We start from the raw sequence: 72,089 nt of genomic DNA on the forward strand, positions 1-72,089 counted from the left end.
CCTTTTGTATACTTGGAAATAATTGTATATGTTATTTTTTGACTTTTTTTTTCTTGACATATATGGTTTTCTTTTAAAAACATGATACATAAAAACATGTTTCACATGGTAGATTCTTGCAGAGGAAGCATTTTGCAATTAAGCTCCGCCCCTCAGCTGACGACGAATAAAACAAGTCGTCACAATTGAGATGAGGGTGGGTGGGCGGGCTTTGTATTTTGCGTTTTTTTTCTTAGTATTTGCACGCAGTTTTCTTTTCCGTTATTAGGACAACGTGTATAAGTTTATTTGGTCGGGCTATACTTCGTTAATTTCTAGAATCAAGTATACATTTATCAAGTGTAATTTGTGGAAGTTTTGGAATTATTTGGAATTTATTGGAAGTTTTTGTAAATCAAAAGAATTAGGGTCTATTTTGGGAATAAAAAAGTTTTCGGGATACCTATATATTTTCACAATTTGGAGTCAGAATATTATCTTGTACGTAATTCTGAATTATAAATTATACAGGGTGATTGAATTTGCAAATTGTCAGTTTCCTCATGTTTTTCAAAAATATTTTATATTTTCAAGAGTAATTTAAGAGTTTCGTGAATTTTCTCAAATTCAAGTTTTTCAAAAATATTTTATATTTTCAAGCTTGTCTCAAATACGTTGTGTCGTTTTGGACAGGTTTTTTTTGTTTGTTGAAAATCGTAATTTAAGAGTTTAGTAAATTTTCTCAAATTCAAAATTTTAGTACAAATTTATAAAACTGTGAATATTATTGTACAGGGTGTCTTAGCGGTCTGGCGGCGGAATGCTAGAAATTCCTTATAAATTAAAGAAACATTTTTTTACGCAGTTGAACTTATTTATGGATATCATTTAAAATTATTTTTCGTTATACAGAGTGTTCCGGTGGAAAGTTAGACAACATGTTTGCATTTTCAACTCCACCATATTTAAAGATCGAAATCTGTAATTTTTCATAAAACTTGTCAATTACCTTAAGTAACTAAATGTATAAAACATTCAAGAAAATTGTATCGTATGTATACCGGGTAATTAAATTTACAATTTTTTCATTTTTTTTTTTATAATGTTTTCGAGATTATTTCTATAGATACATATTTCGATATTTATTGAGGTTTATCCCCATGCAAATTTCGAACCTCCATCTTTAAAAATGGTGGAACTGCAAATTTTTAAAAATGACATTTTGTTCTACAAAAAGGGCGAGTAAAACTTTTGTGTCTAGATATCGTTTTCTATTTTTTTTTTTTTTTTAATAAAAAAACAACCTCTTGTATACTTGAAAATAATTGGAAATTGTTTTCTTTTCGTGACAAGATATTTAAAACGTTTAAAATTGCAAATGTTTGTCGGGACACACGGTTTTTACATTTAAGCTCCGCCCGTTGGTCCGACAACGAATGAAAAATTTGTTATATTTAAAGTTGGGGCCGGGCGGGTGGGGCTTACTTTTTGACTCTTTTTTCTTGACATATTTAAAAACATGATACATAAAAACAGGTTTCACATGGTAGATTCTTTTAGAGGAGTAAGCATTTTGCAGTTAAGCTCCTCCCCTCAGCCGACGACGAATAAAATAAGTCGTCACAATTGAGACGAGGGTGGGTGGGCGGGCTTTGTATTTTGAAGAATTAGAGTCTTATTTTTTAAAATTCATGAGGTTCTTTGGGAGATTTACTACCGGAATTACCTTACGTACAAGAATATTTAAACTTTGGTTAACTATTTTGGGAATAAAGGAGTTTTCGGGATATTTATTTTCATAATTTGGAGTCATAGTATTATCTTGTACGTAATTCTGAATTATAAATTCTTTAGGATGTCTGTCAGAAAGACCATCAAATTCAGTTACATCTGTGCAATTAAAAAAAAAAAATGGCGATTTGAAATTTTATACATTTTTGTGTGTTTAAATTGGAAAATTGTCAGTTTCCTCATGTTTTTCGAAAATATTTTATATTTTCAAGCTTGTCTCAAGTACGCTGTGCCGTTTTGGACAGGTTCTTATTTTGTTTGTTGAAAATTGGAATTTAAGAGTTTAATGAATTTACTCAAATTCAAAATTTTAGTACAGATTTTTAAAACTGTTTGAATATTGTTATACAGGGTGTCTCAGTGGTCTGGCGGCGGAATGCTAGGAATTTCTTGTAAATTAAAGAAACATTTTTTTTACGCAGTTAAACTTATTTATGGATGTATGTAATTTAAAATTATTTTTCATTATACAGAGTGTTTCGCTGGAAAGTTAGACAACATCTTTGCATTCTCAACTCCACCATATTTAAAGATGGAAATCTGTAATTTTTCATAAAACTTGTCAATTTCCTTAAGTAAATAAATGTATAAAAAAATCAAGAAAATTGTTCCTATGTATACCGGGTGATTAAATTTACAATTTTGTCAAACGTATTTTGTAAGATTTTCGAGATTATTTCTGGGTAGGATATATTTTTTATTTATTGAGGTTTTTCCTAACCGTTTTTCTTGCATTACTGTTAAGGTAAATTTCGGCAAAACTGGTATCAAAACAAAACTTATTTAGAAATAAGCTCGAGAATGTTATAAATTATAAATTTCTAATTCCGAAAACATCAATCGTCTGACGATTTGCAAATCATCCTGTACATTTTTTTTTATCAAAAATATAAAATATAACGTTTGCATCTAATATTTTAATTTTTAATATACTTACCTATATAAAAACAAATATTTTAAAAATACAGTGTTCTATTAAAAAAAACTTGGGTCTCTAATTTTTAATTGGAGCTCTTATATATTCAAAAATACTTGTAAATTGTGGCTTCAACGTCATTACTTATTAGGACATCCTGTATATTTGGTTTCAGTTCAAATTTAAACAGACTTTTATTTAAGTTTTTATGATCGCGCAATATTTAGTTAATTTCCGGAATCAAGTCTATATTTATCAGGTGTAATCTTGGATTTTTTTGTAATTACCGGAATTTATTAGAATTTACAGGAATTTTTAGTAAATGAAAAGAATTCGAGTCGTATATTTATTATTTAAAAATTTATTATATTTTTTGGAGAGGTACCTACTACCGGAATTATCTTACAAGGATATTTAAAATTTTTTGAACTACATATTTTGGGAATAAAGGACTTTTTGGGAAATAAGTATATTTCTTCACTATTTAGAGTCACAGTATTATCTTGTGCGTAATTCTGAATTCTAAATTCTCCAAAATGTGATAGAACGACTATTAAATTCAGTTTAAAAAAAAAATAGCGATTTGAAACTTTGTAGTCCTTTTTAATATAGGTACGTATAAAAATTCAACAAAATTTATATTTATTTATACAGGTTGATTAAATTTGCAATTGTCAGTTTCCTCATGTTTTTCAAAAATATTTTATATTTTCCAGCTTATCTTAAATAAGCGTTTTGTACATTTTTTGTTTGTTTGTAAGAATTTATTTGATTTTTTCAAATTCAAAATTTTAGTACAGATTAGTAAAACACATACAGGGTGTCTCAGTAGTCTTGCGGGGGAATATTAGGGATTCCTTCACGCAGTCTGAACTCATTCATGGTTATAATTTAAAATTACTTTTCATTATACAGGGTGTTTCATTTGAAAGTTACTCAACAAATTTGCATTTTTTGAAGCGACCATATTTAAAGATGGAAGTTCGTAATTTTTCATAAAACCTACCTTGAATGAATAAATGTATAAAAAGTTAAAAAAAATTGTGTCCTGTGCATATATACAGGGTGATTAAATTTAATTTTTGCAAATGTTTTTTTTATTGCGGTTTATCCTTTTTTTTTCATTATTACTAAGGTAAAACTGGTATTAGAACAAAACTTACTTACAAATAAACTCGAAAATGTTATAAAATATAAATTTATAATTCGAAAACATGAGAAAACTGACGATTTGCAGATTGAATCACCCTGTATAAATAGGTTAATCCTTGCACAATATTGCGCACGTGTATTCAAGCAATGTGAGTAAATGCTTCATAGAAAATTTCAAACCTCCATCTTTAAAAATGGTGGAACTGTAAATTTTTAAATGACTTTTTTCCCACAAAAATGGCATTTAAATGGCAACCTTTGCATCTAGATATTGTTTTTTATTTTTTTTTTATAAAATCGAATTCTTTAAAAATACAGAGTGTTTTATTAAAAAAAAAACTGTTTGAGTGTACACATACAGGGTGTCTCAATGGTCAGAAATAATTCGTCTACGCAGCCTGAATTAAAAGAAACGTCGGTGTCTATTTTTTAAATGGAGCTCTTATATGTATTTGAAAATATGTAATTGTAAATTGTAGCTACAACCTGTATATTTGGTTTCAGTTCAAATTGAAAACTTTTATTTAAGTTTCCGGAATCAGGGCCGTATTTATCAATTATTGTAATGTGTGAAATTTATTTCTAATTATCCCAGTTCTTTGGAATTTACTGGATTTTTTTGTCAAATTTTTAAAAATTTTGATATTCTTTGGGAGCGTAACCGGAATTACCTTACAAGAACATTTTAAATTTTGTGAATAAAGGGCTTTTCGGGAATTATATTCTTTCACTATTTACGGTCAGAGTATTATCTGAATTCTAAATTCTATAAAGTGGAATTTCAAGAAAGTTTTCTTTACGAAAAATAGGAAAACATATCCTTTAAAAATGCTCCATCTCGGCGATCTGAAATTTTGTACATAATTGTGTAGTCATCTTGTACCTATAAAAATTGAACAAAATTTATATTTATTTATACAGAGTGATTTAATTTGCAGTTGTACGTTCCATCATGTTTTTCAAAAATATTTTTTTTGTACAGATATTTGTTTGTTTGTTGAAAATCGTAATTTAAGAGTGTATTGAATTTTTTCAAATTTACAATTTTAGTGCAGAATTTTAAAACTGTGGATATAGACATACAGGGTGTCTCGGTGATCTGGCGACGGAATATTAGGAATTACTTGTAAATTAATGAAATCATTCTTTTTCGCATTCTGAACTTATTTACGGTTACAATTTAAAACTATTTTCTATTATACAGAGTGTTTCGGGTGAAAGTTACGCACGATATTCTTCTTGACTGAACAAATCTACAGAAAATTCAAGAATATGTTATCCCATACCGAATGACCAAATTTGCAGGTTTTCACACATTATTTAAACATGTTCAAATGAGAAATCTGACGGTTTGCAATTTTAATCACCGTGTATAAATAAGTTTAATCCTTAAAATTAATTCTTTCAAAATACAAAATGTTCCATTAAAAAAACTTCGGTGTCTAACTATCAAATGGAACTCTTTTACATTTGGGTTCAGTTTAAATTGGGGACTTCTATCGGAGTTTATGTGATTGGTGTTTATTTCCTTAATTCCCAGATTAACTCTATATTTATACACTGTATTTTGCAGACCTTTTGGAATTTAGTTGTAATTACCCGAATTCTTTGGAATTAGCTGGAATTTTTTGCGAAAAAAAAATTACAGTCGTATTTTTTAAATGTATGATGTTTTTGGAAAAGTTGCAAGAATATGTAAAAGTTTTGGGTTTTTTTTTAACTATTTGGATTATTATCTTGTAGGTAATTCTGTATTATAAATTTACCAGAATATTTGACATAATTTATAGCACTTGTGCAACATTCTTGGAAATCAAAGATGTTTTCTTTACGACAAGAAGAAAGTATAATCATATTTATAAATTTTCAGTTCCTCCCACAAAATTGACAATTATTTATACAGGGTGTCTAAATTTGCAAGCGGCCAATTTTCTCAAGTTTTGCAAAAGTTTTGAAACAACCACACAAGTTTTAATCTTCAAACCGGCAGCAAAACTTAAAAAACACACGTGAACAAAGGAAACTTACCACATCGCATGTTACCAACCTAGATTTTTTTCTCGTGGCTTGATTAAGCACAAAGTGGGCAGACAAATAAAATCGTTAAAGAAATAATAAGACAGCACCGTGTTTCCTATTAAACCCAAAGAAATATAGTCCATTGTGTTCCTCTACAACAATGCTCCATCCAAACCACACTTTTCGGAATCCGAGTAATAAACGCAGCAAATATTCAAATAAATTCATCACCCCAATCATGAAAATAAACGAAGGTTAACGAAAATAGCGACGAAACGAAAACTAAGCCAAGTGACTTATCTCATAAATTTACGTCACACATTTCACGATTTTATGACTTAAATAAATAATTTGTGTACTTGAATAAAACAACGAGCGAGCGTGCGACGCTGTGGCAGAAAACACGAATTATTAAAGGGAAAATAAAAAGAGCGTGACCGAGCATAACGCAGATTGAATAGTAATCGGGGTTTAAACATTTCTTTGTGTAAATGTCGTTGCAGCAGACAAATAAAGTCTGTCGGCCTTGATGAATTGATTATGTGAACGTTGTACCTTATCAAACTATCGGAATTAGTCAAATTTGACATTAAAGTAAGTAGTTGGAGCACGCACTGTGCAAGCGAAAAATGGAAATTGCGCTCGAGGCGATTCATTATTCAATCAAATTAATGCATCAAGGCTGTGATAACACTGCAATAATTACGCAGATACGATCAGCAAAAGGAAATTGACTCGACAATGTAGCGTCTTAAGCGTTTTTCTGCGTAGGGCGTAGGCGCTTTTGCAAAAGCTGTATCAGTGTTTAACGAATGCAACAAGTAGGACAACATGTAACTGTTCCAACCAATAAATTTCCAGTGACAAGCACATTTGTTAATATCGAAAAAAATTCTGACAGCCGGGAAAAAGCAACATTCATTATCAAGATTTACAAAGACATAAATATAAAAGTAGCTTCTCACATTGGCATACGATCGTAACAATAGATAGCAGCCGAATTTCTAAATTAAATTTCCATATTTCATGTCGCCTGAAAAGAAAATTGATGTGCGTGGTTACGTTTTTTAATTCAGACAGTTGATGCTCATCAGAAATAATGAGTGTAACCACCGGGCTTTCTGGTGTTATATTGTCTTAGAAGTGCAACTACTTTTGATGAGAAACTCCGGAGAAAGGAGAATAATGAATTTGCTGCAAATTGCACTCCATAATTATATCTTTATGATGTTAAGTTGCAAATGAATGTGATGCCATTGTCCTTTAAATTCTCTGTGCGAGCACTTTGTGGTCATTCATCTTATGTCATTTGTGGTTCTTGCGGTTACCTCTCCGACTTCATTGTTATTCATAATTCAATGATTATTAGTTGGTCAGGGTGAAAGGGCCTACGAGTGCGCGCTGGATGGCTTGAAATCGAAGCTGGCTCTGGCAAGTTTCAGTATCAACATTTTAGAATCTAAGATTCGCACTTAGATAAGAATCAAAACTTTTAACAAAGACATCTAAATTTACTTTGTAGATCGAAATCTTCAGCCGGAAGTAGGCGTTTTGTTTGATTGTGTTAGCAAAGGGCATCTTTTGGGGTCAAAATGCAAATGACTTTCGTAATTTAAAACCATTACTTCACGTGTTTTACACGTGTGATCAAGCCAAGTGACTAAATGCTTCATACAAAATTCCGAATCTCCATCTTTAAAAATGGCGGAGTTGTGAATTTCTAAATATGACAATTTTTTCTACAAAAATAGCAACTCTTCCATCTGAAATCGTTGTTTTTTAAATCATTTTCCATTATACAGGGTGTTTAATTTGAAAGTTACGCAGAATGGTTGCATACAATTAAAAAATTCTCAACTCGGCCATATTTAAAGATGGAGACCTGTAATTTTGCATAAAACTTGTCAGTTTCCTTGACTTAACAAAGGCAATCAAAGTTCAGTATTATATTACCTTATGTATACAGGGTGATTAAAGTTGAAAGATTTAAGACATTTTGCAAATGTATGCATTTTATATTTTCAAAATTTTTTCTAGATAGTTTCTTTATTTATTGAGTTTTACCCTAACAGGCTTTTTGGCATTATTGTTAAGGGAAATTCTACAAAAACTGGTATCAATAAAAAAGTTACTTAAAAATAATCTCCCTTATAAAAATTTCGACCCATTTTCCAAGATTTTCGAAATTTCACTAAATACATAAATTTACCATATTAAACATTTTTCAAGTTTTTTGTTGTTGAAACAAGACTACTGCATATATTAAGAAGAAAGGTATAATATAAGCCCCGCCCACCCGCCCGATCTCAATTGTGATGAATTTTTCATTGGTGGTCACACCGAGGGGTAGAGCGTTTTTGCAAAACCCATATTTACGTACAAAATTTATCATTTCACAACATTTTTTAAGTTGCTTTTTATGAAAACAAGACTATACGTCTATTAAGAAAAAATAAATGTGAGCCCCGCCCACCCGCCCTGTTTCAATTGTGACGAATTTTTCATTGGTTGTCACACCGAGGGGTGGAGCGTTTTTGCAAAATCCACATTTACGTACAAAAATTTAGCATTTCAATTTCATTTTTTAAGTTGCTTGTCATGAAAACAAGACTACGTCTATTAAGAAAAAATAAATGAGCCCCGCCCATCCGCCCTGTTTCAATTGTGATGAATTTTTCATTGGTTGTCACACCGAGGGGCAGAGCGTTTTTGCAAAATCCATATTTACGTACAAAAATTTACCATTTCAAAACATTTTTCAAGTTGCTTGCTATGAAAACAAGACAATGTTTACTAAGAAAAAAAAAATGTGTGCCCCGCCCACCCGCCCTATTTCAATTGTGATGAATTTTTCATTGGTTGTCACACCGAGGGACGGAGGGTTTTTGCAAAATCCGTATTTACGTATCAAAATTTACCATTTCAAAACATTTTTCAAGTTTCTTCTTATGAAAACAAACCTACGTCTATTAAGAAGAAATAAATGTGAGCCCCGCCCACCCGCCCTGTTTCAATTGTGATGAATTTTTCATTGGTTGTCACACCGAGAGGCGGGGCATTTTTGCAAAATCCATATTTACGTACAAAAATTTACCATCAAACATTTTTCAAGTTTCTTGTCATGAAAACAAGATTAAGTCTATTAAGATAAAATAGTAAATTTGAAATAATTTTTTTTTTAAGTAATTTTCTATTATACAGGCTGTTCAATTTGAAAGTTAAGCGGCAGAGTTGCATGTTTTAAGTGACAGCCAACTATCGATAAAAAAAGGAAAACATTCGAAACATTTTTTAGGTTAAAACTTTTCAAAATATTATCGCTTGAAGAAAAAAAAAAACGACATTTAAAAATTCTCAAGAATATATTATCCTATGTATACAGGGTGATCAAAGCTGCAATTTTATCCTAACAATTTTTTGCCATTATTGTTAAGGGAAATTCCCCCAGAACTGGTATCAATAGAAAATTTACTTTGAAACGAGCCCGAAAGTGTCATAAAACATAAATTTCCTTGTACAATGTTTTATACATATGTACAAACAAAATGTCCGAAAGCTTCACTGAAAATTCCAATCCTCCATCTTTAAAAATAGCGGAGTTTAAATTTTTTAAATAGGATAATTTTGACACAAAAATAGTTTGCACCTTGAATCCTTTTTTTCTTTTGTATAAACAATTTTCAATTATACAGGGTGTTTACTTGAAAGTTTTTTGGTTAAACGTTTTCAACATGTTACCACTTAACGAAAAAAAAGACATTTACAAATTTTCAGTTCAAAACTGGTATCAATAGAAAACCTATTTAGAAACGATGTCGAAAGTGTTATAAAATATAAATTTCCAATTCGAAAAATGTAAAAAAAACGGACGATTTGCAACTTAAATCACCCTGTATAAATAAGTCAAATCCTTGTACATTGTTTTACACATGTGACCAGGCCAAGTGACTAAATGCCTCATACAAAATTCAAAATCTGCATTATTAAAAATGCCGGAGCTGTATATATTTTAAATATGACAATTTTTCTACAAAAATAGCGCGAAAAATTTGGACCAGTGTCCGAAGGGGCCACATTTTACTACATTTTCGGCCCCACTTCTTCCATAACTCCAACCGTTTTTTCAATCGCTCATTGAAATATCACAATTTTTAAAAATTTCAAAAAATCACACCCAGTATTCCGAAAATGTTGTTCCATTACCATAAACACGCTATATTTTTGGAATCGGCACATAGGGATCTGCATCCCTGAATTTTTTAAGAATTTTTAGATGACTTTTTCAAAAATTAAATTTTCCACCGTGCAAGATTTTCGAAATTTCACTAAAAACATTTTTTTGTAGATTTCGAGCCATATTTACTTGAAAAAATTTACCATATTAAACATTTTCCAAATTTTTTGTTGTTAAAACAAGACTACTACATATATTAAGAAAAAAGGTATAATATGAGCCCCGCCCACCCGCCCGATCTCAAATGTGATGAATTTTTTATTGGTTGTCACACCGAGGGGCAGAGCGTTTTTGTAAAATCCACATTTACGTACAAAAATTTACCATTTCAAAACATTTTTTAAGTTGCTTGTTATGAAAACAAGACTACGTCTATTAAGAAAAAATAAATGTGAGCCCCGCCCACCCGCCCTATTTCAATTGTGATGAATTTTTCATTGGTTGTCACACCGAGGGGCGGAGCGTTTTTGCAAAATCCATATTTACGTACAAAAATGTACCATTCCAAAACATTTTTCAAGTTGCTTGTTATGAAAACAAGACTACGTCTATTAAGAAAAAATAAATGTGAGCCCCGCCCACCCGCCCTGTTTCAATTGTGATGAATTTTTCATTGGTTGTCACACCGAGGGGCAGAGCGTTTTTCCAAAATTCGTATTTACGTACAAAAATTTACCATTTCAAACATTTTTTAAGTTGCTTGTTGTGAAAACAAAACTACGTCTATTAACAAAAATAAATGTGAGCCCCGCCCACCCGCCCTGTTTCAATTGTGATGAATTTTTCATTGGTTGTCACATCGAAGGGCGGGGCTTTTTTGCAAAATCCGTATTTACGTACAAATTTACCATTTCAAGACATTTTTCAAATTTCTTGTTATGAAAACAAGACTACGTCTATTAAGAAAAAATAATTAAATAATTTTCTATTATACAGGGTGTTCAACTTGAAAGTTAAGCAGCAGAGTTGCATTTTTTTAAGTGACAGCCTGTATATTTTTCCAACTGTAGATAAAAAAAGGAAAACCTACGCAACATTTTTTCGGTTAAAACTTTTCAAAATATTATCGCTTGAAGAAAAGAAAGTGACATTTAAAAATTCTCAACTCCGCCATATTTAAAAATGGAGATTTGTAATTTTGCATAAAAGTTGTCAATTAACTTAACTTAACAAAGGTATAGAAGATTCAAGAATATATTATCCTATATGTACAGGGTGATTAAAGTTGCAAGTTTTCATCCATTTAGCAAATGCTGTTTATATTTTCTAGATTCTTTTTGCATATTTTTTTATTTACTGAATTTTATCCTAACAATTTTAGTGTATAAGGAAATTCCACCAAAATTGGTATCAATAGAAAATTTACTTTAAAACGAGCTCGAGACCGTTATAAAATATAAATTTCCAATTCGCAAATTTAATCACCCTGTATAAATAGGTGTAATCCGTGTACAATGTTTTATACATATGTTCAATCAAAACATAAAAAGCAACTATATTGAAAACTCTTGCACCCTAAATCGTTTTCTCTTCTTTTTTATAAACAATTTTCCATTATACAGGGTGTCTCACTTGAAAGTTTTTGGGTTAAATGTTTTCAAAATATTACCACTTGAAGAAAGCAAAATGACATTTAAAAACTCTCAACTTAGAACTGGTTTCGATAGAAAACTGATTTAAAAACGACTTCGAAAGTGTTATAAAATATAGATTTCCAATTCGAAAAATGTGAAAAAACGGACGATTTGCTAATTAAATCACCCTGTATAAATAAGTCTAATCCTTGTGCAATGTTTTACACATGTGGTCAGGCCAGGTGACTAAATGCTTCATACAAAATTCCTAACCTCCATCTTTAAAAATGGCGTAGCTCTATATTTTAAATATGATAATTTTTTCTACCGGTATACTGAAATAATGTTACTTTTAAATAGTTTTCTATTATACAGGGTCTTTAATTTGAAAGTTAGGCAGCACAGTACCATCTTTTAAAGTGACAGACTGTATATTTTTGCAAGTACAGATAAAAAAGGGGAAACATTAGACACAAAATTTTTTTTGGTTAAATCTTTTCAAAATATTACTGCTTGAAGAAAAAAAAAGTGAAATATAAAAATTCTCAAATCCGCCATACTTAAAGATGGAGGTTTGTAATTTTGCATATAAATATAAAAATATCCTATGTATACAGGGTGATTAAAATTGCAAGTTTGCATCCATTTTTCAAATGCTTTTTTCTACATGTTTTTTTTTTATCTATTGAATTTTATTCTAACATTTTTTTTTTTGCATTATTCCACCAAAATTGGTATCAATAAAAAATTTACTTCGAAACGAGTTCGAAAGTGTTATAAAATATAAATTTCCATTCGAAAAATACGAAAAAACGGACGATTTGGAAATCACCCTGTATAAATAAGTCTAATCCTTGTACAATGTTTTACACATGTGATCAGGCTAAGTGACTAAATGCGGAGTTGTAAATTTTTTAAATAGGACAATTTTTTTCTACAAAAATAGCAACTATATTGTAAACTCATGTTTTCAAAATTATACCACTCGAAGAAAAAAATGACAATTAAAAACTGAATTGGTTTCAATGGAAAAGTGATTTAGAAACGAATTAGAAACTGTTATAAAAATTTACAGTTCGATAAACAAGAGTACATTTTTCAAATGTGTTTTATATTTTCGATTTTTTTTCCAGATATTCTTGTTAGGACAGCCTGTATATTTAGGCTCATTTGAAATTGAAGACTTTCATTATTTCGTTAAGTCCCAGAATCAAATGTATGTTTATTAAATGAAATTTGTAGAAGTTTTGGAATTTGTTTGTAATTGCCCGAATTCTTTGGAATATACCGGAATTGTTTGTAAATCAAGAGAATTAGAGGAATTTTCGAGTTTTTTTAACAATTTGAATTATTTTGGCACCGTTATAGACAAGAACTTTTCAAAAAGTTTGATTTTTTTTAATCCTAATTTTCCACTGAATTTTGTGAAAAAAATCTAAAATATGTACAAAATGTCCATTGATAGTTTAGAAATCTTGCACTACGATATTGTAAGTCAGAATATTAGGAAAGAAATCAAACCTATGATGACTACAGTTTCACCATGTATTTATAAAATTGTATATTTTTTCGTTAAACAAAGACAAAAATTAACTTCTATATGGAAATTTTCATAAAATTATAAGACGTGCAATTAGTACAAGACAAAGAATTATGCTGTTGTATTTAACAAAATTTTTACCTAAAAGTGCGCACTACTAGGCACCTTTCCCTACCCGCAAATGTGCACTAGAGAACAATGGTGTAAACAGTATGACTGTTTTAAAACTGAATAGGATATTAAAAATCAAACATTTCAAACAATTCCAATAAAACTCAATTTAATAACGAATTTGGCTTTGTGAAACGTAATTATTGAATCTACACAATTTTAACTGCAAAATCGATCAACGCTTCAGAGAATTTATATCAACTTAGCCGCAGAACGTCTAAAACAGCGTCCGGTATTTGTCAAATTCAAGCAGTAGTCGTGTTAAAATTCCTTCTGTCAAATTGGCTACAACACCCGAAACAACTTATTTATTCACATCCCGTCTCATCAAAATAAACCAATAAATCCACCTTCAGACACCAAATAAAAAACATCTTAATTTGCACACACTATCTCCAAACCCAATCAGAACTAGATCGCAAACCCGCTCATTTTTCTCTCTCGATTTGATTCCTCTTACGTGCTTATTTCCATAATCGGCCCAGCAATCTCTAATTTCGTCTCTTTTTTTCTAAAACCAAAAAACCCGCTGCAGGCTAGCGTGTAATTTCCGTTACGAAACTCCATTAATAATATGTATTACACCGAAACTTTATAGCGTCATCGGTAAAAGGACCTCTTGCGTGATTTTGATCCGCTTTGCGCTGATTGAATTAAATTTAATAGGATTAAGGATGAAAATAATTCCACGTAAGTCTTCGCCATAATTATTTCGAATCATGGCATCCGCCCACGGCGCGACTTTTGCATCCAAATCGAATTACAAAAGATCAATTGAGGATGCGTAAAATTGACGCGCCAAATCGGATTTTTACGCGGGAACAATGAACATGAAGCGAAAATTGAAAGAAATCTGGGCGGAAAATGCGTAAATAGGGGGTAAGGGGATTTGGGGCGGAAAGTTACGGGGGTGCTGGGGCTGGGGGTGTAATTAGTTTGGAACTATCTGGAATAAGGAATCCGGATTTTAATGGATATTGGTTTTTATTTCAAAACAGGACAGACGACGTGATTTATAAAGCTGTTGCGACACAAATAACAAAATTGCAAGCCAATTTTAGATATTTTCTGATATAACTAACTGCTGGGTTTCTATGGTTGCGTAATGGGGGATTTCTCACGAATGAAATTCATCAACGGAAAAAGAAACCCCTTAATGAGCTTTTCCGTACATTATAACGTGGGTCGTAGGATAAAAACACGTGAGTTAAAAAAAATCTAAATGGTGAAAATACCGACAAGAGATTCTACTCCTCAGTCTAGGGTACAATGGCTTTAATATCCCGGTTCAAATTAATTTGAGTTATTATAAAATCCGTGTGTATCGATATCGACAAATTCGTCTTCGTTTTTTTTGGCAGTCAGATAGCGAATGAACATTTTACGAATTGTTTCTTTAAAACATCATTCAGGACTTTATAGAATTTTTGCTTGTAATTTATGTTTTAAAAAATCCCAATATTCATAAATTATTTCGACCGGTTCCAAATCAGTGTAGCTATGTAGATTTCAGGTTTTTTCTGCAAATAATCGTATTATTTTGAATATATTAGCTTGAGAGGATTTTTAAGAGCAATCCAAACCGACCAGCTTAAAATATAGGCATATATTTGTTGTTTTTTCTGATTCCTGTTAATTTCCTTTTCACATTTTGCTATAATATATATAGAATTATAATGATTTTAAAATTGGTTCTTTTGCTTGACGTTTCAAAAACTATCAAAGTTTTCAAAGCCGCACGTTTAAAATGTTCCCAGTCAATTTTAGGTCCCTTGGTGTTTTATTTTCGGATAAATTTAAAGGAATCTAGTTTTTTGTTACTGGATAAACTTGAAAAAATCTTTTGAGCTTTTTGCGTCTCATTTTTTACAAATTAAAAAAAAATTATTTTTTTTAATTCCATTTCGGGACCCCGTTTTTTTTTTGGTAAAATTTAAACCAATCTTGAGGTTCTAGATATTCCTATTTGGTAAGAATTGAAAGTACTTTGAAACCTCTAGTGTCTTTTCTAATAATAATTTAATTTAATCTCTTGGAGAATACGTTATTTGCTAAAATCAGTCTTATCTTAGCAAGTACTAGCCCCGCCCACCCACCCTCTCTTTTCTTAGAGAATATGTTATTTGCCAAAATCAGTCCTCTCTTTTTTTAGAGGGTCTGTACCTTCATTTTATTTTCTTAGCGAGTATGTCATTTGCCAAAATCGATCTTATTTTAGCAGGTACTAACCCCGCCCACCCACCCTTTCTTTTGTTAGAGCGAAAGTCTTTTGCCAAAATCCGTCTTATCTTAGCAGGTACCAGCCCCGCCCACCCACCCTCTCTTTTCTTAGGGGTATTTCATTCGCCAAAATCAGTCTTATCTCAGTAAGTACTACCCCGGTCCACTTACCCTTAATTTTCTTAGAGAGAATTATTAAGAAAAAACAGACAAAATATAACCCCCGCCCACCCGCCCTGTCTCAATTCTGATGATTTTTTTTAATTCGGCGTAAGCCGAGGGGCGGGGCTTAACTGCTAAATGTTTATTTCTCAATGAGAAATTAAAAACATGTTTTTGAGTATCGTGTTGTTCAAAGAATATTACGTATATTAAGAAAAAAATAAAGCCAAAGATTAGGCTCCACTCATACTCGCCACGATCTCAATTCTCAATTGTGATGAATTTTTCATTCGTTGCCAGATGGAAGGGCGGGGCTTAATTGCAAATCAATTTTTGTCTACAATAATTTACCACTTTAAACATGTTTTAAATATTTAAAAGGCAAAATATAAGCCCCGCCCACCCGCCCTATCTCAATGGTGGTGATTTTTTGTATATTTTGCCTCTTTTTCTTAATATTATTTATTAATTATTCTTTAACACGATACTCAAAAACAAGTTTTTAATTCCTTGTAAAGAAATAAGTAGTTTGCAGTCAAGCTTCGCCCTCTTGGTTCACGGCGAATAAAAAAAAATCATCACAATTGAGATAGGGCGGGTGGGCGGGTTTACTTTTTCCTTTTTGTTTTAATTCGTAGGGCAATATGGATTTTGCAAAAAAGGCAAAATATAAGCCCCGCCCACCCGCCCTAACTCAGTTGTCATGATTTTTTTTATTGGTCGTGAGCCAAGAGGGCGGAGCTTAATTGCAAAACCCTTATTTCTCTGCAAGAAATTACCGCGTAAGACGTGTTTTGAGTATCGTGTTCTTCAAAGAATACTATGTATATTAAGTAAAAACTAAAGATCTAATCTCCAATAAAAAATTAAAGTGGATAAAAAAATGGTTCCAGCTTGCTTGTGCAAATAATTAAGAAATATACAGTCAAATGTAAGGAAAAAAATTGGGCTTTAGAGTTTTTGTGAAAAAATTTACAAATAGTTTAGAATGAACATTAATTTCATTTATTTCAAATAATACATTGTCAAGATTTGATTTTCTGGTCAGTTATAATTTTAAAAATCCATTTTCCAACCAAATTTTTCCAAAATTATGATTCGGGACCGTCAAATCACCTCGAAGTCTATTTCCCGGAATTACTTGAGGAATTTTAGGCAACTTTTCAAAAGTTCAATTTTTTATGAATTTTTGAGTTTTTTTTTTAAATTACCTAAAGATATTTTGTTTTTTCTGATTCACTTTATTAAAAAAAAATAATAATAATAATAAGATGTGCTTTGGCGGTTTATTAACATGTATTCCAAAAATTTGCTCAAGTTTAGAATTAGAGTTTTACTTGTAAAAAAATATATGAACCAACTCCAAACAAAAACTTTGGGCATTAGAGTTTTTTTGAAAAAAATTGTGTAGAACAAATAATTTAGAATTAATTTATTTCATGTAGTTCAATGTCAAAAAATCAAAATTTTTTAATTTCTAGATCACTTGGTGACTTTATTCGTTTTAGGGAAGCAATTCGCTGATATTTCTGAATACATAATGGGTTTTAAAAAAATTTGAAAAAACACTTCCTGAGAAATTAAAAAATTATGCCCAATTTAATCGAATTCTAAGTTACCTCACATTAAATCTAAAATCGTTTTGGTCAAAACACATCTCATATGATCTAGTTTTTTATTACTTCAAAATTTCAATTTTTTATGAATTTTTGAGTTTTTTTTTTTTTAATTACCTAAAGATATTTTGTTTTTTCTGATTCACTTTATTAAAAAAAAAAAAAATAATAATAAGATGTGCTTTGGCGGTTTATTAACATGTATTCCAAAAATTTGCTCAAGTCTAGAATTAGAGTTTTACTTGTAAAAAAATATATGAACCAATCTAAACAAAAATTTTGGGCATTAGAGTTTTTTTGAAAAAAATTGTGTAGAAGAAATAATTTAGAATTAATTTATTTCATGTAGTTCAATGTCAAAAAATCAAATTTTTTTAATTTGCAGATCACTTGGTGACTTTATTCGTTTTAGGGAAGCAATTCGCTGATATTTCTGAATACATATGGGTTTTAAAAAAATTTGAAAAAACACTTCCTGAGAAATTAAAAAATTGTGCCCAATTTAATCGAATTCTAAGTTACCTCACATTAAATCTAAAATCGTTTTGGTCAAAACACATCTCATATGATCTAGTTTTTTATTACTTCAAAATTTCAATTTTTTATAAATTTTTGAGTTTTTTTTTTAAATTACCTAAAGATATTTTGTTTTTTCTGATTCACTTTATTAAAAAAAAAAAATAATAATAATAATAAGATGTGCTTTGGCGGTTTATTAACATGTATTCCAAAAATTTGCTCAAGTTTAGAATTAGAGTTTTACTTGTAAAAAAATATATGAACCAACTCTAAACAAAAATTTTCGGCATTAGAGTTTTTTTGAAAAAAATTGTGTAGAAGAAATAATTTAGAATTAATTTATTTCATGTAGTTCAATGTCAAAAAATCCATATTTTTTAATTTCCAGATCACTTGGTGACTTTATTCGTTTTAGGGAAGCAATTCGCTGATATTTCTGAATACATAATGGGTTTTAAAAAAATTTGAAAAAACACTACCTGAGAAATTAAAAAATTATGCCCAATTTAATCGAATTCTAAGTTACCTCACATTAAATCTAAAATCGTTTTGTTCAAAACACATCTCATATGATCTAGTTTTTTATTACTTCAAAATTTCAATTTTTTATGAATTTTTGAGTTTTTTTTTTAAATTACCTAAAGATATTTTGTTTTTTCTGATTCACTTTATTAAAAAAAATAATAATAATAATAATAATAAGATGTGCTTTGGCGGTTTATTAACATGTATTCCAAAAATTTGCTCAAGTTTAGAATTAGAGTTTTACTTGTAAAAAAATATATGAACCAAATCTAAACAAGAATTTTGGGCATTAGAGTTTTTTTGAAAAAAATTGTGTAGAAGAAATAATTTAGAATTAATTTACTTCATGTAGTTCAATGTCAAAAAATCAAAATTTTTTAATTTCCAGATCACTTGGTGACTTTATTCGTTTTAGGGAAGCAATTCGCTGATATTTCTCAATACATAATGGGTTTTAAAAAAATTTGAAGAAACACTTCCTGAGAAATTAAAAAATTATGCCCAATTTAATCGAATTCTAAGTTACCTCACATTAAATCTAAAATCGTTTTGGTCAAAACACATCTCATATGATCTAGTTTTTTATTACTTCAAAATTTCAATTTGTTATGAATTTTTGAGTTTTTTTTTTTAATTACCTAAAGATATTTTGTTTTTTCTGATTCACTTTATTAAAAAATAATAATAATAATAATAATAATAATAAGATGTGCTTTGGCGGTTTATTAACATGTATTCCAAAAATTTGCTCAAGTTTAGCATTAGAGTTTTACTTGTAAAAAAATATATGAACCAACTGTAAACAAAAATTTTAGGCATTGGAGTTTTTTTGAAAAAAATTGTGTAGAAGAAATAATTTAGAATTAATTTATTTCATGTAGTTCAATGTCAAAAAATCAAAATTTTTTAATTTCCAGATCACTTGGTGACTTTATTCGTTTTAGGGAAGCAATTCGCTGATATTTCTGAATACACAATGGGTTTTAAAAAAATTTGAAAAAACACTTCCTGAGAAATCAAAAAATTATGCCCAATTTAATCGAATTCTAAGTTACCTCACATTAAATCTAAAATCGTTTTGGTCAAAACACATCTCATATGATCTAGTTTTTTATTACTTCAAAATTTCAATGCTTAAAAATTTGAAAATATTTCTTCGTAAGAATTCCTTCTTTTCGGAAATATGGCTGTGGTCAAAATTTCAGAACAGTTATTTGTTGTAGTCACTCACTTTCGTTTTTCAAAAAAAAAAAAACCAAAAATCTTGTTTTTTTCCCCCGGAATTAACCTAAAAATCCCGTTCCCACCTCCTCAATCCCGCAATTTATGATCTCCTCGCCACTAATTAAGCCGAGAGGTGCGCAATTAATTACCCTTGACAAGGAAGCAAAGATTCCTCTCGCGGATGTCCATACCCGGATGATTAATTCCTCATTTACATCATTACACAAAACTCCGTAATTAATAGTCCGCTCGACCGGACTTTCATTTAAATAGTCCCCGAACAAACGAAACTATTCACAATTTGACACCTGACGCCACTCAGTCAATAACCCCATAAAAAAGAAACTTCTGGGCTGGTATTGTTCTCGTTGCAACACCGCGAACAAAAAGAGCGATCGTTGTTTCCGAAGCTAATTGCAAGCAGCTCGTTCTCGAGTTAAATTACCCCAAAAATTTGTCCAAATCGGGGGCCGCCGGCGAAATGTGCTTGGCTTTATCGGGGTCTTAAAATAGCGCCGGTGTCGAATTGCGGAATGGCTTCGGGTTACGAGACACACCTGTAAGTGATTGCTTTCAAAGACAACAAATTCTCATTATAGGCGGTTAATTCGATGGTGTTTTTATAAAGATCGTGTACGGCGGCTGATTGCGCATTTTTCTGGGACGAGAATGAGGTTTGTTTAGCTAACGAGAGGTAATTTCATTTCGTGGCTACCTGAATGGAGGCGGATTTCGAAAGCTTAGCGCGAAATTAGAGGTTTTGGTTGCACAAATCGGGTGGTTTTGGAGTGGTACAAGGGCGCGGCTTGGACCTACGCGTTTTTTCGGTTACGTGAATGATCTGATTTTACTCTAAAACAGCTTGTGAACTTGTAACCGATGGAACTATCGTCACTTCATGAAATGAGAAAAAAATCAGTACGAGGAGGTTATGAAAAACAAACACTACAAACCGGTACTTGCGAAATTGCAATTTCTTGACACACTTAGTTAATACAACGTCATCATTGTTTATTTTATTCTTACGATTTAGTAATTCCAACAATAAGAAAAATCAGTCAAAACCAGTCAAAACCAGAATTTTGATCTTCGTAAATATTGACCTAAGTAAATAAATTACAATACAAAGCACAATTTTCTGTAGCAGATTTTAGGATATTTTTAGCATGAAATCGTCTTCCAGTGTGAATATTTGCATAAACCGTACGCCAGTTTCGAGATTAAACGAACCTTCTGCAGAGTCTAAGCAAATTTTTTTTTGGAGTTGATTTCATGTATATTTGTTCCCAAGTAAGACCCTAATTTTAAACTAGAGCTAATTTTTCGAATCCATTTTAATTAATAAACCGTCAAAGCACATTTGAGATTTTTGAAAAATTGACCAAAATTCGTCAAAAAATTCTGAGAAATGCGTTTCGAGGAACTGATTCAAAAAACATAACGCGTTTGTGGTCCTGGACCAAGATTTTTGAAAAATTCGGTTCGAAAACGAATTTTTTAAAAAACTCAAAAATCGTCATTTTTAATAGATTGAGGACAAAGCCAACTAGTACATAATTTTTTTTTAAACGCTTGTTTTTAATTTTAGTACAGGTTTTGTTTGTCCAAGCATAATGACAAAAAAATTACCTGTCCCATTTTTCGGTTTGATTAACTTGTTAAATTTTCCCTAAAAACTGTCTCTGTTTTTTTATCCTGAACACTTTAAATTCATTTTTCATAAATGCTAAGTTAAATTCAAAGTTAAATTGTTCATTCGAAAGTATTTTTTCTATACAGAAAAACTCTAATGCCTGAAAATTGTCTTTGGAGTTGATTTCATGTATATTTTTTTCCCAAGTAAGACCCTAATTTTAAACTAGAGCTAATTTTTCGATTAAACCGTCAAAGCACATCTAACATTTTTGAAAAATTGACTAAAATTCGTCAAAAATTCTGAGAAATGCGTTTCGACGAACTGATTCAAAAAACATAACGCGTTTGTGGTCCTGGACCAAGATTTTTGAAAAATTCGGTTCGAAAATGGATTTTTTAAAAAACTCAAAAATTCATTTTTAATTGATTGAGGACAAATTGTTGGAATTTTTGGAGGAATTCAGATAAGTCGAAATCTGTTTGTGTTTATTGGACAAAGAAAAAATAATTTAAAAAATCCTTGGGCCCAAATGTGGTTTAATTTTCCTGTTCAATATTTCATTCTTCATTTTATCTCATGATACATACGCAAGAAATTTAAAAATTGTTCAGAATGAATCTAACAACAGTCTTTTTCTAAGTGAACATCAAATTGACGTACAACAAAGCGATTTTTTTATCACTCTATATACTTGAAGTAGCCAATATTTTGGAATATTCGTGAATAATTATTTTTATGAAAGTCTTTCCTTATATTTGGACCTGATCGATGAGTAATTAGAAGGTGAGATATCAATAAAAATCGTCCTCAAGTTAGCACTGGACGTTCACGCTATTATTTCAAGGTCGGCAATGCACATCCCGCGCCAACTAGTAAATAATTTTTATTAATCGCTTGTTTTTAATTTTATTCCCGATTGTATCCTTTCGAGGTATCTAAAGAAAATAAAAAAATTTAAATTGTTCATTCGAAAGTATTTTTTCTATACAAAAAACTCTAATGCCTGAAAATTTTTTTTGGAGTTGATTTCATGTATATTTTTTTCCCAAGTAATACCCTAATTTTAAACTAGAGCTAATTTTTCGAATCCATTTTAATTAAACCGGCAAAGCACATCAGAGATTTTTGAAAAATTGACCAAAATTCGTCAAAAGACCTGAGAAATGCGTTTCGACGAACTGATTAAAAAAACATAACGCGTTTGTGGTCCCGGACCAAGATTTTTGAAAAATTCGGTTCGAAAACGGATTTTTGGAAAAACTCAAAAATCGTCATTTTTAATAGAATGAGGACAAATTGTTGGAATTTTTGGAGGAATTCAGATAAGTCGAAACCTGTTTTTGTTTACTGGGCAAAGAAAAAATAATTTAAAAAATCCTTGGTCCTAAATGTGGTTTAATTTTCCTCTTCAATATTTCATTCTTCATTTTATCTTATGAAACATACGCAAGAAATTTAAAAATTGTTCAGAATGAATCTAACAATAGTCTTTTTCTAAGTGAACATCAAATTGACGTATAACAAAGCGATTTTTTGATCACTGTATACTTGAAGTAGCCAATATTTTTAATATTCGTGAAGAATTATTTTCATGAAAATTTTTACTTATATTTGGACCTGATCGATGAGTAATTAGAAGGTGAGATATCAATAAAAATCGTCCTCAAGTTAGCACTGGACGTTCACGCTGTTATTTCAAAGTCGGCTATGCACAACATCCCGCGCCAACTAGTAAATAATTTTTTTTAAACGCTTGTTTTTAATTTTAGTACAGGTTTTGTTTGTCCAAGCATAATGACAAAAAATTGACTGTCCCATTTTTCCGTTTGATTAACTTGTTAAATTTTCCATAAAAACTGTCTCTGTTTTTTTATCCTGATAACTTTAAATTCATTTTTCATAAATGCTAAGTTAAATTCAAATTTAAATTGTTCATTCGAAAATTTTTTTCTATACAGAAGACTCTTTGGAGTTGATTTCGTGTATATTTTTTTCCCAAGTAAAACCCTAATTTTAAACTAGAGCTAATTTTTCGAATCCATTTTAATTAAACCGTCAAAACACATCTGGAATTTTTGAAAAATTGACTAAAATTCGTCAAAAAATTCTGAGAAATGCATTTCGACGAACTGATTGAAAAAACAAAACTCAAAAATCGTCATTTTTAATAGATTGGGGACACATTGTTGGAATTTTTGGAAGAATTCAGATAAGTCGAAATCTATTTTTAGGTAATTTTGAAATTGACATTAGTCAAAATTAAACCCAATCTCTTTTAGAATTAAAAAATAACTAAGAAAATCTAAAAAAGAACTAATTCAATGATATCAGAAGTGTCTTTTCATTCAAATCAACATTGACACTTTTTTGTTTTATAGAAAAAACGCGTTAATGAAGGTTTTATAAATAAGACGCTATTGTCGTCAACTGATAGAAGAGGTTTATGTATAAGAAAGTGATTACGGGTATAAAGTTACACTGGATAAACTCGAACAAAGCCAAGAAACATAATGATCAGTTCTGGATAATAAGTATCCACGGTAAATTGTTTACCCATATTTACTACAGAGAAAGTTTGCTGTACTTCAAGCGATCCTTGAAGTTAACGAGTACACTTAAACAAATATAGTAAATTCTATATTCTACTACAGAACTATATTTAACAATTTTTACAAGATTATCAAAAAATTTAATAACCCAGAATTTTGATTAAATTGTTAAGAACACTTGTTTAGCTACAATGTAACGAATAAAATTAAATTAGCAAGAGTGAAACCAGGTCAAAGTTCACCCCGAAGCTCCCAAAAACCACTTTTTAACCGTCAAACTTCCGATCGAGCTTCGGAAGCTCGTTCCATCCACTCCGATCCCGGCACATTTCCAGCATCCACAAGAAACTGTTAAATAGATTAACTTAATAGCATACACACGCTCCCAGCTATAAACCCCGCTAAAACTGCTAAATACCTCCCGACCATGCAAAAAGAAACCATTTCCACCAACGATTCCGATTAATTCAAACGTAACCTAGATTTTAATTAATATCTGTGCACTTTCTGTGCAAATCCATGCAGCTGGCATTCTCGTGGAGCTCGTGTACAGAGAGCGGGTCAACACTCCGTGAACTCTATTTTCACTAATTCTGTGTACGCGGCCTAGATTATCGGCATACATGACGCTCTATTAATCCAAATTCGTTGTGGGTCCTGATTTTTCGCGATGGATATCGTGCCGAGTCAAGTACGAAAGTTATGGCGGTGTGCTAGTTATAAAATGATTTAACAGGCTGAAAGCATTTCAAGGAATTGTGCTCAAATGGAAATGTAAATGTTTGAACATTAATTGTATAAACATTTATACTGTTATGGCAAATGTAAACCGACCGAAATAATTATCATCGGTTCGGGTTTAGTCAACCGGGAGGTGGAAGTGCAACATTAAAATACAAATAATTACGGTGGTTGTGGGTTTCGACCTCCAAATTATGGATGAGCTGACGGTTTCTAAAATTTATGACATGAATGTAAAGCGGAAATAGACACAGATTTGGAATGGGACTGTAGCGAACGTCCGACTAGCATAACATCAATTTTTTTGATATCTTAGATGGCAGATTTCAAATTTTTACAAGACATTTGGACAAGAAATTCTAAAAAAAAAATACCTAAATATTTTACATTACCAACTTGACTTGACACGTAACAGCCAAGTATTCTGTAAATTTTGACCATAGGCGTATTAAAAAAAGAAAAATGTTTGCAAGTAAAATTTTCAAGTTTTTGGACATCTGGATGGCAGGTTTCAAAATATTAATTATTTATTAAACGAACAGGAAAAATTTAGAAAATGGAGTATATTATTTTGACCCAAAGAGAACAAATCAGATTCGTTTTGATAATTTTAAAGCTAATTTTCCAAAATCCCAACGATTTACATTTAAGATGAATGAAGTTTTAAAATTTTAAAAATTGAGTACCTTTTGATTCAAAGAGATCAAATCGGAGCCCTTTTGACATGATCCACAGATTTAAAATGAACCCGACAAGAATTGTCTACGAATTTCAAAAATTAAGTGAGAATAACACCTCGAGGTCCGGTAATTTTGGCCATAGCGGTATTAAAAAAAACAAGAAAAATCTTATGAAGGAAAATTTTCAAATTTTTGGTTACCTTAGATGGCAGATTTTAAATTTTAAAGTAACCGACGAGAGTAAAAATTTTGAAAATGAGTTATATCTTGATTAAAAAAATCCAATCAGATCCGTTTTGACAAAGAATTCTAAAGAAATGTTAACTTTAATGCCCTACTATGAAGAACTTATATTGAAAAAAAAAAACAATATACATATCTTCGAGTTTAAAAAATAACTAAAAAAATCTTAAATTGAACTATTCGTTGTACAATTTTTCCTTCAAATAAAGTCAGAATTCAATGTAATTAGGCCTATTTTTTTAATTTCCCTGACTCTTTTTTTTCAAAATTTTTAAATCAGATTTTCCAAAATCCGAACGAATTATTTCCTTAAAACGAATAAACTCAACTCAGTAGTACGAAACAGTCAAGAGTTCTGTAAATGTTGTCCTTAGTCGTAGGTATTAAAAAAAATCTGACGAAGGAAAATTTTCAATTTTCCAAAAATATTGGCCCAGATTGGAAGCTTTGAAAAACTCTCGACTAGAATGAATTTTTTTGAGATCTTAGGTGGCAGTTTTCAAAATTTGAAATAACCGACACGAGGAAACACTTTGAAAATAGGGTATATTTTGACTCAAAACGATGAAATGAAAAACCCATTTTCACTCCGTTTTGACAAAAAAATTCTAAAAAGAAATATCTAAATGTTCTACTATTACGAAGATAACAAGTTCAAGAATAAAAACATGTTGTCTACGAATTTAAAAACTAACTGAGGATAACCTCTCGATGGGCGTTGATTTTGAACATAGTCGTAAAAAAAGGAAGGAAAATTTTGAAATTTTTGGTTACCTTACATGGCAGATTTAAATTTTGAAATAATCGATAAATTTGGACTCAAAGAGATAAGCCTTTTTTTAAATTTTTATTCAAAAATTAATTCCTTAAAACGAATAAACTCAGCAGAACAATACAGTCAAGATTTCTGTAAATTTTGACCAGAGCCGTATTAAAAAAATCTTACAAAGAAAAAGTTGCTGGGTATGCAGATTTCAAAATATTAAGTAAATGATAACAGGAAAATTTTTGAAAATACAGTAAATTTTGATTCAGAGATCAGACTGGACCCGTTTCAACAAAAAATGTTGATTCTCAAAGTTAAAATGAATTAAATTTTTTTTTTTTTGGTGTCCCAAACGGCATATTTCGAAATTTGAAATAACGGAATCGAATAAAAATTTTGAAAATGGGTATATTTTGACTCAAAAGGATGACATTTTTTGACCCCGTTTTGACAACAAATTCTAAAAAAATAGTATAAACGTTATACTACTTATTATGATTATGAGAGAACTTCAAGAATAAAATAACTGAGAATAACTTTTCCATGACCGAAAAAAAGAAAAAACTCCTATGAAGGAAAATTTTCACCATTTGTGGTAGATTTCAAATTTTGAAGAAACCCACAAAAGTAAAAATTAAAAAAAAAGGAGTATATTTTGACTAAAAAAAAAAGATCAAAACAGACACGTTCTGACAAAAAGTTCCAAAAACAAAAAACCCAAATATCTTCAAGTTTAAAAAAATAGCTAAAGAAATCTTAAAAATCTGTTCGTCTCTCTGGATGCCAGGTTTCAAAATACTCCTATTAAAAAACGAATTGGAAAAATTCCAAAAATGGAGCATATTTTGACTCAAAAATACCAAATTAGATTCGTTTTGACAAAAAAATAGTGATCGATTTTATTAAATAAAGCCGGAATTCAATGAAATTAGGTCTATTTTTTTAGTTTCCCGACCTGTTTTCGTATCAAAAATTACTTCCTTAAAACGAATAAACTCAGTAGAACAAAACAGTCAAGGTTTTGTTCAGAGCTGTATTAAGAAAATCTTACAAAGAAAAAGTTGCTGGGTATCTAGATGGCAGGTTTCGAAATATTAAGTAAATAACAAGAGGAAAAATTTTGAAAATAGAGTAAATTTTGATTCAGAGATCAGACTAGACTCATTTTGACAAAAAATGTTGATTCTCAAAGTTAAAATGAACTAAAATCTATTTTTTTTTTGTATCCTAAATGGCGTATTTCGAAATTTGAAATAACCGAAACGACTAAAAATTTTGAAAATGGGTATATTTTGACTTAAAACGATGAAATTTTTTTGACCCCTTTTTGACAAAAACTTCTAAAAATGTACATCTAAACGTTGTAATTCAAGAATAAAACCAAGTTGCCTGCGAATTTAAACATTAACTGAGAATAAATTCCCGATTACAGAAGAAAAGAACAAAACCCCTATGAAGGAAAATTTTCAAATTTTTGGTTACTTTAGATGGCCGATTTCAAACCGACAAGAGTAAATATTTTAAAAATCGACTATATTTTGAGTAAAAAAAAATCAATACAGACACGTTCTTACAAAAATTACTAAAAAAAACAAAATATCTTCAAGCTTAAAAAATAACTAAGAAAATTTAAAAAAATCTATTCGTTGCACAATGTTTCCTTCAAATAAAGGCAGAATTCAATGAAATTAGGCGTAATTTTTTAATTTCTCGTTTTCAAGTTTTTGGACATCTGAATGACAAGTTTCAAAATGCTCCTATTAAAAAACCAACAGGAAAAATTTCAAAAATGGCGCATATTTTGACTCAAAGGGATCAAATCAGACTCGTTTTGACAAAAAGTACTGATCGATTTTATTAAATAAACCCGGAATTCAATGACATTAGGTCCATTTTTTTAATTTCCCGGCCTGTTTTTACTTCAAAAATTATTTCCTTAAAACTCAGTAGAACAAAACTGTAAAGGTTTCTGTAAATTTTGACCAGAGCCGTATTAAAAAAACGTTACAAAGAAAAGTTGCTGGGTATCTAGATGGCAGGTTTCAAAATATTAAATAAATGACAACAGGGAAAATTTTGAAAATAGAGTAAGACAAAAAATGTTGACTCTCAAGGTTAAAATGAACTAAAACCTATTTTTTTGGTATCCTAGGTGGCGTATTTCGAAATTTGAAATAAACGAAACGAATGAAAATTTTGAAAATGGGTATATTTTGACTTAAAACGATGAAATTTTTTGACCCCGTTTTGACAAAAAATTCTAAAAAAATAATCTAAACATTCTACTACTACGAGACAACTTCAAGAATAAAACCAATTTGTCTACGAATTTGAAAATTAACTGAGAATAACTTCCCGATGACACAAAAAAAGAACAAAACCACTATGAAGGAAAATTTTCAAATTTTTGGTTACTTTAGATGGCCGATTTCAAATTTTGCAGAAACCGACAAGAGTAAAACTTTTAAAAATCCAGTATATTTTGAGTCAAAAAACAATCAAAACAGGCACGTTCATACAAGGATTTCTAAAAAAAAGAACAAAATATCTCCAAGTTTAAAAAATAACTAAGAAAATTTTAAAAATCTATTCGTTGCACAATAATTCATCCAAATAAAGACAAAATTCAATGAAATTAGGCATACCTTTTTAATTTCCCATTTTCAACTTTTTGGGTATGTGGATAACAGGTTTCAAAATACTCCTATTAAAAAAAAGAACAGGAAAAATCGCAAAAATGGAGCATATTTTGTCGCAAAGAGATCCAATTAGACTCGTTTTGACAAAAAATACTGATCGATTTTATTAAATAAAGCTGGAATTCAATGACATTAGGTCTATTTCTTAATATCCCGGGCTGTTTTTTTTTTCAAAAATTACTTTCTTAAAACGAATAAACTCAGTCCAGGTTTTTGTAAAATTTGACCAGAACCGTATTAAAAAAATCTTACAAAGGAAAAGTTGCTGGGTATCTAAATAGCAGGTTTCAAAATATTAAATAAAGGACAAGAGGAAAAATTTTGAAAATAGAGTAAATTTTGATTCAAAGATCGGACTAGATTCGGTTTGACAAAAAATGTTGATTCTCAAAGTCAAAATGAACTAAAATCTATTTTCTTGGTATTGATGACAAATTAAAATTTTGAATGGGTATATTTTGACTCAAAACGATGAAATTTTTTGATCCCGGTTTGACAAAAAATTCTAAAAAGAATTTAACCGACATGTTCTACTTGGTATTACGAAGATAAATTTAAGAATAAAATCTATCTAGCTACAAATTTAAAAAATAAATGAGCATAACTTCTCGATGACTGTTAATTTTGACGATAACGATATTAACAGGAAAAAGAAAACAAAGAAAAAGAAAAATCTTATGAAGCAAAGCAAAATTTACAAATTTTTGGTTAGTTTAGATGGCAGATTTCAAATTTTGTAGAAAGTGACGAGAGTAAAAATTTTAAAAATAGAGTATATTTTGATTCAAAAAAATTAAATCAGACCCATTTTGACAAAAAAATCTAAAAAAGTTGACCCAAATGTTCAACAATTATGATATAACTAAGAAAATCTAAAAAGGAGCTAGTTTTTACAACACATTCTCCAAAATGAACAAATTATTTCCTTAAGAGGAATCAATTCAGTAGTAGAAAAAAGCCAAGTATTTTATGAATTTTGACCATAGCCGTATTAAAAAAAAAAAAAAATTCTTTGCTAAAAATTTTCAAGTTTTTGGGCATCTGGATGGCAGGTTTGAAAATATTAAAAAACGAACAGGAAAAATTTACAAAATGGAATATATTTTGCCCCAAACAGACTAAATCAGACTCGTTTAGACAAAAAATACTCACCGATTTTATTAAATAAATCCAAAATTCAATGAAATTAAGCGTATTTTTCGAATTTTTCGGCCCGTTTTCCTTTCAAAAATTACTTCCTTAAAACGTATGAAGTCATTAGTACAAAAAGTGAAGGCTTATGTAAATTTTGACCATAGCCGTATTAAAAAAATCTTATAACGGAAAATTTGCTGACATAATTATCTAGATGACAGGTTTCAAAATATGAAGCAATTGACAGCAGGAAAATTTTCAAAATAGAGAGTATTTTGACTAAAGGTAGTTTTCAAAATTTGAAATAACCGACACGACTAAACATTGTGAAAATAGGGCATATTTTGACTCAAACCAATGAAATCAAACCCGTTTTGACATAATTTCGATCATAGCCATATTCAAAAAGGAGAAAAATCTTCTGAAGGAAAATTTTCAAATTTTTGGTTACCTTAGATGGCAGATTTCAAATTTTGAAGTAACAGACAAGAGTAAAAATTTTGAAAATAAGCATATTTTGATCCAAAAAAATCAAATCAAACTCGTTTTGACAAAGAATGTTGCCAGATTTTATTAAATAAAGATAGAATTAAATGAAATTATAAGAATAAGAATAAGAATAAGTTTATTGCACAACTAGAGCAGCGTACAAAAAGTTAGAATACAGGCTAACCCTGATACTAAAACGATTCTAACTCATACCTACACCTAAATTATTGATATTTTTTCCTGCCCGAACCGTTCTTTTTTAAATTTTTTAAAGCAAATTTTCCAAATTACGTACAAATTACTTTCTTAAAACGAATAGACTCAATAGCAAAAAGCAGTAAAGATTTCTGTAAATTTTGACCATGGCCATATTAAAAAAAATAACAAAGGAAAATTTTCAAGGTTTCAAAACATTGAGTAATTGACAACAGGAAAAATTTTGAAAATAGGGTGTATTTTGACTCAAGACAATCAAAGCAAACCCGTTTTGACATAATTTTGATCATAGCCGTATTCAAAAAGGAGAAAAATCTTCTGAAGGAAAATTTTCAAATTTTTGGTTACCGTAGATGGCAGATTTCACATTTTGAAGCAACAGAGAAGAGTAAAAATTTTGAAAATAAGCATATTTTGATCAAAAAAATCAAATCAAATCTGTTTTGACAAAAAATTCTAAAAAAAGTTACCTTTTCTTTTAAATTTTGACCATAGGCGTATTAAAAAAAGAAAAACCTTACCAAGGAAAATTTTCAAGGTATTGGTGATCTGGATGGTAGGTCTCAAAATATTACAAAACGAACAGGAAATATTTGGAAAATGGAATATATTTTGACCCAAAAAATCAAATCAGACTCGTTTTGACAGAGAATGTTGCTCGATTTTATTAAATAAAGACAGAATTAAATGAAATTAGTGATATTTTTTCCTGTCCGAACCGTTCTTTTTTAAATTTTTTAAAGCAAATTTTCCAAATTATGTACAAATTACTTTCTTAAAACGAATAGACTCAATAGCAAAAAGCAGTCAAGATTTCTGTAAATTTTGACCATGGCCATATTAAAAAAAATAACAAAGGAAAATTTTCAAGGTTTCAAAACATTGAGTAATTGACAACAGGAAAAATTTTGAAAATAGGGTGTATTTTGACTCAAGACAATGAAATCAAACCCGTTTTGACATAATTTTGATCATAGCCGTATTCAAAAAGGAGAAAAATCTTCTGAAGGAAAATTTTCAAATTTTTGATTACCGTAGATGGCAAATTTCAAATTTTGAAGCAACAGACAAGAGTAAAAATTTTGAAAATAAGCATATTTTGATCAAAAAAAATAAAATCAAACCTGTTTTGACAATGAATTCTAAAAAAAGTTACCTTTTTTTTTAATTTTGACCATAGGCGTATTAAAAAAAGAAAAACCTTACCAAGGAAAATTTTCAAGGTATTGGTATTAAAAAAATGACAAGGGAAAATTTTCAAGCTTTCAAAACATTGAGTAATTGACAACAGGAAAAATTTTGAAAATAGGGTGTATTTTGACTCAAAACGATGAAATCAAACCCGTTTTGACAAAAAATTAAAAAAAAAACTTGATGTAACAATGGAACACAACGAAAACAACTTCAAAAGTGAAAGCAAAATTCGAGAAAGAACTTGAGAATTTTTTTTCAATTTTTGGATATCCTTGCTAGCAGATCTCAAAATATGAAGTAACTAACAACATCAGGATAAATTTTCAGAAAAGGAGTAGGTATATTTTGATTCAAAGAAATCAAGTCAAACACAATACATTAAAAAATTTCTAAAAAAAAAATTATCTATTTTCCACAAGCAATTTTTTGCTTTGGCAAACCTATTTTCCAAAATATCAGAGAAATGCTTATTTAAAATCAATAACCTGAGTGATCCAAAACCCAAAAGTTCAAAAGTTCTATAGACTTTTTAAAATTTTTGTTGTAAACTGACCAAAATAATTATCATCGGTTCGTAGTTTAGTCAAGCGGAAGGTGCAACAAAAAAATACAAATAATTGCCTCTATCGCGATTTTCGACATCCAAAATATGTAAAATTGACGATTTTCCAAAATTCACGTCATTCATGTAAATCGCAAATAGCCACAGATTTAGAACGAATCTTTGGGGAGCACCCAACAATTATTACAACAAGAATATTTTATTTAGTGTCACGAAATTGGGCTTTAAACGCCGAAATTTCAGATTCAAACCGGCTAAAAACACACTAATAATACACCCGCAGCTAATTAAAAGCGTTGTTAATAAAAAAAGCTTTCACACACCACCACCAGGAGATTAAAATTAAAATCGCATCTAGACAAACTGTTTCCCAATAGGATAAAATACAAAAACGAAACAAATCCGATTGTCACAGCTACGAATTTACTACTAAATTTTATCATAAGCTGACGAGGGTCTTTACCAGGGAGGTTGTCTAAGCATTACCGATTACCGATAGTTCAAGAATTTCAGGATTATAAATTAAATCCTGTATTGTAAAACGTTATCACGAAACTACACAACGAAAAAAACGTTTTTATAATGCAAAGTGAATGTTTAACTTAGTCGTTAATCTCGACAGGTTGAGCAGATTACGGATAAAATACACAAATTAAGAACCACAGCAGTGTAAAAACCCAAACCAGTTTACATTGTAGCGAAGAACCAAACGGAATAAAAAATCGATTACTTCTGTTGTCGCTAATTTAGATATCCTTAATTTGCCGTAAAAAGCCAAATTTAAATATTTTAGTGCCTCGCTGTCAAGGTCGGGCCAATTTGTCCTGATTTTGTACCACACAAGTCTTAAATAATTTTCAGATTGACTATAATTTGTTTTTCGTTTTATCAAGGCTAATGAAATAAAGTGAAATCACCTTATAGTACAAAGTAGCTGTAGAATAATAAGATTCACATTTGAAGAAATTTTGTTCAGTGTTTATTAATTAAAACCGAATCGAAAAATTATTTGAGGATTTGATTTGGTACACAGGTGGTAGTTTTGGAGCGTCTAGTAAGAAAGAAACATCCTGTACTTGGAAAATTTTTTTGATTAAGCGAATTTTAAAATTTTCTACACACAAAACAAGATTTGCATTCAATGATTAATTTTTTTATAGAGCAGGCAGTTTTATTGTCCATGGACGTTAAAATATTCACAGCCCCAGGCGGCCCATAAACTGTTTGAGTTACCAAATCCCACATAACATACGAGATTCAACTTCTGTCAGTTTATTACCCGATATCGAATATCCGATTAGTGTCAAATTACCGAAATTGCTTTATTGTTCTAAAATACGTCCACACGAAGAATCCCCGGCTTGATTTTTGCGCTACGCCACTGGGTTTTTTACAGTTAAGCAATTAGCAATTGATAATGTTAACACGGTTTCCATGTAATTTACATTTCTGTTACAAATTTAGCGTTGCGTAATTACGTGTCGGATAAAAAGCCATGGGCGGGTGCTACTGGGTTTGATATTACCATGTGTGGCTGGCGGTTGAGTTGAAAGGGGATCGATTCGTTATCACAGGTTATTAGCACTGTTATTGTAGAATAAATCATGGTAATTTATGTTTGCTGTGCTGATGAAACGGTAGAGTTGATGTTCGTGTGAATTACCAAAGTAAACGATATTTAGCGATTTGCCGGTGGTTTTTGTTATGGTTAACTGAATCGTCTGAAAATTATATACGACTATATACAACATTCCACGCTTATTACAATTATTAAGAAATGTTCCTGAATGTAAAATAAAATGTATCTTGTATTTATATTGTGTATATAAAAGGTATATAAATGTCTGAACTAATGTTATGTTTGATGTAATGTTATGTAAATGTTGTTAATAAATTTAAGTGTATGTTTTCCGTATGTATTATTGAATTTTAGTTTGCGATTTTGTGTGCGGAGTCACCTGTTATGTTTTCAACGATTTAATTTACACTTACGTGCAATATTTTTTTAATTTGTATCGTTTCACGTAGCGTTTCACTGTAACATTTTCATGTTCGTATATTCACGATTAACTGAAGAGAAATTAGAATTTAGCAATATATTTATATAAAAAACACAAATTCATGTAAAAATTTAGTCTTCGACTTTTGTACATAAAATAATTTTCATAGTTACAAAAATTATATATTGTATGCTTTGCATATCCAGAAGCAACCAATTTTATAAAGTAAAGAAATTAGTCCTAAGCGAAATTTAGATAAAGAAATTGGTAGCCCTCTCCAAATTTTCGTCAGACTTTTTTATATGATTGTTATAACTGAACTTAAGAAAGTGTTTACTAAATTTTAAAGTTTAATAATCGATTGCTCTGATTGGGAGAAATATTGTTTCTAAAGTGGAAATTGTGGAACAATTCTTCGTTTGCCATTCGACGGATGTTTGATTTCAAGCGATTTCGTAACCTGTACTAACTTAGTTCTAGTTGCGTTATTAATTTTTTGTTGATATTTTTTCTGTACATATTTTACTTCGTTTCGACGTTGCAGTATTACCTGTTTTCGTTTTATCGATGTTGAAAATAAACTATCTGTGAGACACAATACATCTTCTAGGGTGTATACAAACATATCGTGAAAAATTATTTTATATAATTGATTTTACTTTTAAAAAGTATTAAAAGTGTAGACAATAACACGTTGTGACATTTGTTTGTAGAAAAAATATGGTGTTTAAACGCTTAATAGCGATACATAGTTGTTGTAATTAAAATATGTACAATTAAGTATTATTTATTGATTTTTTGTAATTATTAAAGTAACGAGTTTTTGTTTCAAACCAAAGAACAATTATTATAGTTTTAGAATGTAGCTTATACATAAACTTTTAGCCGATAATAAAATGATTTAAAACCTCCACAGGAATTTCATTCCGCCCTGCCCGTGCTTTTCGCACATTATTTACACTTATCTGACAATTTTATTTGCATTTATTCCCGGCTTAAAAATACATTATTGTGGTCGTAAGCTCTTTTTGTCGCGCGGACGAGCGCTTTGTGGTCATTTTTCGTTGTTATGGGGTCAGGCGAAACATTATAAAGGACGAAATCAATAATGTATCGGAAGAGCAATCGAAGCGACCGGATTAAGGTGAAATATGGAAACAATGTCGCTCGAGCGCACGTGGAGACCTGAATTAAAACAAAGTCGGGTGAGTATTGAATAAGGTAAGTACGATGGAATTAGTTGGCGTTGGAGGGAAAAAAATTGTGTGCAACCCAGCGTTCCTAGGCAGCACAATTTCAGTATTAATCCGAAAAAGTCCACACCCAGTATATGTTTCGTAAAGTTTGCATTAGGTTACGTCGCACTATTAAGTGCAATTATATGTAGGGAAAATATTTTGAGTTTCAGTTGGCTTTAATCAAAACACTATAGTAGTCTACGCAGCATACACTAATTTTGGTACGCAAACTAGTTTCGAGTTTTTAATAAGTATTATAATTTTATCCAAATTTCAGTTTCAACAAATTTGTTTTTTTGTCGAAAAATTGAAAAATTAAAAATGCAGGTAATGAAAACTTAGAGATCAACCAGAAAATAAAAATGTAAAAACTGAAAAATTGTAAAACCGAAAAATTCTAAAATTGCAAAATGGAAATGAGAAATTGAAAAATTGGAAAAATCGTACAATTGAAAAATCAAAAAGTTTAAAAATTGAAAACTCGAATAATAATTGATAAAACCAAAAATCTACAAATTGAAAATTAGGAAAATTGAGAAATCTAAAAAATTGATAATGTAGATGAAAAAATAGAAAAAATTAAAAAACAAGAAATTTTGTAAATTGAAAACATTACAAAATCTTAGTTGAAAAAAAAATGTGGAATTGAAAATCGTAAAATTACAAAATTTGAAAACTGAAAAATCTAAACCTGACAAAACGAAAATGAAAAAGTCAAAAATGAAAGAGGGATAATCGAAAAAAGAAATCAAGAAAAAATTCGAAATACTGAAAAACTGAAAAATTAAAAATCGAATACTTATTTGAAAAATTGAGAAGTAAGAATTTGAAATTTCAGATAATAGGAAAATCAAATAAAAAAATTCTAAAATTTAAAACTAGAGAAACTGAAAAATAAAAAAAATGAAAAAAGCAAAATGTTGTAAAATGGAAATATTCAAAAATCTCAACGGGAGAAAGAAAAAGGTTACAAATTTGGACAATTTGAAAACTGAAAAATCGAAAAATTGTGAAATTGAAAAATCCAAAGTTGCAAAATTAAAATGAAAAAACTGCAAAATGGGAAGCAGGGCAAAAATCGAAAAGCTGAAAAATCGAAGTCGAAAAACTCAAAAACCGATAAATCGAAACACTGAAAAATTGAAAAATTAAAAATCAAAAACTGGCATTCGGATAATTCAGAAATCAAATTGAAAAAGTCTGAAATTGAAAAATCTAAAAATTTATTGCAAAATAGGAAAATTGTAAAGTCAAAAACAAAATCAAAAAAATGAAAAAACAAAAATTCGTAAAATGCAAATAAAAAAAACTGAACTGGAGAAAGAAAAAAATGTTACTCCTATATATAGATTTTAAAAACTTTAAAATTGAAAAATGGAAAAATCGAAAGAATCGATAAATTATAAAATGGGAAAAATTGAAAATTCGTACAATTGAAAACCGAAAAATATAAAAATTGAATAAACCTAAAAGTTGGAAAATCGGAAAATTAAAAGTCGAATAACTGAATTCAAAATTGAGAAATTGAAAATTTAGATAATTGAGAAATCGTGTTAAAAAATCGTAAAATTGAAAAATCTAGAAATTTAAAATAGAGAAATTGAAAAATCAATAAAATCGAAGAAATGAAAAAAAAACAAAACGTGTAAATACATTAAAAAAAAACAATTGAAAAAAGAACAATTGTAAAATCGAAAAAATGTAAAAAAAATCCAAAAATTGCAAAATTAAAACGAAGAACTGAAAAATAGGATACAAAGATACCTAATCCAAAAATCGGAAAAATTTAAAAATTTGAAAATTAAAAATTGAGAAAAGAACACTTGCAAAATTGAAAATTCGAAAAATTGAAAAATTGAAAAATAAATAATCAAATATTTGAAAAATTGAGAATCAACCATTTGAAATTTCGGATAATTGGGAAAATTAAATCTAAAAATTCTAAAATTAAAAAAAAACTGAAAAATCAAAAAAATGAAAAAAACAAAAAATTGTAAAGTGCAAATATCCAAAAAGCTCAACTGGAGAAAAAAAAAGGTTACAAATTTGGAAAATTTAAAACTGAAAATTCGAAAAATCGGAAAAACTCAATTGAAATAAGAAAAACTGTAAAATCGAAAAACCGAAAAATCGAAAAATTGTGAAATTGAAAAATCCAAAATTGCCAAATTAAAATAAAAAAAAAACGAAAAATGGGAAGCAGGGATAATCTAAAATTCAGAAAAGTTGAAAAATCTAAACATTAAAATGAAAATTCATAGAAACGGAAAAATCGATATATCGAAGTCTAAAAACTCAAAAACCGATAAATCGAAAAACTGAAAAAATTGAAAAATTAAAAATCAAAAACTGAAATTTCGGATAATTCAGCAATCAAATTAAAATACTCTAAAATTGAAAAATCTAAAAATTTATTTGAAAATAGGAAAATTGTAAAGTCAAAAACAAAATCAAAAAAATTGAAAAACAAAAATTTGTGTAATGCAATTTAAAATTGAAAAATCGATAAATTAAAAAACGAAAAAAATTGCAAAATCTGAAATTGAAAAATCGTACAATTGAAAACCGAAAATGTAAAAATTGAAAAACTTAAAAATCGGAAAATCGAAAAATTAAAAATCGAATAACTGAAATATTAAAAATTGAGAAACTGAAAATCTAGATAATTGAGAAATCATGTTACAAAACTGTAAAATTGAAAAATCTAGAAATTTAAAATTACAGATATTGAAAAATCGGTGAAATTTAAGAATAAAAACATACGAAAATGCGTAAAAGAAATACATTAAAAAAACAAATGGAAAAAGAAAAATTGTAAAATCGAAAAAATGTAAAATTAAATAATCCAAAAATTACAAAATTAAAACTAAAAACTGAAAAATAGGAAACAAGGATCATCAAAAATCGAAAAAATTCAAAAATCTAAAAATTAAAAATTGAAGAAAGAACACTTGCAAAGTTGAAAATTCGAAAAACTGATAAACTGAAAAATCGAAAAATTCAAAATCGAATATTTGAAAAATTGAGAATCAAAAATCTGAAATCTCGGAAAATTGAGAATTCAAATTAAAAAATTCTAAAATTGAAAACTAAAAATTTAAAACTAGAGAAACTGAAAAATCAAAAAAATTAAAAAGAAAAAATTTGTAAAATGCAAATACCTACGTATCAAAAAATGTCAACTGGAGAAAGGAAAAGGTTACAAATTTGGAAAATTTTGAAACTGAAAAATCGAAAAATCGGAAAAAACTCAATTGAAATAAGATAAACTGTAAAATCGAAAAATTGCGAAATTGAAAAAATAAAATGAAAAAATTCTAAAAATGTCAAGCAGTGATAATCCAAAATCAAAAAAATTGAAAAACCTAAACAGAAAATGAAATTTCGAAAAACTGAAAAATTGAAAAATCAAAAATTGAAATTTCCGATAATCAGAATCAAATTAAAAAAATTTTAAAAATTTATTTGAAAATAGGAAAATTGTAAAATCAAAAACAAAATCAAAAATATTAGAAAACAAAAATTTGTAAAATGCTAACAAAGAAACTGACTGGAGAAAAAAATATTATAAAAATGTTATAAATTTGAAAATATTTAAAATTGAAAAATCGTACAATTGAAAACCGAAAAATGTAAAAATTGAAAAACCTAAAAATTGGAAAATCGGAAAATTAAAAGTCGAATGACTGAAAAGTTAAAAACTGAGAAATTGAAAATTAAGATAATTGAGAAATCATGTTACAAAATTGTAAATTTGAAAAATCTAGAAATTTAAAAATAGAGAAATTGAAAAATCAATAAAATCGAAGAAATGAAAAAAACATAATGTGTAAAAGAAATACATTAAAAAAATTGACAAAAGAAAAATCGAAAAAATGTAAAAAAATCCAAAAATTGCAAAATTAAAACCAAGAACTGAAAAATAGGATACAAGTATAATCCAAAAATCGGGAAAAATTAAAAATCTAAAAATTAAAAATTGAGAACAGAGCACTTGCACAATTGAAAATTTGAAAAACTGATAAACTGAAAAATTAAAAATCGATTATTTGAAAAATTGAGAATCAAAAATTTGAAATTTCGGATAATTGGGAAATGAAATCAAAAAATTCTAAAATTTAAAACTAGAGAAACTGACAAATCGAAAAATCGAAGTCGAAAAACTCAAAAACCGATAAATCGAAAAAATGAAAAATAGAAAAATTAAATTAAAACTCTAAAATTGAAAAATCTACAAATTTATTTGAAAATAGGAAAATTGTAAAATCAAAAACAAACTCAAAAAAAAAATTAAAAACAAACATTTGTAAAATGCAAAAAAAAACTGAACTGGAGAAAGAAGTATTGTAAAATTGTTATAAATTTAAAAAAAAATTAAAATTGAAAAATCGAAATCGATAAATTAAAAAATGGAAAAAAATTGCAAAATCTAAGATTGAAAAATCTAATAATAATAATTGAAAAACCTAAAAATCGGAAAATCCGAGAATTAAAAATCGAATAACTGAAAACTTAAAAATTGAGAAATTGAAAATTTAGGTATGTAATCGAGAAATCATTTTACAAAATTGTAAAATCGAAAAAATTAAAATTAAAAAATTCAAAAATTACAAAATTAAAACAAAAAACCGAAAAATAGGAAACATGGATAATCAAAATTCGGAAAAATTTAAAAATCTAAAAATTCAAAATTACCCTGCAAAATTGAGAATTCGGAAAACTGATGAACTGAAAAATTAAAAAGTTCAAAATCGAATATTCGAAAAATTGAGAATCAAAAATCTGAAATTTCGGAAAATTGAGAAATCAAATTAAAAAATTCCAAACTAGAAAATTCTAAAAGTTTAAAACAAGAGACACTGAAAAATTAGAAAACTAAAAAAGAAAAAAATTGTAAAATGCAAATAGCTACGTATCAAAAAATTTCTACTGGAGAAAGAACAAGGTTACAAATTTGGAAAATTTTAAAACTGAAAAATCGAAAAATCGGAAAATACTCAATTGAAATAAGAAAAACTGAAAAATCGAAAAATTGTGAAATCGAAAAGTCCAAAATCGCAAAATTAAAATGAAAACACTGAAAAATGGGAAGCAGGGATAATCTAAAAATCAGAAAAGTTGAAAAATCTAAACATTAAAATGAAAATTCGAAAGACTGAAAAATTGAAAAATCCATGTCGAAAAACTCAAAAACCCATATATCGAAAAAGTGAAAAATTGGAAAAATAAATATTAAAAACTGAAATTTCGGATAATTCAGAAATCAAATTAAAAAACTCTAAAATTGAAAAACTTAATTTTTTTTTGAAAATAGGAAAATTGTAAAATCAAAAACAAAATTCAAAAAAATTAAAAAACAAAAATTTATAAAATGCAAATAAAAAACTCAACTGAAGAAAAAAAAATTGTAAAAATGCTATAAATTTGAAAAATTTAAAATTGAAAACCGAACAATCCTAAAAATCGGAAAAATCTATGAATTAAAAAATGTAGAATCCAAAATTATAAAATTGAAATATCTAAAAATTGCAAAATTGAAATAAACAAATTGAAAAATATGTACATTTAAAATTCAGAAACAAACAATCGCAAAATTGAAAAATCGAAAAACTAGGAAATCTGAAATTAAAGCCGAAAAATTCAAATAATGATGAATTGAAAAACTGGAAATGGAAAATTAAAAATCAAAAACTGAAAATTCGGTTAATATGTATAGAAATCACGTTAGAAAACTTTAAAATTGAAAAATCAAAAACAAAATGGAAAAAATGAAAACTTAAGTGTTGTTGAATGTAAAAGTCCAAAAATCTCAATTAGAAAAAATACAAATCGGAAACAAAAAATTGGTAAAAGGAAAAATTAAAAATTGAGAAACTGAAAAATCGAAAAATGAAAACTGTAATATTGAAAAGTAGCCAAATTGAAAAACCGATGCAAACCGAAAAATTGAAAGTTTTGGAAGTCGAGAAATTGTAAAATTGAAATATCAAAAATAAAATACGAAAAATTAAACGAAAACTTGAAAATCTTAATAATCGAAAAAGTGAAAAATCCAAAAAAAATATGTATTGAAATTGAAAAATGGAGGAACTGAAAATTCAAAGCCTGAAAATTTGAAAAATTGAACAAATTAAAAATCGTAAAAAAAAGAATATAAAAAAAATGAAAAAACGGACAATTGTGATATAAATCAAGAAAATAAAAATTAAAAATTAGCCACATTGAAAAATAAAAATCAGGAACATGAAAAATTGTGGAAACGAAAAACTGAGAAACTGAAAATTCGAAAAATTGAAAAATCGAAAGAAACAACAAGAAATAAATGAAAAATATGTGACATAAAACCGAGGAAATGAAAATAAAAAAAATCGGGAAAATGAAAAATAAAAATCGAGAAATTGAAAAATTGAGGAAACGAAATATTGAAAATGACAAAAATTAAAATTAAAATATTGCAACTCGAAAAATTGAAAATTTTAAAAGTCAAGAAACTGTAAAATTGAAAAATCAAAAATAAAAAAACGAAAAAGTATACAGTGAAAACTTGCAAAATGTCAAAAGTGAAAATCAAGCATGAAAATTTGAAGAAACGAAAATTTGAAAAATCGAAAGTTTAAAAATTGAAAAACTTAAAATTCGAAAAAGTGAAAAATAAAAAGAAAAGAAATATGTATTGTAAAATCAAAATAGTGAAAATTAAAGAAATTGAAAAATTGGAAGACTGGAAATCCAAAAACTGCAAATTGAAAAATCTTAAACGTGGAAAATCATGGAATTGAAAAATCAAAGTCTGAAAATTTGCAAAATTGAATAAATAAAAAATTGTAAATCGAAAAAAACAACAAAAAAAAAAAAAAGAAAATGTGTACGGTGTAACAGCAATGTAAATGTCGTCATTTTTGCATGTTTTTACTTTTTTTTTACACAAAAAACAGAACCAAAAATCAAATTTTAATATAAGAGGGTCAAAATATGTCTAATAAGGATTGTTAAGAAAAAAAACTATCGTCCTAAGTCAATTTCTCTCGTTTTTACAGGACATTTTAAATGGGATGAAAACTGGCCGAGTGATACCGCCTTAAGAAAAAAGGCAAAATCCGTCAGGACTACATTTGACAGATGGTTTTTCTAAAACATTTTCAGATGTCAGTACCGTTGAGCTTACATCAACTAGAGAAGAATTGTTATTTTTGCCTGAATAACTAGAGTTATTTAGAGATACGTATATCGACTGGAAATATGTTGCAAAAAGGTCAGCAATGGATGAAGAGCTATTTCCAGTTTCTTTACTAAAATACATATAATTTGGGATTTCTATATTTTTGCTTTTGCTGTTTGCCTAGTTCCAGAAAGCTTTTTATGATTATAAGTGATATTTATTTCGAAATTATCAATGTTTTGTTTTTTACTTAGTTCTATTTCTATTTTGCTTAATGCTCTAAGAAGAGTGAAGTTATCGAAATCAGTGGAAAGCTTAGAGTGCTTAAACTTTTTATGAGCATTTTTTTTGTGTAATTAACGACTTGACTTTCTTGTCAATCCATTTAGAGAAAATGTATTGAGTTTTACTGACCTTACATGCAACAAAGTTACAAATAATCTCATTAACTATAGAATAAAACATATGACTAAAAAAGGGATGATGAGTATCACATTGTGCTAAAGCTGGATTAAGCTTAAGCTCAGCCAATAAATTTATCTTGTTTAAACATCTCAAAAATCAAAATACTCCTAGTATTTTATAATTCTTGAAAATATAATAACCCGAAAACAGTAACCTTTATTATGATAAACCACAACAATAATTTCCTACTTTTCTGTGAACTTCCATCTTTCAGCCACATCCTGCCACCTTCAAAACCTTCACACGCTAAATTATTTGTGTTTCATCTATTTTTAATGAAGCAATACATTAAAATGTATTAGTTGGACGTGTGTACGTTTTAATGGCTTCATTTCAGCCGGTAAAATAAAACTGTTGCCTTAATCACCATTTTCACTACTGTTTCTACTTGTCCACGTCTTGCAAACTCCGTAAAGAATTTAGTACCTTGGAATGTTCGTCAAAGTTAATATTTTAATAACGCCAATACAACTCCTCAACCTAAAACTCTTTGTACTGAAGCCAACAACTGTATCAAAGAGCGTCCAGTTATGCAAAAAATTTAATTAAGCCTCTACGAAATTTCGATTTTACTGCAAACTGCAAACTCGTTAGAGAAATGAGTCCCTGGTGTTTGCTAGAATGTGTCGTTGATTGCCAACACTGAACTGTGGCTTGTTGCTTGTTGTATGAATAATCATGGTTCAATGGTGCCTGTTAACAATGAAGGACGGATATTGAGCACAAAGGACGTGACTGTTGCAGGGAATATCCAATAATTAAATGGCAGCTTTCACAGACTGCACGCTCAGACGGTATTTCTGTTTTGTAGCAAAGAAAGGGAAGACGGGTTCAAAAATCAAAATTGCGTTAGAAATGGAAACGGCTTTGGTGTAATTTATTAGCGCCGGTAATGGCAGTGCATGCACCAGACAAGGCTGTAAAATTTTAATTAAAGTGGAGCTGCTGCTGGTTCGGTCGAGATTCTTTATTTCGTGCTGGCAGTGAAAAGTGGTTTATTTTTTTGATTTCAAAGAGTATACAAAATTTATTTGATGCGGGATTTTTCTCTAGAATTTCACTGTCCTGATGTAAAATTAATTTGACACAAAAATTTAAACAGATATTAAAATACCTTTTATTTTCAAGCTGGTTTTATTGTATGTCAACAAATAAATATGTTATTTTTGAGTGCTTAATTTAAAATTTTTCAAATTTGAATTATTTAGTTTTTTCATTTTTCTTTTCAGTCCTTTCGTTTCGAATTTTCCAGTTTTTCAATATATCTACGAATATTCCAATTTTTTGTTTTTTCATTATTTCAATATTTTCTTGTTTCTCGATTTATAACATTTCAATTTTTCAGATTTTCGTTTCTTCATTTTTTCAGTAGGCAATTTTTATAGTTTTTAATTTAAAATTTTCAAGTTGTCGGAATTGCAACTCTTAAATTTTTCCGTTTTCGCTTTTTTTGTTTTTCGATTCCTCAGTTTTAAGATTTTCCAATTTTCCGATTTTCATTTATTAAAAATCTTCGATTTTCAATTTCAGATTTTGTTAATTTTCCGGTCTTTTTGGGTTTTTTGATTATTCCTTTTTGCGATTTTGATTTTGCAATTTTTCGATTTTTTAAGTTACCTACAAATTTTTTAATTTACGGTTTTTCAATTTTGAGGTATTCGATTAGTTTTTTTTTCTTCTCGATTTGATTTTTTCTATTTCTCAGATTTTTCATGTTTTTCAGCTTTTGTTCTGCAACTTCTAGATTTTTCAATTATAAAATTTTTCAATTATGAAATATTTTTTTTTTCTAATTGAGTTTTTTGAATATTTATATTTTACCAAATTTAGATTTTTCAGTGTTTCAATTTTATGATTTTTCAATTTCAAATTTTGCAATTTTTCGATTTTTTGATTACACAATTTTTAATTTTTCAATTTTCTCGATTTTTCCATTATCCCTCTTTCCCATATTTGAGTTTTTCAACTTAGTTTTGTTTCACTACGTCGATTTTTTATTTTCCAGTTTTTCGTTTCTTCAATTTTTAAATTTTTTGATTTTTCAATTGTACGATGTCTCAGTTTTAAATTTTTGCAATTTTCAGTTGTCCAATTTCTAGATTTTTTTATTATTCCTTTTTTCCAGTTTTTTAACCTTTGATTTTCATTTCGCAATTTTTCGATCTTTTAGTTTAAAAATTCACAATTTTCCGGTTTGACAATTTTTATTTTTCCCGATTCTTTAATTTTCACTTTTTAGATTTTAGATCACAATTTTTCGTTTTTTCATTTCCTTTATTTTTTAGGGTTTCTTTCGATTTTACAATTTTTCGTTTATTCAATTTTTGAAATTTTCAGGTTTTTTCCAATTTTTATTAAAATTTTCAAGTTTGATTTTCATTTTTTACATTTTTCAAGTTTTTATTATACACTTTTTCGCTTTTTTATTTTTGATTTTTCAATTTTACAGTTTGTCGACTTCCAAATATTTTTCAATATTACAATTTTTCATTTTTCAATTTTTCACATTCTCGATTTTTAATTTTTCCCTTTTTCAATTTTTCGTCCCCTCAATTTTGGAACACCCAGATTTTTATTTTGCATTTTCCTGATTTTTTATTTTTCATTTTCTCGATTTTATATCACAATTGTTTGTTTTTTCATTTCCTTAATTTTTGTTGCTTCTTTCGATTTTACAATTTTTCGTTTATTGAATTTTTGAAATTTTCAGGCCAATCGATTCCAGTTTGTCGTTTTTCCAATTTTAAAATTTTTCAGTTTGCAGTTTTTAGATCGCCACCCTTTTTTTACTTTTTTCAAATTTTCGACAGTTCCATACTTCGATTTCTCAATTTTTTTTCAACTTTTCAATGTTGTAATTTTTCTTTTTTAAAATTTTTATTTTTTTTTATTTCTTTATGTTTCGATTTTTGGATTTCTCGGTTTTTCGATTTTCCAATTTTTCGATGTTTCGATTTTTCAGTTATCCGATTTTTCAATTTTTTAAAAGTCTGGAGTTTCGATTTGTCGATTTTTCAGTTTTTTTAAGTTTTAGATTTTCGAATTTTGCTTTTTTGATTCTTTGATGTTTGGATTTCTCCATTTTTCAATTTTGCGATATTTCAATTGTTCAATGTTTTAAATTTTAGATTTTTCGATTTCTGGACTTTTTCATTTTCCAGTTCTTCAATATGTCTATTTTCCAAGTTTTCAAATTTTGACGTTGCTAAATTTTCAGTTTTCCGATTTTTCAATTAATATATATATTTTTTTTTTGATTTAGAATCTTTAGAATCCGTAAAATTTTTGTAATTTCTACAATTTTAGAAATCACCAGAATCTTCATAATCTCTAGAATTTCTAAAATCTCTAGAACTTGTAACTTTAAAATTTGTAGAATTTTTAGAATTTCTAAAATATCTTAAAGCTTTAGAATCTCTAATCCCTAGATTTACTGGAACCGCTTGAGTTAGATTTCTTGGAGTCTTTAGGACCATTAGAATTTTCAGAATCTTCAGCATCTCTAGAATCTCCCACAATCTCTATAAGCTCTAAAACTACTACAATATCTAGAATTTCTGGAACCGGTATGCTCTAAAAATTTAGATTTCTTGGACTCTTTAGAATTTTTAATATCTTCAGAATCTAGAAAATTTTAAGAATTTGTAGCATCATTAGATCATCCTTAGAATCTCCTGAATCTTTAGAACCTCTAGAATCTTTAGAATCCAGAATCTTTTGCCTCTCCGTAGTTTTCTCTAGAATTTTCACAATTTCCAAAATTTCTAGAATTCTTAAAACATGAATAGAATTCCTCGAATCTACAGAATTTCTAGCACTTCCAGACTTTCCAGAGCTTCTAGATTCTTTAAAACCTCTAGAGCTTCTAGAATCTTTAGAATTGCTGGGCCCTCTTTGGATTTCTTGGAATTTTTAGGATCTGTAGAATCTCTATAATTTTTTTGGAATTCCTAGAATTTCTCGAATCTTTGAAAATCGGATCAGTGTCCTTGTTTTTTGTTTTTGAAGTAGTTTGAATGGATTTCGGGAACTCCTTGTGTCTAGTTTTTGAAATTGTTTGAAAGAATCTCGGGGCCCTTTGTTTCGTTTTTGAAGTTATTTGAAAGAATCTAGGGAATTCTTTCTCTTTTGTTTTGAAGTAGAGTGAAAAAATTTTGGACATCTCTTGCCATGTTTCCTTTAAAAGTATATAAAAGCTCCAGATGGTTCCATGTTGTGCTTTGTACTTTTTGCGGTTATTTTACTAAACGAGGACAGTTGCCGGAATCAACATAATCCCAATTCCAATTATTTAAAACAATAATGTATAAATTAAACCGAGTTTATTCATGTGAAATAAAATCAAATTAAAACTTAATTTATATTTGAAATTCATTTTAGTGCAATTTAATGAAAAATTAATTAATTTCAACAGTAATAATTAGGACCAATGCAGCTAATCACAAATTTAGAGTTACAACTGATGTTATACGAATAAATAGAATAAAAATCGTATCATTGTAAACCCACTCACGAAGTTCCAGGTTCCTCTACCACCCTTCTTTGCACTAAATGTAGGATTGCATTGTTGAATATCAAAACGAGAAAGCAAAAATAAAATTTGGTATTAGTTTTACATAATAGATTACGCGCTTTGAATAAAATTGCTCCGATTTAGTTGTATTTTGGAAGTGAAGTCAATTAGTATAAATTTATATTATAGATATTTTATTAACGCTAAACCTACGTAAAGATTTTAATACGTTCCAATGAATATTCATAATGCACCTCAATTACAAATGCTTTTGTTAAAAGCTTGAATGGGTCCGAAGCTTTACATAATTAGCAATTAGTTATGGAATTGAAAATTAATGAATTTTCGTTTTGGCAAAATAAACTAAATAAATTTACTGATTTTGATCAATAAGTGCTCCATTTATATAATACCAAGCTTTGGAAGAGTGAGTACAGCAATACTTCACTGAAAAAAATCTACAAAGAAACGTAAAATCAACAGCAGAAATGAAATGAAAATTTGTTCGATGTTCATTGGGTTAAAACAACACGCTCTGGGCTATGCAATTTCAACCGTAACACTTCTGAAGTTTATTTTGTATAATTTTTAAGTACAACGTAGTAGTGAATCAAACTGGTTGTTTCGTGCTGAATGGATGAAGTTAAAATAAATTCTGCGTTTCTTTGGGAAAATCGCCAGAATTTTTTTCTGAAACTCAGAGCTATGCACTTGCTACACTTGTTTTAGTTGGCACAAGAACTTCAAAGCGATTACAATGTATCTAGGAAGTCGTTTCTGATGAAATTATTCAAGGCACAATTTGAGCCGCATTTGCCTATTTTTGACCATGAGTTTTCGGTAAAAGGGTCGGGGCAATTCTGTTAGCAAAATGCCGACAATTCAGTAACCCAAATCTATTTTTCTGCGTAACCCATCAAACAACAAATTTTATTGCAAAGCTAAATATGTACGTCATGAAAACCCATTTTACCATTTTAATAGCTCTTTTTTGAGTATTTTTAACCAACTTTTCAAAAATCTCAAATTTTCATTACCCTCCTTCACCATATAAATTCTTTCAGCGTTTTTCGAGCATGAATCGGAAATTATTCAAAGACATTTTCTTGTAGATTTCAATTGGTTGTTGTAGATTACAACTTCGGGCTTCGTATATTTGGAAAATTTTATTTCAAGCTGAATGTTTCGAAAATTTTGGCGTAATAACCAGGCATATCAAAAATTATTTCAATATGCTTACTATTACTGGGTGTTCTGATTTCCATACCACTGAGTTTATATTTAAATTTTTCACTTTTCCGAATTTCCAATTTTTTTTTTTTAATTTTTTGATTGTTTAATTTCTCGATCCATCAATTTTTGAATTTTTAACTTTTCTTCTCGGCTTTCGTCTCCTCGATTTCTCGATCTTCTGATTTTTGGATTTCTCGATGTCTCAGTTTTTGTATTTCTCGGTTTTTAGATTTGTTACTTTTGGGTGTTTCAATTTTTGGATTTTTCAATTTTTCAGTATTTTATACTCCGGAGTTTCGGTTTCTCAGTTTTTCCATTTTTAAATTTTAGATTTTAGATTTTTTTGATTTCTTGATGTTTGGATTTCTCGATTTTTCAATTTTGCGATAGTTAAATTGTTCAGTGTTTCAAATTTTAGATTTTTAGATTTCTCGATTTTTTGATTTTTCAATTCTTCAGTAGGTATTCCTATTTTTCAATTTTTCAAATTTTACTGAATTACTCTATGTTTGATTTTCCCATTCCTCGACTTCTCCAAGTTTCGATTTTTCAGTTCCTCAATTCTTCGATTTCTCAATTTTCCTGTTTTTTCTGTTTTGGGATTTTTCAATATTTCGATTCTGCGATTTTTCGTTTTCCGGATTTTTCGATTTTTTTATTTTTTGGAATTTCAGTTTTTTGTTTTTTAAACTTTAGATTTTTCAATTTTTCGACTGTTTTGTATTCCGATTTTTGATTTTTCAACTATTTGATATTTTATCTTTTCAATTTTTAAAATTCTAGATTTCTCAATTTCTCGAGTTTTTAGTTCTTCTATATTTTAATTTTTCGATTTTCCGAATTTTTAAATTTTCAATTTTTCATTTTTTTTTATTTATCGAGATTCGGATGTTTCGATGTTTTGATTTCGATTTCTCAACTTCCCAATTTTTTAATTTCTAATTTTTTGGATAATTCTTTCAATTTTTCAATTTTTGGATATTTTATTTGTAAAATTTTTAAAAATCTAGATTTTTTGTATTTCTCGAGTTTTCAGTTCCTCTATATTTTAATTTTTCGATTTTCCGATTTTTTTTTATCTTCAATTTTTAAATTTTTTGAGATCTCGACTTATCGTGATTCGGATGTTTCGATTGTTCAGTCCCTCGATTTATCAATTTTTCCATTTTTTTGATTTTTGGATATTTCATTCAATTTTGTGATTTTTCAGTTTTTCAATACTTAAATTTTTCTTCTATTTTTAAATTTTTCCATACTTGAGTTTTGTAATTTTTTTGTATTTCGACTTTTCGATTTCTCGACTTTTTACTTTTTGGATTTTCAATTTTTGGTTTCTTAAACTTTAGGTTTTTCAATTTTTTCAATATTTTTGTTTTATACTTCGATTTCTCAAATTTTCAACTTTTTGATATCTTAACTTTTCAATTTTTAAAATTGTTGGTTTTTCGATTTTCCATTTTTTTTTAATATTTCGATTTTCCAATTTTTCAGTGTTTCGATTTTTCAATTATGCGATTATTCAATTTCTCGATTTTTAGACTTTAAATTTTCCAATTTTTTTTTTAATTTTTCATGTTTGGATTTCCCGATTTTACAATTTTTCATTAAGTATTTGAATTTTTCAATGTTCTAAATTTTCGATTTTTCGAATTTTCGATTTTTCAGTTCTACATTATTTTTTAACTTTTCAAATTTTGGCGTTTCGTAATTTTCAGTTTTCCGATTTTTTAATCAATCTATTTTTTGATTTTCCCATTTCTCGACTTACCAAAGTTTTGATCTCGCAGTCCTTTAGTTCTTCAATTTTTCGATTTTTTAACTTTTTCAACTTTGCTTTTTTGACTTTTCGATTTCTCAATTTTTTAATTTCCCAATTTTTGGATATTTCATTCAATTTTGTTATTTTTCAGTTTTTCGATTCTTTAAATTTTTCTTCTATTTTCCAGTTTTTCGATATTTGAGTTTTGGGATTTTTCTTGTACTTCGACTTTCCGATTTTTCGAGTTCTGGATTTTCGATTTCTCGACTTTTTGCTTTTTGGATTTTCAATTTTTCGTTTCGTAAACTTCAGATTTTTCAATTTTTTCTATTTTTTGTTGTATACTTCGATTTCTCAAATTTTCAACTCTTTAATATTTTAACTTTCCAATTGTGAAAAATTTTAGGTCTTTCGATTTCTCGAATTTTCAGTTCTTCTATATTTCATTGTTTCAATTTTCGGCATTTTTAAATTTTCGATTTTCCATTTTTTTTTATTTTTCGATTTTCCTATTTTTCAATGTTTCGATTTTTCAATTATCCGATTGTTCAATTTCCTAATTTGTAAATTTTGGATTTTCCAATTTTTTTTTTTTTATTGTTTCATATTTGGATTTCTCGATTTTACAATTTTTCTATATTTGAATTTTTCAATATTCTAAATTTTAGTTTTTTCGATTTCTCGATTTTTCAGTTCTTCAATATTTATATTTTTCAATTTTCCGATTTTTAAATTTTGCCACTTTTGTTTTTCGATTTTTAGATTTCCCTATGTTCTGAGTTTTCGATTTCTCAATTTTTTCAACATTATCAGTTTTGGGAACTTTTCAATTTCTGTTTTTTTTTAATTTTTCGATTTTTAAAATTTTTGATTCTTCGATAATTCAATTTTTTAATTTTTCGGTTTTTCAGGTTTTTGATCTTTCAATTTTTCGATTTTCTAAGTTTGCGATTTTTCGACTTTGCTTTTTACTTTTCGATTTCTCAATTTCTCAATTTTTTAATTTCCAAATTTTTTTGAGTTTTGGAATTTTTTTGTACTTCGATTTTTTGAATGGATTTTTCGATTTCTCGACTTTTTTCAAATTTTTGATTTTTCAATTTTTCGATTTTTTAAATTTGCGATTCTTCGACTTTGCTTTTATGACTTTTCAATTTCTCAATTTTTCAATTTTTTAATTTCCAAATTTTTGGATGTTTCATTCAATTTTGTGATTTTTCAGTTTTTCGATTCTCTTCTATTTGAGTTTTTATTTGGATTTTTCGATTTCTCGACTTTTTAATTTTTGGATTTTCTGTTTTTCTTCCTTAAACTTCAGATTTTTGAATTTTTTCAATTTTCTTTTATATTTCGATTTCTCGATTTTTCACCTTTTGATATTTTAAATTTTCAATTTTTAAAATTTTAGGTTTTTCGATTTTTCAAGTTTTTAGTTCTTCTATATTTCAATTTTTCAATTTTCCGAATTTTAAATTTTAGATTTTCCAATTTTTTTGGAAGTTTTCGATTTTCCAGTTTTTCAGTGTTTCGATTTTTCAATTGTCCGATTATTCAATTTCTAGATTTTTAAATTTTAGATTTTTCAATTATTATTTTTTTGATTGTTTCATGTTTGGACTCTCGATTTTTCAATTTTTCTATATCTGAATTTTTCAATATTCTAAGTTTTCGTTTTTCCGATTTCTCGATTTTTCAGTTCTTCAATAGTTCTATTTTTCAATTTTTCGGTTTTTTAATTTTGCCACCTTGGTTTTTCGATTTTTAAACCTTTTCGATTTTTCGACTTTTAGATTTCCGTATTTTCCAAGTTTTCGATTTCTCAATTTTTTCAACATTATCAGTTTTGATTGAAATTTTTGATTTTTTTATTTCAATTTATCGATTTTGTAAGTGTGCGATTTTTCGATTCTTTTTTAATTTCCCCATTTTTCGATATTTCATTCAATTTTGTGATTTTTCAGTTTTTCGATTCTTCAATTGTTCTTCTTTTTTGCAATTTTTCGATATTTGAGTTTTGGGACATTTTTTGTACTTCGACTTTTCGATTTTTCGAGTTCTGGATTTTTGGATTTCTCTACTTTTTGCTTTTTGGATTTTCAGTTTTTCGTTTATTAAACTTCAGATCTTTAAATTTTTCCAATATTTTGTTTTATACTTCGATTTCTCAAATTTTCAATTGTTAAAATTTTAGGTTTTTCGATTTCTCGAGTTTTCAGCTCTTCTGTATTTCAATTTTTCAACCGCAATTTTAAAATTTTCGAGTTTCCATTTTTTTTTCAATTTTTCGATTTTCCAATTTTTCAATGTTTCGATTTTTCAATTATCCGATTTCTCAATTTCCCGATTTTTAAATTTTAGATTTTCCAATGTTTATTTTTTTTTTTTCATATTTCACCAACATTTTCAATTTTAGGAAATTTTCAATTCCTGGTTTTTTTAATTTTTCAGTTTTAAAAATTTTTGATTCTTCAATAATTCAATTTTTTAATTTTTGGGTTTTTTCAAGTATTCAATTTTTCAATTTATCGATTTTTTCAGTTTGCGATTTTTCGACTTTGCTGTTTTGACTTTTTGATTTCTCAATTTTTCAATTTTTTATTTTCCAAATTTTTGAATATTTCATTGAATTTTGTGATTCTTCAGTTTTTCGATTCTTCAATTTTTGTTCTATTTTTCAATTTTTCGATATTTGAGTTTTGGATTTTTTTTATATTTTTCAATTTTTCATTTCTTAAACTTTAGATTTTTCAATTTTTTTCAATTTTTTTTATACTTCGACTTTTCAATTTTTCAATTTTTTGATATTTTAACTTTTCAATTTTTAAAATTTTTGGTGTTTCGATTTTTCGACTTTTCAGTTCTTCTATACGTGTTAGAGTACAATTTTTCAATTTTCGGAATTTTTCAATTTTGGATTTTTCAATTTTTTTTTCGATTTTCCAATTTTTCGATTTTTTAATTTTGCCATCTTGGTTTTTCGATTTTTAAAATTCGTCGATTTTAAGGTTTCCCGATTTTTTAAGTTTTCGATTTCTCAATGTTTTCGCGCCTATTTTGCCACTTTTTTAGCCTAAAATCCGCTCTTCATCAACAAATATAATGGCTGCAAAAGTAGCTGTGAGACACGGACTCATTTCCTCCACTTTAATTACATCTTCATAGATTTTCCCAAACGGTCTAGGTCTACCCAACAACATATTTTACCAAACTTCACCAACAAAAACCCATTTATCGGCCTTAAACGTAGCGATGTAATCAGCTGAATCCAATTATCCTCAAGTAGTTTACATTTGAGTCACGTTTCTATATTATCTTTAATGCGTAAAGCGCATAACAGCCAGTGCACTTTTGCAGTTTTCCTCAGACCCATTCTGCCCAGAATTTCGTATAAAAGCGTAATTTTACAGCCATCCATATCGCAGCGACCTCCAGCTTTCATGTTTCGTGTAGTCTTTGCGATTTAATTAAATGTGGCTGTAGGCGGAGGTCCGCAGGGACCCATTGAAATTGCGAGCTTCGCATGAACATGACCTACAGTTTGAGCAGGACTCAGAATGGAAAAATCTTTATGTAGCATTTATGATTGCGACAACGATTGTTCGTTGCATGTTCGGCATACGTGTTAATAATGCTTTTACGAGTGTAGCTTGCGACGTCAATGTCTAATAACTATTTTATTATAACTAGTCATTACGTCTTTACTGCTGCAGCATTTGAACAACAACTTTAATGTCGTGGATTTAATTTCCTTTCAGACGTGCCATTTACAAAGGACTGCTTGAATGGAGACGCGATTTCTGTCGGAGTGCATATGCAAGAACGCGTAAACGCCGCCACTGGCGAGGCGCAGGGGCGGCGCGCTTTTCTCTGATCGCGCGCCGGAGTGGCGATGTAATTGGCTTAATTAGGGTAAAAGTAGGGAAATCGGTTTTAATCATCACTTGCGTGCGCAAGAACCGGATAAGTCGGTTGATCTGTTTTTTGCGCTAATTGCGAAGGAGCTGGAGGATGTTTTTAATGGAACGATGTTTAATTTGCATAGGATTTTGTTGAAGTGGTTAAATGGAAGTAATAAATTAATTTATTTTCATGTCGTTACATTTTCTGCGAAAATACGCCTGCAGAATGCAACAGTGTAATTAATATTCTCCATCGACTATTCATATATTTATATTTGATTCAGTTGATTGGAGAGAGGTAATGAGTGCTGGTCAAATTTATGGGTTGAATGTCATTGGTGGACACACCCCTTCGTATTTTTTATTTTTTAAGGTCATGGAAGCATGGGAAATCGTTAATCAAAATTTATCCGTTCATGTCCTCCAGGAATGATGTCATATTACAGTTTGTGGAATAAATTCAATTCAAATGTTAAAAAGTAACATAATGTTGGAGTTGTGGTTGAATTTTGAGATTTTTCGAGATCTCGAATTTTTCATTTTCGATTTTTCATTTTTCGATTTCTTACTTTTCCGATTTCCGATAATTTTTCGGCTTCTGAGTTTCTTGATTTCTCGATTTTTCATTCCTCAATTCTTCAGTTTTTCAGTTTCTGAAGTTTTTAGTTTGTCAGTTTGTGAATTTTTCGATTCTTCAATTTTTCTTCCATTTTTCAATTATTCGATATTTCAATTTAGGGATTTTTCACTTTTGTCATTCAATTTAACGATTTCTCGATTTTTCAGCTTTCGATTTCCCATGTTTTCGATATTTCAGTTCTAGGGCTTTTCAAAATTTTGATTCAATTTTTTGATTTTACAATTTCTCTATTATCAGTTTTTCAATATTTGTGTTGGGATTTTTCAATTTTTCAGGTCTTCAATTATTCGGTTCTTCAAATTTTCAATTTCCCGGTTTTTATATTTTTCAATTTGCAACTTTTTGTATTCGAAATTTTCAATTTTTGGATCTCCCAATTTCTCGGTTAATTAAATTTTTGGTTTCCCAGGTTGTCAATTTCTTGACATTGCAATGTTTCGATTTTTCATTTTTTAAATTCTTCAGTTTTTCGGTTCTTCAATTTTCCTATTTTTCAAGTTTTTGATTTCTCAATTTTTCAATTTTTCGATATTTCAGTTTTATGATCTTTCAATTTTTCGATTCTTAAATTTTTCTCCCAGATTTAAATTTTTCGATAATTCAGTATTGTGTTTTTCAGTTTTTTATTACATTATGTGATTTTTCGATTTTTCGATTTCTCGATATTTCAATTCTTTTTTGATTCTACAAATTTTCAATTTCTTAATTTTTTGATGTTTCAGTTTTGGAATTTTTCAATTTTTGTTTCGACTCTTCAACTATTTGATTTATCAATTTTTCGATTTTGATTGCTAAATTTTCAGTTTTTTGGTTTCTCGATTTTTCAACTGTTCAGATTTTGAAGATTTTTATTTTTTAGTTATTTGATTTTTTAAATTTTTAATTTTCCGACTTCGAATTTTTGCCTTTTCGACCTCCCAGTTTTTCAATTTTTCAGTTTTTCGATGTTTCAGATTTGGGATTTTTCAATATTTGAACTCTTCAATTTTTCGGTTTTTCCAGTTTACAGTTTTTTGATTTTTTATTTTTTCGATTTTTCACGTTTGTTATTCAATGTAACGATTTCTCGATTTTTCAGCTTTCGATTTCCCAATTTTTCGACATTTCAGTTCTGGGATTTTTCAATATTTTTACTTAGTTTTCGATTTTTCCATTTTCAGTTTTTCAATATTTTAGTGTTGGGATTTTTTAATTTTCAATTTTTCGATTTTTTTATTTTTCAGTTTCTCAATATTCGAATGTTCCAGTTTTACGATTTATCAATCTTTCGATTTTTAAATCTTTCGATTTTTCTTTTTTTAAATTCTTCAGTTTTTCAGTTCTTCAATTTTTCTATTGTTCGAGTTTCTGATTTCTCAGTTTTTCAATTTTTCGATGTTATAGTTTTGGGATCTTTCAATTTTTTGATTCCACAATTTTTCTCCCAATTTTTAAGGTTTTTGATTTATCAATTTTTCGATGTTTCAGTTTTGGGATTTTTAAATTTTCCGATTCTTCAATGTTTCTTCCATTTTTCAATTTTTCGGTATTGCAGTTTAGGGTTTTTTCACTTTTTTTTTAACTCACTTTTGCGATATCTCGATTTTTCAACTTTTCAATTTTTCGATATTTCAGTTTTGGGATCTTTCAATTTTTCGATTCTTAAATTTTTCTCCCAAATTTCAATTTTTCGATAATTCAATATTGTGTTTTTCAGTTTTTTATTAAATTATTTGATTTTTCTATTTTTCGATTTCTCGATATTTCAATTCTTCAGTTTCCCGATTTCCTATTTTTCAATTACTCAATTTTTCGATTCTACAAATTTTCGATTTCCTAATTTTTCGATGTTTCAGTTTTACGATTTTTCAATTTTTTTTCGACTCTTTAACTTTTCGATTTATCAATTTTGGATTGCCAAATTTTCAGTTTTTCGATTTCTCAATTTTTCAACTATCCAGTTTTTGAAGATTTTTATTTTTCAGTTTTTTGATTTTTTAAATTTTTGATTTTCCGACTTCGAATTTTTGCCTTTTCGACTTCCCAATTTTTCAATTTTTCAGTTTTTCGATGTTTCAGATTTGGGATTTTTCAATGTTTCGATTCTTAAAATTTTCTTCTAGTTTTCAAGTTTTCGTTATCTCAGTTTTGGGATTTTTCAATATTTGAACTCATCAGTTTTTCGGTTTTTCGTGTTTACAATTTTTTGTTTTTTTTATTTTTTCGATTTTTCAACGTTTCGATTTTTCATTTTTGTTATTCAATTTAACGATTTCTCAATTTTTCAGCTTTAAACTTCCCAATTTTTCGAAATTTCAGTTCTGGGATTTTACAATATTTTTATTCAGTTTTTCGATTTTCAGGTTTTCGATTTTTAAATCTTTCGACTTTTTGATTTTTCACTTTCTGTATTCGAAATTTTCAATTTGTCGATTTCCCAGTTTCTTGATTAATTGATTTTTATGCACATTTACGATTTCTCGATGTTTCCGTTTTTATTTCCCAATTTTTCAATATTTCAGTTCTGGGATTTTTCAGTATTTTTACTCAATTTTTCGATTTTGCGACATCTCGATTTTTCAATTTTTCAATTTCTTGATTTTCAGTTCTTCAGTTTTCGATCCTTCAATTTTCCCATTGTTCAAGTTTTTGATTTCTCAATTTTTCAATTTTTCGATGTTTTAGTTTTGGGATCTTTCAATTTTTTGATTCCCCAGTTTTTCTCCCAATTTTTAATTTTTCGATAATTCAGTTCTGAAATTTTTCAAGTTTTTGATTTATCAATTTTTCGATGTTTCAGTTTTGGGATTTTTCAATTTTCCGATTCTTCAAAGTTTCTTCCACTTTTCAATTTTTCGGTATTTCTGTTTAAGGTTTTTTCACTTTTTTATTCACATTTACGATTTCTCGATATTTCAGTTTTTATTTACCAATTTTTCAATATTTGAGTTTTGGAATTTTTCAGTATTTTTATTCAGTTTTTCAGTTTTTCGATATTTCAGTTTGGGGATCTTTCAGTTTTTCGATTCTTAAAATTTTCTCCCAGATTTCAATTTTTCGTTAAAGCAATATTGTGTTTTTCGGTTTCTTATTAAATTATTAATAATAATAGTAAATGACACATCTTCTGAAGCTACATCCATTGATATCGGGGTTCCGCAAGGGTCCATTTTGGGCCCGACTTTATTTATCATCTATGTGAATGATTTGCCATCTTACTTAAGAAAAAAATGTAACGTAATGCAAATGTCTTACGCAGATGACACTAACTTTGTACTTACAGGTGCTGACGCTGAAGAAAAAGTAAAGATAATTTATTCAAATTTGTGTGAGTGGGTTGATACTAATAAGTTATGTATAAATGAAGACAAAACATCGCTTATTACCTTTTTCAATGGAAAATCCAACTTTAACGATGATGTATTCCTCAATAATCAAAATATGAAGCTCTCACAGACTGTAAAATTACTAGGATTGACACTAGACAGTCAAATGACGTGGACGTATTATTTAGAAAATCTATGCAAAAGATTAGCAACTGTTTGTTATGCTTTGCGTAACCTAGTGCGACAATGCAATTTGAACACGGTTATGATATTCTATTTCGGGTGCTTTCAAAGTATTTTGCAATACGGAATCGTGCACTGGGGTCTTTCTTCCAAAGCCCAAAGGGCTTTTGTTATTCAAAAATGGGCCATTAGAATTATTACTGGTTTGAAAAGAAGGGAGTCTTGCAGGAAAGCCTTCAAAGAACTTAGGATTTTAACATTACCAAGTCTGTATATTTATAATGTTGTTTGCTATGCTTTCCAAAACGTACAAGTTTTACAAGGTAGTAGAAACTCATACACCTATAATACTCGACACAAGGACCACTTGCTACCTAGACAACATAATACGACATATTTCCAGAAAGGTCTTCAATATAATTCTTGTAGAATGTTTAATAAATTACCGACTGATATAAAAGAGGTAAATAATATTTTAAAGTTTAAAGCTAAAGTTAAATCGTACCTGCTGGGATTAAATTGTTATTGTATAAGCGATTTTCTTGCTGCTTAGTAAAGCTTTCTTGTTCATTTGTGTTTGTTGTTACTATTTCTGTTTGATACAATAGTATTGTTACTGTTAATGTCTAAATTTCTTGTTTATTGACGTAACTGTAAGTCATTTACATAACAATGTACATGATTTATTAAGTTGTAAATAAATATTATTATTATTATTATTATTATTATTATTTGATTTTTCGATTTTTCGATTCTCGATATTTCAATTCTTCAGTTTCTCGATTTCCTATTTTTCAATTACTCAATTTTTGGATTCTACAAATTTTCGATTTTTTAATTTTCCGATGTTTCAGTTTTACGATTTTTCATTTTTTTTCGACTCTTCAATTTTTCGATTTCTCAATTTTTCGTTTTTTCAATTTTTCAATTTTTGATTGCTAATTTTTCAGTTTTTCGATTTCTCCATTTTTCAACTATTCAATTTTTTGTTCAGCTTTTTGATTTTTTAAATTTTTGATTTTCCGACTTCGAATTTTTTCCTTTTCGACTTCTCAGTTTTTCAATTTTTCAGTTTTTCGATGTTTCAGGTTTGGGTTTCTTCAATGTTTCGATTCTTCAAATTTTCTTCCAGTTTTCAAGTTTTCGTTATCTCAGTTTTGCGATTTTTCAATATTTGAACTCTTCAATTTTTCGGTTTTTCGAGTTTACAATTTTTGAATTTTTTATTTTTTCGATTTTTCAACTTTTCGATTTTTCACTTTTGTTATTCAATTTAACGATTTCTCGATTTTTCAGTTTTCGATTTCCCAATTTTTCGACATTTCAGTTCTGGGATTTTTCAATATTTTTATTCAATTTTTCGATTTTTCGATTTCTCGATTTTCAGTTTTTCAATATTTCAGCGTTGGGATTTTTCAATTTTAGATTTTTCGATTTTTTTATTTTTCCGTTTCTCAATATTCGGATGTTCCAGTTTTACGATTTTTCAATTTTTCGATTTTTAAGTCTTTCCATTTTTTGATTTTTCACTTTTTGTATTCGAAATTTTCAATTTTTCGATTTCTCAATTTCTTGATTAATTGATTTTTATTCACATTTACGATTTCTGGATGTTTCAGTTTTATTTCCCAATTTTTCAATATTTCAGTTCTGGGATTTTTCAGAATTTTTACTCAATTTTTCGATTTTGCGACATCTCGATTTTTCAATTTTTCAATTTCTTGATTTTCAGTTCTTCAGTTTTCGATTCTTCAAATTTTCGATTTCACGATATTTTCATTTTTCGATTTCTCCATTTTCCGATGTTCCAGTTTTACGATTTTTCAATTTTTCGACATTTCAGTTTTGGGATCTCTCAATTTTTCGATTGCTCAAATTTTCAATTTCTTAACTTTCCAATGTTTCGACGTAATTTTTCGATTTTTCAATTTTTCAATTTTTGATTTCTAAATTTTGAGTTTTTCTCGAATAATCGATTTTTTTATTTTCCCATTTTTCGATTTCCGGACTTTTACAGTGTTTCCATTCTTCAGTTTTTCAATTCTTCAATTTTTCAACTATTCAGTTTTTTGACTTTTTAAAATTTTTGATTTTTTACCTTTTCGATTTCACAATTTTTCTGTTTTTCAATTTTTCGATGTTTCAGATTTGGGATTTTTCAATACCGATTTGAAATCTTCAATTTATACGATTATTCGACTTTTCAATTTTTTGTATTTTACTTTTTCAATTTTTCAATGGTTCGAATGACCGATTTTTTAAATTTTAAATGTTTCATTTTTTCAATTTTGAACATTTCGATTTTGGCCTATTTAAAGCTTCTAGGGTGCTTGATTTTCCGATTTTGCAATTTTTCGATGTTTGGATTTCTCGACTTCACATTTTTCGTCATTTGAGTTTTGAAATTTTTCATCTTTTAGAATTTTTAATTTTTCCATAATTCAATTTTCCGATTTTCAATTTTTTGCGATTTCCGATTTCTCATTTTTCGATTTTTCTGTTTTGATTTCTAAATTTTGGATTTTTGAATTTTTTCGATTTTTCATTTCTTTTTCGAATCTTCAATTTTTGGATATTTTAATTTTTCAATTTTTGAATATTTCGATTTTTCGATTCCTCTACTTCTCGATTTTTCAATTTTTCCGTTCCTCGATATTTCTATTTCTCATTGTAATTTAAATTTTTATATTTTTCGCTTTTTAGATGCCTCGAATTTTCAATTGTTCAATTTTTCAATTTTTCGATTTTTCGATATTCGGACTTCTAGAGTGTTTCCATTTTTTAGTTTTTCAATTCTTCAGTTTTTCAGCTTTTCAGTTTTTGAAGATTTTGATTTTTCAGTTTTTTGTGATTTTTTCAATTATTAATTTTCCGACTTCGACTTTTTGCCATTTCAATTTTTCAATGTTTCAGAATTGAGATTTTTCACTTTTTCGATTCTCCAAATTTTCTTCAATCTGTAATTGTTCGATATCTCAGTTTTGGGATTTTTCAATATTTGAACTCTTCCATTTTTCGATTTTTCGACTTTTCAATTTTTTGATTCATATTTTTTCGAATTTTCAGTGTTTTGATAGATCGATTTTTTTTTAATTTTTCAATTTTTTCTTTTTTTCAATTTTTAACTTTTCGACTTTTCGTTTTTGGCATAATTCAATTTTTCGATTTTTCGACTTTTTCGATTTCTCGGTTTCTAGGCTTTTCAATTTTCCGATTTTCTAATTTTTTGATGTTTAGATTTTTTGATTTCACATTTTTTCATCATTTGAGTTTTGGAATTTTTCGATTATTCAATTTTTCGATTTTCCAATTTTTACAATTTTCGATTATTCAATTTTTTGATTTTCAAGCTTTAGATTTTTGAATTTTTGAATTTTTCGATTTTCTGACATCCCAATTTCTCGATTTGTCGATTTTTCGATTTTTCAATTTTTAAAATTTTCCGTTCTTCGATAAGTCTATTTTTCATTGTGATTTTTAAAATTTTTCAACTCTTTAATTTTTCGATTTTACAATTTTTCAATTTTTGATTCTTATTTTTTATTTTCTCATTTTTCGATTTCCAGAGTTTTACAGAGTTTCGATTTTTCAGTTTTTCAATTGTTCAATTTTTCAACTATTCAGTTTTTGGAGATTTTGATTTTTCAGTTTTTTGATTTTTAAAATTTTTTATTTTCCTACTTCGATTTTTTGCCTTTTCGATTTCCCAATTTTTAATTTTTCGATGTTTCAGATTTGGGATTTTTCAATATTTCGGTTCATTAAAATTTCTTCCAGTTTTCAATTTTGGTATTTTTCAGTATTTGGACTCTTCAATTTTTCGATGTTTGAATTTTTCGATTTTACATTTTTTCGGCATTTGAGTTTTGGAATTTTTCAACTTCTAGACTTAATTTTTTCTAAATTTTCAGTTTTTCGATTTTTCAAGTTCTCGAATAATCGATTTTTTTAGTTTCCCATTTTTGGAATTTCGGACTTTTACAGTGTTTAGATTTTTCAATTTTTTAATTTTTCAATTTTTCAACTTTAGTTTTTGAAAATTTTGTTTTTGAGTTTTTTAATTTTTTAAATTTTTGATTTTCCGACTTCGATTTTTTGTCTTTTCGATTAGCCAATTTTTCAATTTTTAAATTTTTACGATGATTCAGATTTGGGATTTTTCAATGTTTCGATACTTCAGATTTTCTTCCACTTTTCAAATTTTCGGTTTTGGGATTCTTCATTATTTGAACTCTTCTCAATTTTTTGATTTTTTATTTTTTCGATGTTTCGATTGATCGATTTTTTTAATTTTAATTTTTTTCTTTTTTTTCAATTTTGAACTTTTCGATTTTTCAATTTTAGCCTAGTTCTCAATTTTTCGATTCTTCGACTTTTTCGATTTCCCACTTTCTAGGCTTTTCGATTTTCCGATTTTCCAATTTTTCGATTTCATATTTTTTCGTCAATTGAGTTTTGGAATTTTTCATCTTCTATATTTTTCAATTTTTCGATTATTCAGTTTTTGCGGTTTTCGATTTCTCCTTTTTCGATGTTTCAGATTTGGGATTTTTCAATGTTTCGATTCTTGAAATTTTCTTCCAGTTTTCAATTTTTCGATACCTCAGTTTGGGATTTTTCAATACATGAACTCTTACCTTTTTCGTTTTTTCGACTTCGCAATTTTTTGATTTATTATTTTTTCGATTTTTCAATATTTCGATGGCTCGATTTTTTTAAATTTTATATTTTTCCTTTTTTTCAATTTTTAGCTTTTCGATTTTTCGATTTTGGCCTACTTCTAGTTTTCATTTTTTCAGTTTTTCGACTTTTTCGATTTCTCGATTTCTAGGCTTTTCGATTTTCCAATTTTTCGATGTTGGATTTTTCGATTTCACATTTTTTCGTCATTTGAGTTTTGCAATTTTTCAACCTCTAGATTTTTCAATTTTTCGATTATTCAATTTTCTGATTTTCCAGTTTTTGATTTTTCAATTTTTCCGTTCTTCGATATTTCTATTTTTCAATGTGATTTTTTAAATTTTGCGATTTTTCGAGTTTTAGGTTTCTCGAATTTCCACGTGTTCCATGTTTAAATTTTTTCATTTATTATTTTTTCGATTTTTCAGTGTTTCGATTGATCGACTTTTTCATTTTAAATTTTTTATTTTTTCAATTGTTATTTTATTTCGAGTTCTCAGTTTTTCGATTTTTCGACTTTCTTGACTTGTCGATTTCGTGATTTCTCGATCTTTTGATGTTTCGATTTTTCGATCTTTTGGCTTCTAGATTTTTGGGCGTTTCGATTTTTCGTTTTCCAATTTTTCGATGTTTGTATTTCCCATTTTTCCGTCATTTTAGTTTTGGAATTTTTCAATTTCTAGGTTTTTCAGTTTTTCGATTATTCTATTTTCCGATTTTCCGATGTTCAATTTCCCGATTCCTTGGTTTTTGGATTTTTCGACTTTTCGATTTTTCAATTTTTCGATATTTAATTTTAGATTTTTCAGTTTCTCGATTTCTCAATGTTTTAATTTTTCCGTTCTGTTATATTTCTATTTTGACATCTCAGTTTTGCAGTTTTTAAAATTTTTCAACATTTCAATTTTGGGAATTTTTCAATTTCTGGATTTTTCAATTTTTCAATATATTAATTTTTCGATCTTTTGATGTTTTGATTGCTCGATTTTCCTGGAAAAGCATTTTTTCCCTTTAGTTATTTGGTTCTGTGGGAATTGCTGAAACGACACTCCAGGGGCGAGGAAAGTTCTGTGGAAATAACCTCCGACTAATTTTTTTTGCCATTTTATGTTCCGAGCGTGTATTATTTTTGAAAGATAACTTTCTTTTGTTGCTTTAATGAATAAATTTACATTCAAGACAATCCAAATTATCAAATTTTATCATTTACATTGCGTAAGACTTTGATCTTTGTATAGTTTTATCGCCTGTTCCAAGTCAGCAAATCTTTGTTTGCTTATTCTCTTGTAATAATCAAAATAACGTAAAAAATTAAATTTTGCTGGTCAGCGTTGTAAAATTCCGTTGTCGTTGATGCATTTTGAATTTTTCTTACATTCATCTAATTATAAAAGGCAATATTAAGTGTCGATCTTACAGTTTCTGTTAATCCCTCACAATGTGGTATTTAAATATTGCAATATTTGTGCTTTTTACCGCGGTTGTAGCCAATCCAGGCTCTGAAGTGAGTACTTACTTAATATTTAACTTATCCTTATAACATATTTTTTTAAACTTCATCTTTGTTGCAATAATAAGAAATAAGATAAAATTTGCAACCAACGGAAAGTTTCTTAAACACTGAAGATAATTTACTTGCCCCTTTGTCAGGTCGATGGTGTATATAGTATCAAAACGACAAAATATTTCCCGAAACACTGTAAAGAAATTCAAGACAATGGTAACTCCGTCTCTGGTGTCTACATCATCCAACCAGAATTTGCCCCAAAACCGTTTATGGTTCTTTGCAACATGGACAGCCACGGTGGTGGATGGACCTACTTCATGAACAGGTTCAACGGGGACCAGGACTTTTTCCGAAAGTGGAAAGACTACAAGAGTGGTTTTGGCAACCTCTACAACGAATTCTGGCTGGGGTTGGAGTATCTCCATTACCTGACAGGTCGGTATTTCTGAGACTTTCGCTTGACAGTTGACTTGATTTTGGAAAATTGGTAGGCTACGAAAGGAACCAGCTTTTGATAGAGCTAGAGGACTGGGATTCGAAGAAAGTTTACGCCCGGTATGACGCTTTCAGCGTTGGGAGCGAAGACGAGGACTACATAATGAGAACTTTGGGGAAGTACAGTGGTTCTGCTGGAGAAGCGTTGTGGTCGCACGGAGGGATGAAATTTACCACGACGGACAGGGATAACGATCAGTGGAGGGATGGAAATTGTGCGGTTTATAGAAGTGAGTTGTGGAATTGTAGTAAAATTAGATATTGTGTTTTGAGTTTTGTGGTTTTGCTTGTAGGTGCTGGTTGGTGGTACAATAACTGTGTGTTGAGTCACTTAACTGGTAAATATCTCAAGGAGAAAAGTACTTTAGAATCGTATACTGTGATGTTCTGGAATACGTTCCGTGGACCCTACAATTTGAAAGTAGCCAGGATGATGGTAAAACCTAAGTGACAAGTGAAATAAATTAAAAAAAATGTAATTTTTTGTCCTCAAATAAGTATAATAAAAAAGTTTTTAATAGGAAAAATATTACTCGGTTCTCCCCTGCTTCAGAAAAAGAAACACATATTTAGTATCAATTCGTGATAAAATTAGCAAAATACTGACGAAGTGTTTTGTGATTTTTATAAAAATAGAGAATGCCAACTAATACACATTCATCAATTTTAAAATTATGAAATTTATATGCTCAATTAATGTTCTGTTTTGGTGATAAACTATAGTTTATCACTTTTGGCTTTCACCACTATCTACCGTCAATATCTTCGGGTTATAGAGTGCGAGTGTTAAGCAACAAATGGGAAATAAGACAGAAAAAAGTTAGCACTAACGATAAAGTAATACTGTATTTGCTATCCAACGTCAAATTTGATACAATCTCAACATTTTCATCTCTAGTTCGGGTGTTACTAATTTTTTCGAAAACGTCTGTGTCGATTTTTCTTTTCTTTCTGTTTGTCGTCGTATCTGTTGCCTTGTCCGGTCTGTTTTTTTATATTTCTATTTGTCTTTTTGTGTATTTTTTTGTGTGCCTTTCTCTCTTTCACGTTGCTCTATGTCATTCTGTCTGTTTTTCCCTGTATTCTTATGTCCACTTCTTCTGTTTTTTCATTTGTCTTCCTGTCTGTCATCCTGTCTATTTTTCTGTTTGTCGGTCTGTCTCTTCCCTCTATGTTCTCCTCTCTGTCTTCCTGTTAGACTTTCTATCAGCCTTTCCGTTCGTTTTTCTGTCTGTCGTCTTCTCCAGCTATTTCTTTCTGTTTGTATTTTTGTTTTTCTGTTTATGTTTCTGCCTGTCGCTATCTGTTTGCTTTTATGTCTCTCTGTCGTTCTTTCTGTTTGTCTTTTGGTGTTTCTATCGGCCTTTCCGTTCTTCTGTTTGTCTTCCTGTCTGCTTTTTTCTCTTTCTGTCTACCTTGCTGTCTATTCTTCTAACTGGGTTTCTGTCTAACTGTCTTTCTTTCTTTAATGTCTTTCTATATGTCATTCTGTCTGTTTCTCCCTCTATCCCTTCTATCCCTTTTTGTCTTTCGGCACTTATATAACGCCCTCGTTTTCTATTCTTTCATTTGTCTTCCTGCCTACACTCCTGTCTCTCTTTCTGTGTACCTTCCTGTTTGTCGTTCTGTCTATTTTTTCTCTCTCTGCATTTCCGCCGGTCTCCCTGATTGTTTTCCTGTCTGTCTTTCTGTTAGACATTTTGTCAGGCTTTCCGTATGTCTTTCTGTCTGTGGTCTTATCCCGGCTATTTCTTTCTGTTTGTATTTTTATTTTTCAGTCTTTCTATATATTTGTTTTGTATTTCTGTCTATCTTCTTGTTTATCGTCTTGTCTGTTTTTCTGTGTACTTTTCTGCCTGTCTCAATATTTGTTTTGGTTACCTGTCTCTCTGTTGATCTTTCAGTTTGTCTTTTGGTGTTTCTATCGGCCTTTCCGTCTTTGTGTTTGTCTTCTTGTTTATCTTCTGGTCTGTGTTTATATTTGTCTTCCTGCCTACACTCCTGTCTCTTTTTCTTGCTATCTGTTTTTCTGTCTATTTTTCTAATTTGTTTTCTGTCTGTTTGTCTTTCCTTCTTTCGTGCCTTTCAAAATGACATTCTGTCTGTTTTTCCTCTATCCTTCTGTTCATCTTTTTGTCTTTCGGGCTTTTGATATGCCTCATTTTCTGTTTTTTTTCATTTGTGTTTCTATCTTTTTCTTTACCGATTTTCTGAATAACATTATTTTTCTCTTACTGCTTTTCTGCTCTGTTGTTCTTTCTGTTTAAATTTTGGTGTTTCTATAGGCCTTTCCGTCATTCTGTTTGTCTTGTTGTTTATCCTCTGTTGGCTTGCCCTATTTCTTTTTGCCTTTTCTATATATTTTTCCAATTAGTTCTGTCTGTTTGTCTTTCTTTCTTTACTACCTTTCAATATGTCATTCTGTTTGTTTTTTTCTCTATCCTTCTGTCCATCTTTTTGTAATTTGGCCTTTTCATCTACCTGCTTTCTTTTCTATTTTCTGGAGAAATTTCAAAATTCTCACAAAAAATTGAAAAAATAAAAAATCGTAAATTAAAAAAATTCAAACCGAAATTTCAAAAAAAAAAAAATTCAAAGAATTGCAAAATGAAAAAATTGAAATCGAAACATTATATGTTCTAAAAATTGTATAACGAAAAATTAAAAAAATATAAAAATAAAAACACTAAAACTTAAAAAATTTTAAAAATCAAAAATTTTAAAACAATAAATTGATGAGACGAAAAATTGAGAAACTAAAAATTGAAAAATTTAGGAATTGAAAAAACGAAAATTCAAAATAGGAAAATATTGAAGAATTTCAAAACTGTAAAATTGAATCAAAAATCGAAAAGCTAAAAGATTAAAAAATTGTAAAATCGGAAAATGAAAATTCGAAAAACTCCAAACTGAGAAATTGAAAAACGGAAAATTTGTAAAATTTAAAACCAAAAAATTGAAAATCTAAAAATTCCTTATTGAAAAATTGAAAAATATTGAGGAAAGGAAAAATTGAAAACTCGGAAAATTACAAAATGAAAAATCCAAAATTAAAAAATCCGAAAATTGAATCTCGAAAAATTAAAAATTCGAAAAATTGAAATTTTGTTCTTTCGATTTTTCGAATTTTTAATTTTTCGAGGTTCAATTTTCGAATTTTGTATTTTCGGGTACTTTTCATTTTGTAATTTTCCGAGTTTTCAATTTTTCAATTTTTCAATTTTCAGATATTTCCATTTTTCGATACTCCGTTTCCCAGTTTTTCAAGAAGCAATTTCTAGATTTTTAATTTTTTGGTTTCAATTTTTCATTTTTACAAGTTTTCGATTTCTAGGAACTGAAAAAACGAAAAATTTAAAAATGGAAAATTAAAAAAACAAAAAATTAAAATATATAATATCTAAGAATTGAAAATTCGAAATTTTTTAAAAATTGAAAATCGAGAATAAATAAAATCGAAACATCGAAAAATTAAAAAATGCTAGAATATGAAAATTGTAAAATTAAAAAGTTGAAAAATCGGAAAATTGCGAAACTGAAAAGTCGAACACTAAAAAATTTCAAACGGAAAAATCGATAAAACCTCTGAAATTAAAAAAATGAAAAACTGAAAAATCTTAAATCAAAACGAAAATTCGAAAAATCAGAAATTCTAAACATTGCAGAATGAAAAAAATTGAACCCAAAAAATTGTAAATCGGAAAATTAAAGAAATACAAAACTGAATAAAGGAAAATTTGAAAAAAAATTTTTTTAAACTAAAAATTGAAGAAACAAAAATTTGAGAAACTAACTTTGAAAAAAAAAATCAAAATATTTGAAAAATGGAAAATTGAAAAATGGAAGAATTTCAAGATTGTAAAATTGAATCTCGAAAAATTAAAAATTCGAAAATTTTCAAAATGCAAAATCAAAGGAACAAAAATTAAAATAATACCTAGGAATTGAAAATTCGAAATTTTTTTTAAATCGAAAATCGAGAATAAATAAAATTGAAACATCGAAAAATTAAAAAATGCTAGAATGTCAAAATTGTAAAATTAAAGAGTTGCAAAATCGGAAAATTCCAAAACTGAAAAGTCGAACAGTGAAAAATTTCAAACGGAAAAATCGAAAAATGGGGGAATTTAAAAATTCTGAAATTAAAAAAATGAAAAACTGAAAAATCGTAAATCGAAACGAATTTTTGAACAATGAAAAATTCTAAACATTGCAGAATGAAAAAAGAAAAAAGAAAAAAAAATTAAACTAAAAATTGAAACAACAAATTGAGAAACTAAATTTCAAAAAACGAAAGTCAAAATGTCTGAAAATTGAAAAATCGAAAAATTGAACAATAGTCAAAAAACTGAAAAATAAAAAAAAAATTTAAAAAACGGAAATTAAAAATTCGAAAAACATCAAAATTGGAAAATTGGAAAACGGAAAAATTTAAAAATTATAAAGTTAGAAACCCGAAAAATTGCAATCGAAAACTTGTAAAAATGAAAAATTTAAACCAAAAAATTGAAAATCTAGAAATTGAAAAATTGGGAAATGAAATATCGAAAAATGGAAATATCTGAAAATTGAAAAATCCAAAAATTGAGGAATTGAAAACTCGGAAAATTACAAAATGAAAAACCCAAAAATATAAAATTCGAAAATTGAATATCGAAAAATTAAAAATTCGAAAAATCGAGAGAACCAAAATTTAAAATTTCTAGGAATTGAAAAAACCATAAATTTCAAAATGAAAAAACAAAAAAACAAAAAAATTAAAATAATATCAAAGAATTGAAAATTCGAAATTTTTTAAAAATTGAAAATCGAGAATAAGTAAAACTGAAACATCGAAAAAGAAATTAAAAATGCTAGAATTTTAAAATTGTATACCTAATTAAAAAGTTGAAAAATCGGAAAATTGTAAAATGGTCAAACTGAAATTTCGATAAACTGCAAAACTGAAAAGTCGAAATTCAAATTGAAAAATCGAAGAATGGAAGGATTTCAAAATTCTGAAATTAAAAAAATGAAAAATTGAAAAATCGTAAACCAAAATGAAAATTCGAAAAATCAAAAATTCGAAAAATTGCAGAATGAAAAAATTAACTAAAAAATTGTAAACAGAAAAATTAAAAAAATACAAAACTGGCAAAGGGAAACTTGAAAAAAAAAAATCAAAAATTTTAAAACTAAAAATTGAAGAAACGAAAAATTGAGAAACTAAAAATTCAGAAAACCAAAATTCAAAATGTCTAAAAATTGAAAAACTGTGAAATTAAAAAATAATCGAAAAACTGAAAAATTCAAAGAAATTGAAAAAACGCAAAAGTGAAAATTCGAAAAACTGCAAAATTGTAAAATTGAAAAACGGAAAAATTTCAAAATTATAAAATTAAAACTCGAAAAATTTAAACCAAAAATTTGAAAATTTAGAAATTCCTTATAGAAAAATTATAAAATGAAAAATCCAAAAATAAAAAATTCGAAAAATCCAACGAACCAAAAGTTAAAATTTCTAGGATTTACAAAAAACGATAAATTTCACAATGAAAAATCAAAAGAACAAAAAATAAAATAATACCCAAGACCTGAAAATTGTAAAGTTTTTAAAAATTGAAAATCGAGAATAAATAAAATTGAAAAATCGAAAAATTAAAAAAAGCTAGAATTTCAAAATTGTATAATTAAAGAGTTGAAAAACCGGTAAATTGCAAAACTGAAAAGTCGAAAACTAAAAAAATTCAAATTGAAAAATCGAAAAATGGAAGGATTTAAAAATTCTGAAATTAAAAAAATGAAAAACTGAAAACTTCTAAAAATTGCAAAATGAAAAATTTCAACAAAAAAAAAATTGTAAATCGAAAAATTTGAAAAATAAAAATTGAAGAAACGAAAAATTGAGAAACTAAAAATTGAAGAAACGAAAATTCAAAATGTCTCAAAATTAAAAAATCGAAAAATGGAAGAATTTCAAAAATTAAAAAATAGTTGAAAAACTGAAAAATAAAAAAAAAATTGAAAAAACGCAAAATTGAAAATTCGAAAAATTGCAAAATTGTAAAATTGAAAAACGGAAAAATTTCAAAATTATAAAATTAAAGACCCGAAAAATTGCAATTGAAAACTTGTAAAACTGAAAAATTTAAACCAAAAAATTGAATAAAATGTTGGAACATATAAAATTAGAAAACTGAATCTAGAAGGATTATAAATTCCGAAAATTGCATGTGATTGGAAAATAGAAAATGAATGAAAAATTAAATTATTGAATTGAAGACTCGAAAACTTGCAAATAGATAAATTAAAAATCGAAAATTGGTAAAACGACAAATCAAAATTTCGTAAAATTAAAATGTCAAAAAATTACTTATCTAAATTTGAAGAAACGAAAAAATGTAAACTGAAATATTTTAAACTGGTAACTCGGAAAACTAAAAATTAGCAAAATTGAAATATCGAGAAACTGAAGAATTTAAA

The 72,089-nt window shown here is 28.2% G+C and overlaps 1 protein-coding gene and 1 long non-coding RNA gene across 2 annotated transcripts; both read left to right on the top strand.

The window, feature by feature from the left end:
• Nucleotides 1-19,173: 19,173 nt before the first annotated feature.
• LOC135139684 (uncharacterized) lies at nt 19,174-35,255 on the top strand. Its single transcript, XR_010282186.1, has 2 exons — nt 19,174-30,008; nt 30,074-35,255. It is a non-coding gene; the product is annotated as an uncharacterized LOC135139684 (long non-coding RNA).
• Nucleotides 35,256-65,041: 29,786 nt separating this feature from the next.
• Nucleotides 65,042-66,154, top strand: LOC135139518 (angiopoietin-related protein 1-like). Its single transcript, XM_064069777.1, has 4 exons — nt 65,042-65,129; nt 65,276-65,567; nt 65,624-65,857; nt 65,921-66,154. Exons 1-4 carry the CDS (start codon nt 65,064-65,066, stop codon nt 66,076-66,078), a joined length of 750 nt encoding a protein of 249 aa, XP_063925847.1. The 5' UTR covers nt 65,042-65,063; the 3' UTR covers nt 66,079-66,154.
• The last annotated feature ends 5,935 nt before the right edge of the window (nt 66,155-72,089 follow it).

The sequence above is a fragment of the Zophobas morio genome, unplaced genomic scaffold, assembly GCF_036711695.1.
Source record: "Zophobas morio isolate AGI-343-1 ecotype UQ-CSIRO unplaced genomic scaffold, CSIRO_AGI_Zmor_V1 ptg000031l, whole genome shotgun sequence".
Classification (NCBI taxonomy): domain Eukaryota; kingdom Metazoa; phylum Arthropoda; class Insecta; order Coleoptera; family Tenebrionidae; genus Zophobas; species Zophobas morio.

Coding starts and splice junctions, on each gene's coding strand:
- LOC135139518 (XM_064069777.1), top strand. CDS start 65,064: ATGTGGTATTTAAATATTGCAATATTTGTGCTTTTTACCGCGGTTGTA. Junction 65,130..65,275: donor TAGCCAATCCAGGCTCTGAA/GTGAGTACTTAC, acceptor CCCCTTTGTCAG/GTCGATGGTGTATATAGTAT. Junction 65,568..65,623: donor GTATCTCCATTACCTGACAG/GTCGGTATTTCT, acceptor GAAAATTGGTAG/GCTACGAAAGGAACCAGCTT.